At 40.3% G+C, this 72,089-nt stretch overlaps 1 protein-coding gene across 1 annotated transcript; it reads right to left on the bottom strand.

Moving 5' to 3' along the window:
- Positions 1-22,203: 22,203 nt before the first annotated feature.
- SIX1 (SIX homeobox 1) lies at positions 22,204-25,622 on the bottom strand. The gene is made up of 2 exons (XM_075193067.1): positions 24,815-25,622; positions 22,204-23,069 (listed from the first exon to the last, which is right to left on the bottom strand). Exons 1-2 carry the CDS (start codon positions 25,372-25,374, stop codon positions 22,775-22,777), a joined length of 855 nt encoding a protein of 284 aa, XP_075049168.1. The 5' UTR covers positions 25,375-25,622; the 3' UTR covers positions 22,204-22,774.
- Between the last annotated feature and the right edge of the window lie 46,467 nt (positions 25,623-72,089).

The following is a 72,089-nucleotide window of genomic DNA, read 5'->3' as shown; positions in this document are numbered from 1 at the left end:
TGCGGCCGCACAGGTGGCCGCATCACATGACACGTGATGCGCCGTGTCATCAATGACGCGGCCACATCACGTGTCATGTGATGCGTCCGCCTGTGCGGCATGCGCCCCCCGGGCTGGCATCTGCCAGCCCGCGCCTGAGCAGTGTCCCCAAATATTCACATTTTGTCTGGTGAAATTTACATTATTCCCAAAAAATTGCTGTGATGTGCTCAAAATGCTGCAAATGCATGAACACCTTGGATACATCCATCTTCCAGGTCATGTTTAACATTCATAATATAATTCATAATACAATCCACAAGATTGTGAGCTCTGTCATGAGCAGGACCATCCCTACTCTTGTATTCATGTCAGTGGACCTGTTTCATTAAGGATCTTAACTTGGGAAACTTCTTATTTCAGTCTCCTGGACAAAACCATTACAATGCAAGGGGTGCAAATTAGTATTCTGCTTTGCACATAAGTTAAATACTGTCAGTTTTTTTCATGTAGCACACAAATACTTGATAGCTTATTTGTACACTGAATTTTAAAGTTGATATTTGTGTGCTACATGAAAAAAGTCAGTATTTAACTTATGTGCAAACAAAATACTAATTTGCACCCCTTGCATTGTAACATGGTTTTGTCCAGGAGACTGAAATAAGAAGTTTCTCAAGTTAAGATCCTTAATGAATCAGGTCCAGTATCATCAACATTTATTTATCTAGCGCCAGCAAATTCCGTAGCGCTTTACAATTGGAATTTACTTTGCCTTGTATGTCCCTGTGTTATGCAGGCTCTGTTTTCCACACGATCCAGGGATGAGGAGCACCGTAGCGCCTGACAAATCAATGACAATAATAATTATACTCATTCATAATATATACATTACATATTAAAAGCACCAGTATAAGCTTCATTCAGAGGTTCTTCATTAATTTTACTCTTTGTTCTGTGGCAATGTTGAGGTTAGTCAGAGGAAATCCCCTTGTGTGGCTTGTTCGTGGGATATAGAACACCTCGCTCCTCAGCTGTCGTTTCCTTAGAGGGTCAGCACTGTAAATGATGCCTGTACCCTCTATTGTCCGCTCCCGAGTGTTGGCTGATGCTTATAACTATGCTCTTGGTCTGACAAAGATCCATACTATTTGTTCAGGACTATATGCCAGCAAGTTACAATGGACAATAGCCCAGCTCAGGGATCATGCCCCCAAGGCTTTCAACCCTACCAGAGCTTCTCAATCGTCTCATCAAGTAACCCAAAAGACCACGTTATCAGAATTTCTGTGTGTGTGAGGATATGTCAGATAATAACTAGTAAGGGAATTTGATTCACTTAATCAAGGAACTCCTCAGAACACAGCTTGCTGCAGTACTTAATGAAAGGTTTAAGAAACTCTGTTCTATACAGTCCGCTGGTTTCAGTATATAGTAAGACTTCCATCCTGCAACATGAGAAAAGTAAATTAGGCCTCATGGAAAAAATCATGTTGCTATGTATACTTTGACTTGCAAATCTTTGTTTTGACGGCAGCATTTGACTATAAATTGATGCTGCTCTATTTTTTTTCTTGCTTACATTGTATTAGCAAGTCCTCCTTGGGTCTGTGGCATAGACATATAAGTGGTTAATATGTGCTTTAAATGAATTTCATTCAATGTGTGTGACAATACCAAAGGCTATAGAGTTTGAAGGATGTTTAAAAGCATTGTCCAAAAATTGAAATCAATTAGCTTTTATCTGCTGTCTACTGCAAGTTGGACAATGACAGCAAATATCTGATTGGTTAATATGGTGTCCGTACAGACTAGCAAAAGTTACCATTGGCTAGTTGCAGCAGGCAGACGGCTGAGGAAGGAAAAGGTTTGGGGTTTGTTTTTATTTATTTTTTTCAATTCATTTTTATTTTCAATTAGTTTTATTTTTCCATTCATTACAGAGCCTCCTCCTACACTACAATATAGGTAGGGGGTGCTTAACTACATTGTTAGTATGTGGTCGGTTGCAGTTCAGCTGTTTCTCTGGAGGTTCCCTTGGCATTTAAAAACCCCTTTCCCATCTAACTTTAGATTTTCCATAATGCCACCTGCAGCTTTCTGCAGCTTCAGTACAAGAAGATCGGATTCCTTAATGGGATGTAAGACGTCTGACCTTGGGGGGACCCTGAACCAATAGGGGCTTTCCTGGGATCTCCCCTAAGACCAGAAATCTATGCAAATAATGCCAATCCCAGTAGGGGGCATATCTGTACACAGCTCAGCTTTGTGTCAATCTTATAGGTGCGTATGTGCAGTTGGTTTGTGTTTAGTATTATTATTGGTACCATTGAGCAGTATTAGGTATCTAAATGTAATTTACATTTAAAATATGTGGGGGGTGCAATGCATTTCTATCTGCACAAACGTGCCACTTGTCCACCTTGTACACCACGGGGCACACCCACAACACACCATCATTCCGATAGTTTGCACAAACTTTTATGATTTTGTGGATCCAACTAGAAGAATGGATGGAGGAGAGATAAAAACATCACTTCAATGTCCAACCTACTAGCACTTTAGTAGCATCTTAATCAGTAATTCATTTAAAAAGTGGCCTGACCACACACAGAGTATACAGATATTTTGTGCCTGATACAGAGTGAGACGTATGCCCGTTTGTGTAGCTTATCTTTGTGTTGTTTTGCATGGCGCAAGCTCAGAATGTGAACATACGCAACTGCGGCTCTTCAGACCATTGATTTTTTGGCACTTACTACTCCTTACGCCTGAAGAGGCATAACGGGGGAGGGAAGGGGTGTTCTAACGTATGTACAGTAAGGGGGTGTTCAGGCAATTGCGTGGGGTGTAGTCTTAGATATGACTTCAAAAGTGTTTTTATTTGCGAGTGGTCAGGGGCAGGTGTAAGCGGTGGGTGATGATAATGACGAACACCCAAACTAGCGAACTGCTTGTAATTAGAGGTTTGTGAATGATTTGCAGACTCTTATTGAGATTTTCACACGGCCATAGATTAGGATTTTGGCGAACAAGTTGTAGCAAACGTTTAAAAAAAACGGAGAACCCTGAGGAAACCCACGCAAACATGGGGAGAACATACAAACTCCATACAACTAAGCCCCTACAGAATGTTATTATCACTCACACTTGATAAAGAGAGAGCCCATATTAAATTAGTAGTCCTCAATTTCTGCTACATTACATTAATAGTTCTCACATTACATTATTATCTCCCAACATCCCTAGCATTACATTAATAGCCCCCACCAGCAGACATTTTACATTAATATCCCTCAATTAAATTAATATTAACAGCTCCCACATTATATTAATAGCCTCACTACTTAGCCTTCATAACCCCCAAAGTACACTAATAGCTCCACCAGCCCCATTACCTTACATTAGTATTTCCCCACATTACATTGATAGCCACACCAGCTCACACATTACATTAATATCCACACACACACACACACACACACACACACACACACACACACACACACACACACACACACATATATTAACACCCCATCCCTACATCTACCTGATCTGCAGAACATGAAAACTATGATGCAAGCTCCTCTGTCTGCCTCCAGCAGGGTTATCTGTATTGACGACTGGATGGGGACAGATGGTCTACCTGGAGGGGAGAGAGTGAGATGAGCAGGAGAGGGGGGAAGGGAGGAGCAGTGGTCAGGGAGTAGAAGGAGCAATGGGGAAGAAAAGTAAAGTGTGAAACAGGAGGTTGGAGAGGGAGGAGCAGAGGAAAGAGAAGAGGTGGAGCAGAGAGGGGGTACAGATGGGGGGGGTCAGCCCTACTATGACTGGCTGTACAAACTGTCTGTCAGTCTAATCATCCTGTCATAGGCTGACAGACAGGGAGCTGTGTGCACTGCATACCATGCACCCATTGTGGATACACCACTGCCACCAGGCCTTTTTTTTCTATCTCTAGCTTTTTACTCCAATAATTATATATCTTCTTCCCCAAGTGCTCTCACCCCTCTTACCTTCCCCCCTTCCACTCCTTCCACCCCACTCCCATGCACACAGCTGTTTATTTTTTTTTAGCCCAGGTCATATTTCTCCCTGCAACATTCTTTTTTTTTTTATTAACCCAGCACTCTATTCACTTTTCGCAGCTTGATTTTCTACTCCACCCCAAGCTCTCAGCTCCATGTCAACCCCCTCTGCCCCCATCCCAGGCTATCATTTTTTCCCTCCTGCTGGCAACCCCTAACCCCAACCCCTATCTCTGCCTCCTTTCCACTATTCCACAATAATGTATCCCCTGCTGACTGTTGTCCAGGCAGTTGGCCGCAGACTTTTCCTCCTTCTCAACACTTCTTTGGCACAACAGTGAACTACTATCAGGCCAGCCAACTGCACCAATCAGAGGAGACGCTGAGTGGTCTCTGATAGGATGGCATAGGCAGCTCATAGTGTCGGTCTGGGAATTACTATAGATAGTTTAGAAAATGGTTAAAGCATTTTTTATGCCATACATTTTTATTCTCTGCTTCATTGACTGTCTCATAAAAAACAAAAAAACTTTATTAATTTATTGGCAATTTTCAAATTTGTGGCCACTCAGTCATTCGACCTCCTCTTTGAGCAATTCAATCTGTGACCAACCTGGCCATGAAAGAGAAGGACCAAATTGCACAGACACATGCATTTGGTGATTGGGCCTGGATTACAAAGTAAAGAGGCGTTTTGCTACTTGTGTATAGCTGATGATACCATCCACAGTTACATCTAGTGGTATTAATCGTCTGCAGCAATACATCACCACTACCATACCAGCACCATTTCATAGGTTTCTAAATGTAAACTATTATTATCGGTTATATGTACAGTAACTTTTATATGAGATTTTAGGATTTTGTATCTACGAGGGAACACAGAGAGGTTGTCCCACCGGAATACACTGAGGGCAGCACGGTGGCTAAGTGGTTAGCACTTCTGCCTTACAGCACTGGGGTCATGAGTTCAATTCCCGACTATGGCCTTATCTGTGAGGAGTTTGTATGTTCTCCCAATGTTTGCGTGGGTTTCCTCCGGGTGCTCCGGTTTCCTCCCGCGCTCCAAAAACATACTGGTAGGTTAATTGGCTGCTAACAAATTGATCCTAGTCTTTGTCTGTCTGTGTGTTAGGGAATTTAGACTGTAAGCCCCAATGGGGCAGGGACTGATGTGAGTGAGTTCTCTGTACAGCGCTGCGGAATTAGTGGCGCTATATAAATAAATAGTAATAATACTTTTATAGAGACTACAAAACAAGTTGTCAGCAGTCCAGCAGAATGCACCGCTATTGCCATTTTCATCTAATTAGTAAAGAAAGATGTTATTTTTAGGCACAGGCACTTATGCACTTGTGAAAATGTTGACCTTTTTAAATCCATGCTTAGACAGACATTTCCAATAAGTGTTGAGGAGAAGCCTGCCAGCCCCAGCTTTTTCAGCCTGATCTCTATTTTCCCTCCATCATCTCTGGGCTGAATTTAATCTGAGTTGGTTCCTTTGAGCCTTTGTGCTTACTGGGGGAGATGTTGGCGCAAAGGGATCGCATTACAACTTTCATTTCCTGAAATGTTTGAGGGAACATCCAGGGTTTTATCCGCACATCAGGCAAAGTTGGCAGCTCGGGTTTCAGTTCTTGTCACTCAGCTGTCACCAAAACAAATGAGCCTCTCAGAGATGGAGATTGAGTGAGCTACCTGCTATTCATGACCCCTGCAGCAGGTGATCACTCATGGGAAAAGCAGGTAGAATGAATCATTTCGCTGCCTTTGTGTTTCCTCTCCTTTTTGGCTGACCTAGCCATGGTGTGAAACTTGCCGGTGAGAGAGAGAGAGAGAAAACTTTAATTAACCCTCTCCTGGCCAGATTTAGAAACAACAGAGAATAATATCTATCATTTCAAAGTTTCTAAGCAGACTTGGGTATATACTTAGTAAACTGTGGGTTTGGAAAAGTGGAGATGTTGTCTATAGCAACCAATCAGATTCTAGCTGTCATTTTGCAGAATGTTCTAAATAAATGCTAACTAGAATGTGATTGGTTGCTATGGCAACATCTCCACTTATTTAAATCCGCAGTTTTGTAAAGATACCCCCTTGGTATACAATAAATGTAATTGAGATAACCTATATAGAAAATTAGCTCTTTTTTTTTGGAAGGGCGAGTTATTTTCGGTACAGAATTGGCTGGCAATGTGCTCAGCCGGACTTCAAGGCGATATCCGGAGGCACCTCGCGGCTGATTGAATTCCCCCCAAAGTATATAAATTACATTAAGGAGTCTAGTTGAACATTTTGCACTAACTCTCCAAACATACCAGTTACACCTCCTTATATATCTCCTATTGTAAAACTAGAATTAAAAGTTTAAATAGTCAAAGTGCCTAAAGTAGTGAATTGCCTGTGCTAAACCTTTACACGGTTTCAAGATTACTATATCAAAGATCATTGGAAATGTTTATTAACCATCTAAACACTCTCCTTGTCACTCCCTGTCAATTCTTAAACCATATTTACACACCTTAAGTAACAGGATATATCCACAACTTCAAATTCTGGTCATAGAGTTTAGCTTTTCGTATATGTAATAAAGTAGATATGCTAATGATGTTTTATGTTAAATTCCACTCGTCAATAAAAATAGCGATGCAGCGATTTTCAGGCTCGGTTATAAATTGTGTGAGGTGGGAGTGCAGGGTTTAGTATAATGTGGGTAATAGAATTGTATGAGGTGGGAGTGTAGTGTAGGGTGTAGTGTAATGTGGGTAATAGAATTGTGTGAGGTGGGAGTGTAGTGTAGTGCAGGGTGTAGCATAATGTGGGTAATAGAATTGTATGAGGTGGGAGTGTAGTGTAATGTGGGTAATAGAATTGTGTGAGGTGGGAGTGTAGTGTAGGGTGTAGTGTAATGTGGGTAATAGAATTGTGTGAGGTGGGAGTGTAGTGTAGTGCAGGGTGTAGCATAATGTGGGTAATAGAATTGTATGAGGTGGGAGTGTAGTGTAGGGTGTAGTATAATGTGGGTAATAGAATTGTATGAGGTGGGAGTGTAGTGTAGGGTGGGTAATAGAATTGTATTAGGTGGAAGTGTAGTGTAGGGTGTAGCATAATGTGGGTAATAGAATTGTATGAGGTGGGAGTGTAGTGTAGGGTGTAGTGTAATGTGGGTAATAGAATTGTATGAGGTGGGAGTGTAGTGTAGGGTGGGTAATAGAATTGTATGAGGTGGAAGTGTAGTGTAGGGTGTAGCATAATGTGGGTAATAGAATTGTATGAGGTGGGAGTGTAGTGTAGGGTGTAGTGTAATGTGGGTAATAGAATTGGGTGAGTTGAGAGTGTAATGTAGCATAATGTGGGTGGCAGCATTCACACAACTGTATTCTCCCTTATAAACAGGCATGTATTCAGCCCCACAAACATGTTGGCATTATCCCTATACACAGACATACATTCTGCCCCATATACATATCACCATCATCGTTTCTTTATAGGGCGTCACAAATTCCGTAACATCGGATAATCATCTTACAGATATGACAAACATACATGCTTATTTTCTCCTACAGACAGACATGCCTCCTAACTCACATACATGTATGTATGTGTACTCAGACATATACTATATGGACGAAAGTATTTCATCACACCTGTTAATTATTGAATTGAGGTGTTTCAATCAGACGCATTGCCAGAGGTGTATAAAATCAAGCACCTAGCCATGCAGCCTCCATTTGCAAACATCTGTGATACAAAATGGGTCATTCTGAAGAGCTCAGTGACGTCAAGCGTGGTACTGTGATAGGATGCCACCTTTGCAATAAGTTGGTTCCTGAGATTTCATCCCTGCTGGATATTCCACAGTCATCTGTAAGTGATAATATTAGAAAGTGGAAGCGTTAAGGAACAACAGCAACTCAGCCACATAAAATCACAGAGCAGAGTCAACGACTGCTAAGGCGCATGGTGCGTAAAAGTCACCAACGCTCTGCTGATTCCATAGCTGAAGAGTTCTGAACTTCCACTGGCTTTAATGTAAGCACAAAAACTGTGCGGCAGGAGCTTAATTGAATGGGTTTCCATGGCCGAGCACCTGATTGCAACCTTCACATCACCAAGACAAATGCTATGCGTTGGATGGAGAGCTGTAAAGCACACCGATACTGGACTGTGGAGCAGTGGAAACGAAACGTGTTCTGTCGAGTGACGAATCACGCTTCTCTGTTATGCAGTCAGATGGGAGAGTCTTTGTTTGGTGGATGCCGGGAGAACGTTACCTGCCTGACTGCATTATGCCAACTGTGAAGTTTGATGGAGGAGAGAAAATGGTATGGGGCTGTTTTTCAGGGTTTGGGCTAAGCCCCTTATCTCCAGTGAAGGGCAAACTTAATGCTTCAGCATACCAAGTCATTTTGAACAATGCTATGCTTCCAATTTAGTGGCAACAGTTTGAGGAAGGCCCTTTTCTATTCTAACATGACTGTGCCCCAGTGCACAAAGCAAGGGCTACATAGACATGGTTTGAGGAGTTCATTGCGGTAGAACTTGACTGGCCCACACAGAGCCTTGACCTCAACCCCACTGAACACCTTTGGGATGAACTGGAACGAAGATTGTGAGCCAGACCTTCTCGTCCAACATCAGTGTATGACCTCATAAATGCTCTACAGAATGAATGGGCACAAATTCCCACAGAACACTCCAACATTTTGTGAAAAGCCTTCTAAGAGGAGTGGAAGCTGTTATCACTGCAAAAGAGAGACCAACTCCATATTAAAGTATATGTATTTGAATACAATATCATTACAGTCCCTGTTGGTGTAATGGTCAAGTGTCTGAATACTTTTGTCCATATATTGTATATCTTGCCCCACATAAACATATGTATACTCTGACATACATTCTGCCCAAGGAAACACACACTCATTATCTCTTACACACAAGCAGTCTGCTCCACACAGCAGGAATTGGGAAGCAGAGACGCATAGTAAAGAGTTTTACACAGGTTCTGCTGATGTTTGGGGTGAGATGGATTCAGAGGCATAATTAAGCATTTCTGGGTCTCATAGCAAAATTTTGGAAGAGCCTCCACACATATACACATTGGGCTTTGACGGGACCTGCTCCCCTGCAAAGTCCCTTGTCCCATTATATAGAAAATATGTGTCTTTTATTAGGAGCAATGACACTAATTCTATCTAAATGCAAACGACAAAACATTAGGGGTCTGATTCATCTTCGGACGAAGGTCGGAACTTGAACAGATTTACTCAAATCCAATCAGATCTTAGCATACCTTTCCATGTGAACCTGTGCACTCTAAACGTTACTTGTCGTATGTCCACAGACAGAATAGCGTGCAGGATGCGCACATTCATATGTGCACTATAAAGACCCTTCAGTGCTCATCATACCATAATCATTACTAAATATCTGTGTTTTAAAAAATACATATTTTGTTTTAATTTTTTAACATTAAATACATAAATCAGGATGTTTTTTTAATGTGCATTGTACATACTTTTTATATTCTCTCTTGTATACAAATGTTGTATGTGTCTGTGTTATCGAGTGTCACGCACACATGTAGGTTTTAGTATAAAGATGATGCTGGGACAATCATCACTATCAGCACCTACACCTGCCCCGTAGCTGGTGCAAATGACATAACTAAGATACACGTACATAAGAGAAACACAGGACTTGATTCGGCTGTATCTGCGTTGGAACGCCCTTACTGTGTATTACCTACGTTCATCCGCACCTTCCTCCCCCGTTCCACCCGTATAGTCGTAGGCAGTCGTAAGAGTCATTTGCGTTTGGACATGAGCTTCGTGCAGTTGCGTTCATTGACGTAAGGTCCGTTTCTGAGCATCCCCAGAGCTATTTCGCACAAGATACAGCACACAAAGAGACTTACCTCCGAACATGTATCCCTAGGTCCTAAAATGTTATTAATGGTATTTTAATTGCTGCTTCTCACAGATCACAGGAAATTTATATTAAATAATACTTGCGAGTATATAATATGTAAGGTGGGTTTCTTTTCTCTGATTCAAATTACACATTTCCAAAAAACATGGACACAAAACAGATTTCTCTTTAAAAACTATTTAAAAACAAGAAAACACCGTCCCGCTGTAATGTGTGGCGTTTTCTTACTGTTATAAGTAATTAGCATTGAATCCTGGGCCATTAGAAGTTATTATGACTTAAGCAACGCTCACAGGGGTATTTTTTCATTTCTATTATGGAACTTTAAGACTCTGTAAATGTCAGTCACTCAAATTTTTTTTTTTTTTCAGGGTGATTTATTATAATAACAAATCTGACAAATGGTTAAAAATAGGCGTTCAGTTACATTTCTTGCATTTTAATCTGATCTGGCCTGGTTAAATGATTTCAAACTTTTAGAACCTGAGGGTGAGGCGGACACTGAAATGTCATCCCTGTCAATCTTTATGAACAACTACCATTAACCTTTGTATTTGAGCTGTGTGCTTACTAAGGCAAATATTGTCATTATAACAATTATTAGCTCTATCAACAATGTATAAAGAAAATTGGCGTATTTAAAAGCAATTACCTTGATTTTGTTGCCCACAAAACCTGTTGCCTGAAATAGCTGCCTTTGTCTCATTATAGTAACATCCCTGAGAACCCCAATGACAATGTGTAGGGTAAGTAACATGAACTTTAGGGGTCTGATGCCGAGTTGGACTCAATGTTGGGCATAATTTGCGCTCAAAGAAGCCACCGGTAAGAAGAATATTCATGCCCATATGTTCAGTCTCGCGCATCGTGACTCATCATATGGGCCAGGGTTACGTCAGGCGTCAATAATACTACATTTGCGTACACACAACCAGGAAAGTACAAGAAAAGTGTGTTAAGCTTTGTTTTGATAGCAAAAACACCTTCATTATTAAGGTTAATATAATACAGCAAATTTTCCTTCTCACGTACTAATGAAAGTAGCAAAAAAAAAAAATTTAAATACACCCACAAAATTCTATAATATTTGCACAGTCAATGAAGAAACCACCTATCAGCTTGAGAGATGAATTTACAAGCAGCCAATCAGAAGTCGGAAGCTTGTGCTGCCGACTGTCATCATTAGCAGCGTGTATTTGAACTTACCTTCTAGCGGGTGCAAAAGATACGGCTCCTGAAAAGCATTATGGGTCTCAGAGCTGGACTGTCTCAGCCCCATTTTACTGTACTAGGCCAACGTTAGACCGCCCCTTCAATCGGGCGTACATCCAACGCAGCAGCTGGGCCCAAGATGCCTTTAAGTGGTGCAAAGCCCTGAGTTTGCCATTCCATTGCCCAGACCATACAAATTCAGACAAACTATAAGAAACTCTCAAATGCATGTTTGGTTCTATACTTCTTTTAAGCCAGGTTACTGTATTGTACTACTGTAAATACAAATGTTCTATATATATTAAATACATAAATCTGTTAACTGGAAACCTGTTGTCTATAAAGTTCCTGCAGTCAAGAAGAGAAAAAAAAAAATATCACAACTGTTCTGTAATATTATCACACATGCAAACATCCACCAAATGCATTTCTTGCTGCTGTCACTGTGAAGAGAGGTGCTAAACAATTTAATGAAGAGAAGAACAGCAGGAATTATGTGGGAAAAGAGAGATCACTTTTAAATTAAATTTAGTATATTTAAAGTATGGTGCTCCACATTAACAACACTTATTGAAAAATCCCTACATATCAAATATTCCACATAATAGATCCTCTATATGTATCTTGAAATCTGACAAAGCAAATACCATGTAATTCACCAGGCATTTGTATAGTGTACATATTTTTTATTGTGTGTTTTTTTTTAGTTGCAATGACAAGAAAGTTCTTAAAGCGTTAATCCCACCTATTTTTACTCTTTATATAGTAAGTTTAGTACCTTGTAAGCGTGCATTTAATAGTCACTTTTCTTATCTATCCTCCGACAGATTTATTGGGCTAGATTTACTAAGCTGCGGGTTTGAAGAAGTGGGGATGTTGCCTATAGCAACCAATCAGATTCTAGCTTTCATTTATTTAGTACCTTCTACAAAATGACAGCTAGAATCTGATTGGTTGCTATAGGCAACATACCCACTTTTTCAAACCCGCAGCTTAGTAAATCTAGCCCATTATCTCCTTTTCAAAATCTCTCTGCAGGGAAAACAAGTATGTCTGCAAGACACACAGACCCAGGCTCTTAGCATGTCATGTGAAGACAGAGGGGGCAAAAGGAGGTGGAGGATGTCTCAGTGAAAACACAGCTCAGGGGGGCATTCAAAAGCCTCTCTGCTCACTACATTAAGTGTCATGTGACTGTGGTTGCCATGGTTGTCACATATTACTGGGTTAAGTCTGCAGCATTATAAATCATTAATAATAGTCTGAAGAAACAAACTGAGGAAAATAGTTAGATACCAAGCTGCTCCTTATAGCCTGCCACAGTGATTTATGTTAAAAATAATCACATCTCTTTTTTTTTAAAGGGACTGCTGCTTTAAATATATTGGTTTGTAAAAATGTTTTCCTCTTATCATATATTTTGTATGGCTATGATTAAATTGAAATGGTTGCTCGTTAACATTTGCAATTAGTCCTTGTTTTAAATTAAAACTTTACCAGAAATTTAATATTGGATGGATTTCATTAAGGGATAAAAAACATGCATATATATATATCTTCTGTACAGCTATCCTTTGATCCTGCCGGATCCCCCTGAAGCTTCCAATGATCCATTGTTGCATCCTTCGCTCATACTAATATGGTCTGACTCAAACACCCAGAGGTGATGTTGATGTCAATCCCCTGTGAATTTTCCATTGACATGTATGAAAAATGTACAGGTGAAGGGCTTTGATAACATTACTGCCTGTATAGAACATGCAAGCTGTAGTATGATAGAAGTGAAACTGTTGGAGTCATAAGGGGTGACCCATCAGATTGGTCATATACAATTAAAGATCTTTATAGAACTTATAATTTACCTTTTGGTGGAGATTGGTATGCTAATCAGTCATCCCGATGCCTCTAATTGTCCAATACTGCTCTCCTCTGTGCTGGTGGAGGCGGCGGTGTTGTCAGTGCCCCTCCCCATTCACATGACAACACCGCTGCCTGCTTCAAACTAGCAGGTGGCAGCAGCATAGAGGGGATCAATGCTGGACCATTAGAGGCATGGAGTGAGCCGTCCAATCAGAACAACATGGAAGCATAGATTAGTAATAATATATGTCTGATTTAGAGTTTGATTTCTATCCACTTTGCAGCATTGCACATGTGCAGTAAAACGTGGCCGGATTTCCCATTTGATATAGCTTGTACTTGCGGCCCCCATATGCCTTGAGAGCCAGATCAGAGGTTAGCAAGCCCCCTTAATGGAGCTGCGTCCCCAGAGGCTGGTGTAAAGATACGTGCTGAAGATGATGACAGCAACTGTACATATCTTAAGTGTTAAAAAAATAAATAAATATATATATATATATATATATATATATATATATATATATATATATATATATATAAAGACATTTTTAAAACAATGTGTGTGTGTCCCTAAAATAAGTAATCAAGACCAGTGCTATATGCTATAGCCTGGGCTGGTTACTGCTAAAGAAGTGGGATGAGCATGCGGTCCCCTTACATTAGGACTCTGCATGGGGTTTCCCTATCATGATATGAGACCAGCCCCAGGTCAGTCGCCATGTGATGAATCCGACTCCCAATAAGTGCAGTCCCCCATACCCCTGGGTCAATCAGTCATCCTGGCACCCCTTGGGCAGTACTAACATTGAGGAACTACAAATCCCAGCAAGGCCTGTCAGCCTTTGACTGTTGGGGCATGCTGGTACTAGCAGTACTACAGGCAACAGCATATCCATATCTGTCAGTGACAGCCAGGGCCTACTGGAACTTGTAATTCTCTGATTATACCTAAGCAGAAAAAAAACACACAAACACTGATTTTTAAAACACTTTTATTTAAATTCCATCCATTTAATTTTCGTCTGGCCCTTTCAAACTGGAGCTTACAATCTATATTCCCAAACACACAGACATACACACAATGCCTAATATGCAGGTGCTATATAAAAAAAACTTAAATAAATTGTGTCTTCACCCCTCTCTAAGTATACTTATGTATGGGTGTATTCACTGTGTCTGAGTCCCTGAGATAAATACAATATAAATAAGAACTGATTTGGAGCTCATTGATTCCTATGCTAAAGTTCTTGGACATAGAGGAATCACAGTTGAATCATGGTTGGATAAATATAGTGCATATAATAGCCAGGCCCTGGCTGCACACTAAAGTTGTTGTGATTATACTCTATTTATTATAGTACTTAATTATCCCTATTTTAAGCTCAGTGTGTGCTCCATTCATTATATACCCCTGTGGGAATATACCTTAAATGACAATGTAACCAATTGATAGAATGAGCCACTGTAGAACGGACACCTACATGTCTCCAGGATTCGGTCTCCCAGAAGAGATCAGGAATAGAAAGCCATTAGGCCTATCAATAAAACAATCAAATAGTATAGTTGTGAGAAAGTCCCTCAAAGGAGCAATAGAACCACTATCGCCTGGAAAATGCATTAAAAAAAATGCGTTCTAAAATTTGAATGTCATGTTTAGAATCTGAGAACTGAGCCCTACCTATTTCTCATACATTAAAGTACGCTATGCAGAGCATTAACAAAACCTTTATGTAAACAATTTTAAAGAAATCATTACTTTTCATACAATTTTACATATTTTCTCTGGCACATATGTGTGAGCAAGACCTCAATGTGGACATTAAAATGAGCGCACATCTCATCTGAAATGTATGATGTCATATACGGTGGTAGTCATTTTCCTGATACTGGAAACGCCGACAGTTAGTACATTGATCAAAAACTACTGATCATTACATGGCCGACAATAAATAAATCTCCACTGTCATTAAAAATGACAGGTAACGTAGTCGACAGTGTTGTGGGACATTCCGAAGGCAAGAAATCACGACACGCCATTTATACGTCACTTAAAATGACAACTATCCTATTAGCGCTTTTAAAGCGGCAATGCCCGCCGCTTAACTGATTTAATGTGTCATTGCCGCTGTTGGCTATGCTACTTCTCATTTTTAAGGTTGGTCGGTATACTAACTGTCAGCGTTTCCAGCATAGCAATTCCGTACCCAACCCGTCACATACACAATATAAAGTGGCACAATACACAACAGGCCAGCATATGGTATATCACAGCATTAGATAATGGTACATAGTCTGGGATCCCTGTGTAAATTGATTTAATTGCAAATGTATATTCTGAACACTGGTGTTATGGTAAGGATGACTGAAAGGAATTAATCTGCTTTTGGAAAGAGAATATACTTGGGGGTAAGCGAGGGCATTGGCAAATAAAGAGCAGCATAGAAAGAGTACTGTAATATTGTGTTGCATTGAACATTATTTCTAGACAATGTAAGTAGGCTCCACTAGGCCATAATACTGATTTTATTTTATATAAGACCTAATATGTATATGTCTATACGATGTTGTTTTTGTTTTATATTTGTATTACATGTAAACAAATATTTTCAGCATTTGCCTTTCTTAACTAATCTATTAAAAGATGAACAATAAACAAATAACTGTTGTGTCTTACAATAAATGTAGTTACACATATTTTAACACAACAAACAAAGCGACAGAATACTATGAAAATGACAGAGCGTCCGGTGTGTTCACCTCACAATATCTGAGAGCATTATACAGCAGACTGGAGATATATGCCAGGGGCATAGACCGTATAAAAGAGAAAAAAAGGCACATTATACAGTACAGTAACCATTTTACCCTGCTTCGCTAGCGATATGTATTTATTGCAATGATTGGCTATAGCACCATGTACATAAACAAAGACTGCATTACATGGGAAGCACTATCAGTTCCAGACCATGGGCCTGATATAGAGTCGAATGCAAGATCAACTGAACAGCGCAAAAAGCACTTTTATCCAAGGAACCGTCTGTTTGCAGTCAGACTGAAACAGATCTCCCACTAGCACCTCTCTGTGCTTAGAGAGGTGAACGGGGAAGGTAGTGGGTAAGCCGTGCAATGTAAAGGTGCATGCTCTTTACTGGCTATGCTGAGTTCAAAGCAGCCGCAGATAGGTCTGTAGGAGATGTATCATTGGCGGGTGCTTTCTCCTGGTGCAACAGACCTTACAGTATTAAAAAAAAAAAAAAAAAAAAAATAATTACATTTAAAAAAAAAAAGGTGTGCACCACTTCCCAAACAGCTTAACCAAACCTAGTGCTTTTTGTGAGGAAGAGGCTCAATTTTATTTTTTTAACATTAATGTATTTATCTCCTTTACAGGGCCTTTGTGACTGATACACGTATGTGTATCATGCACACTGACCCGTAAGGCAGATAAAGAGATGGGTTCTAAAGATCTGTGCGACTTGGAATCCTGTGCAAATTACGGGATGCAATTTACACTTGCGATTTCAGTGTCGATTTCATCCAACTCTACAACAGACCCCATATTTATAAAACCAACAGTGGCCCAGGGGACAAATGCACTCCTGTCCCTCTTTCCAGCACTCCCATGGGTCTATGGGTCCATGGGTCCATGGGTAATGGCTTTAATTTTTTGATGCAGTTCAACTAAAATAAAAAAAATAAAAAATTACTAAACAAAATAAAAAGTAACAGTTATGCCACAATATTATGTAAACTAGCTCTGAGATGTAATGGTTTTCAGACCTTGTAGCCTCCAGAACACTCCACTGCAGCCAAACAGCAATTCCCCCTGCAGATAGGAAGGGGTTAAGCATGTGTAGGTGAGGGTATATCCGATGCCTGGGAAAGTGAGGTGTGCATGTGAGGACAGCAGTGTGGGAATGAAATGTATTGAGCTGCCTGCAGGGCTGAGAGGAAGGATGAAATGTAATGCTCTGCTATACTTATAGACAGGTCTGGGAAGCAGACACAGGTGTGACTGGCAGATACATTTTTTTTTTCCTCCGGACCTTTACAAAAAAAAAACAGAGTCCAAGCACAACTTCCCCCGGCTTCTACTCAGACACTGGTCACATATTGGTGCTGATATTGAGTTTACTTTACGCCTGTTGTCCCCAGGCAGTCATGACTTCAGAGTTGCAATCGCCTCTGTTCCCAACTGCAGAACCTTAATCACTTATGATGACATAGCCCTGGCTTAGGCGTCCAGGGGATCTCTGGCCATTGCGTCACAGTAGCTGGTAACTGGCGCTATACTGCGGCTGGAGATCCGCAGGTTGCCTACCACTGATACAGCTAACAAAAATGATATAGAGCCTAGTCGTTTAGTGCTAGCTTCCTCTTCCTCCACACATCATTTAAACTTCCCTGAGGAGCAGATTACCTTACCTATATAAATATAATATCATAATAATTGTGTAACCTAATCACGTGACATACTGACTCAATTACATATAATAGACATATAAAAGAGATTCAGCAATCTCAGCAAATAAGCAGCCAGCATCTATACGTGGTAATCTGCGCCTGTTGTATCTGTGTTTTATTTACACTCGTTGTGTTTACGGTATATAATAAAGAAGTTGTTTTGGGACTCTTTGGCTGGAAAAATAATATTCCCCTCAAGTGCTACAGTTTTCATAAACAGCGGAAAATATTGATTCTAATTTATGAAGCCAGAGGAGATACAAATTGCTTTTTTTTGCATTTGTTCCTCCTTCATGCTTAGTTACAATGTTATATAATCTTCAGTCTGAAGACACGTACTTGTGTGCTGAGTACCAGTAATGGTCTAGAAGTTACCATCTCCCACTACTACCACCATAAAGTCGTCTTTTCTCAGTAACACAATATGCCCCACTTTTTTTACGGGCATTATATGAAGTATTTCCTCCTGCCCATAAAAAAAAAATATGATGGTAATTACAGAGCACATTTCAAATGGACTGTGAAAGAATAATTACAGTTAATCCTTTTCATACAGAGCAATGCAGTCTGGCATAAAAATGGTTAACGAATGTCACTCTCTGGCCATTCTCATCGCATAGAATTGGGAGTCAATGTGAAAGTGGGTTGTTGATTGGGTTAATATGCATGTTAATGGCTGTGAATTCGTTTTAGGCATCTGTAGGTGCTGCTTGAATCTAGGGCAAGAAGCTGAAAGTTATGCTATCTTATCTCGTTTAAAGCAGGGACTGGCCATCCTGCCCTTGTAGTGAACCGGATAGGACACCGCGATTGTCCAGTCGGTCAGTGTGAGAATTTCTCGTTAATGCCAGGAACATTGGATCTAAAACATATGATTGTAAAGGTGATGGAAACCTGATTAATAATACAACAATTATAATAATTGCGTTTAAATAATTTCTAATTTATACACATCACTCTCTGTAAGCACCTTGATGCTAAATAGCTATATATATATATATATATATATATATATACAGTACAACACAAAGAAATACCATTTGCAATTAATTTATAGCGAAATGCAAATTGTTTTCGTTGTAGAATTATATATCCCCTAATGTTAGGCATATATAGTTGTTTAAATATACTTATTGCACCTAGTCTCTGGACGTTTTTATATTACTTTTCTACCATGGATGCATCATCTCTAGCCTGGGGAAATCAAATATAACATATCGCTTTATGTTTTCATGGCAAGCAGAAGCTCTAGCTATTACAGAATAGACGTGGTACCCATAAATCCCAATTATATCGCACAGATGTGTGTATGCAAGAATCACCAATTCCATTTACACTAATCTGAAATAATGCGCATTCGTAAGAAAGCTTGGAACGTTAGTAGATATTTAGAATTTGATAATAATATTATATGCACTTTGCGATAGTACAAATACATTTATAACATTGTGAACTGCACTTTGCTCAATTCTTCCGCTGTGGCTTTCGCTTAAATTCGTTTCAAATCAAATATGGAAAAAGTTGTATGGAACCGACAATTGCAATAAATGCCTTAATCAATGCGTTGAAAAGATGTTATTGTTAATATTCCTCAAATTATGAGTTTATTGTTCAATTAGTCTGATAATATTTGTGTCATCTACTTCAATTATTGCTTATAAAGAGAAGTAAAAATTTGCAAAGCTTAATGTAGGTTAATGTAGAACGTAAAAATGACATATATTAGCTGAATGTTCTAGTGTTAAAGTACACAAATATTATTACACCTAATTATGTCCATTATCCCGCTGTACAACTTAAGCATCTCTCACAATCATAGCAAGTTAATAATTGTTACAAATGTGCTCTGAGCCCAATTAGTACATAGTCATTTTCACATTTGCTAGGCATTAGAAAGATCTAAATCAGGAAGGATTGCTAACCCCCGACTTTGAATGACGGGGGTGAGGGGATAAACGTGTGTACACTGTATATAAAGTATAAATTAACAATGATGAATATAGCTATTATACACAAATGATGTTAATCTACGTTTAAACTACGGTAAATAGTATCTGCTCAGTGATTTCTAATGTCATTGCTAACAATAGGTGAGCCGTGATGTCATCCCTTCAGTGTTAATTAGGAAATTGTGTATATGATAAGGAATAATGCGCAACCTACTGTAAATCATCTACTGATATTAGAAGTCACTACTGATTTCTGTGACCTGTATATACTCCTGCTTCTATATGGTCACTGAACTTCTCACCTGTCTCCTAATATCCAGTAGGAAGTATACACCATGCCATAATATATGTAATTATTAGATAGGTAGATAGATAGATAGATAGATAGATAGATAGATAGATAGATAGATAGATAGATATGTGTATATGAAATGTTTATCACTCACTTTCATATAAGAATTAACAATAGTGCCACTTGGAAGTTGATGAAGATCTTGTTTAATTTATATTTATTTAGTGTTTTATGTACTTATGATAAATCTCATATCTATGTATCTCTCTGTCTATCGAGATATATAGATATATATAGATATATATATATATAGAGAGAGAGAGAGAGAGAGAGAGAGAGAGAGAGATATATAGATTATCATTTAGCTTTCTTACTGTCTCCATAATTCTCTATTTCTCTATATATATTTGTATGTCTATCAATTTATTGATCTATCTAGCAATCACCTATCTACCTAGCTACATCATATATATTATATATATTATATCATTATTATATTTTGTGCCTGTCTGCCAGTCTGTCCTTCTCAGTTATACTTTTCTTTATCTATCAATTTGTCTATGTCATATCTATCCACCTAGTCATATATGTATGTATATATGTATGTATGTATTTATCTATCTATCTATCTATCTACTCTTATATCCATCTGTTATCTATTTATTTGTCATATCTATCTTTCCACCTACTTTTCTGTCTGTCTGTAGTACAATCGTGCTGTTATGTGAAGATGTGTGTCTACAGAGCATCAGACCCATAGCAGCGTTATGCTTGCTGTGTTATGAAGCAGTGCATTCAGTGTATTATTTTGGACATCTTTCCAATCCACTGACACCAAGACAAAAGGAAAGAGCATAAGAAAATAATATAAGTAGTCTGCCATTCACACTGGGATCTAAGCCCCGCAGTTAGGAGTGTGTTTGTTTTTGCGCTGAATGTGGAGAATGTCCCCATTTCCCCAGCCAGGGTCCCTCCTGCAGAGGGTGGCTTTTTCTCCATGTCCCCAAGCCGCAAGAGTAAACACTGCTGCTACTTAAATAAACACCTATTTAATGGTCCAAAACACCAACAAAAGGATCATTAGCTTAAACCAATGGGGGCGAATGCCAAGTGATGCACAGAGATAAACTGACTGCTTCCCTATAGAAGTGCTTAATATTTGTCTTTTCAAGCACGCTGCCACCTAAAATATTCATGTGCGTTTAGCAAAGAGAACAGCGAGATTGAAATGATGGTTATGCAAATAAAATAATCGATAGCGACAGAAAGTAAAATAAGGGTTAACTGGAGTCAAAGATGTAAAAAAAAATAGAGGTAACAAAGTTTTTGTTTATTTTGATTAAAGGAGAAATAAATATAGTGACACAGTTTAGACCCTTATTCCCACAATATGCACACGTATTTTTCTAGGGCTTATGACTTGTATACTCTGCAGCATTACGTATTAGAATTTTTGGGCAGTAATCCAAATATTACAGAAATTATTTTTTTTATACATTAATAGGTTCGAAAGTCTATTCCATCATGTTTAATTTATTATAACCCCCCCCCCTCTCCCCCCCTCCTGCCTTTGACATGGATGGGATGTGGTGGGGGGAAATCACTATAGAATACCATACTGAAAGGACTAAATAGTAATACGTGTTACATAGAGGAAATATGACTAATAGAAAGAAATTTAAATTTAAGTGAAAGAGGGACACAAATTGCAAATGTCTGCATTGATGTGTAATATAGCGTAGATAATTTATAAAGTATCAGTAAAGTATGCAGCAGAGAGAATGAACGACTGAAAAGATGTATGATGACCATGCCATTTTATAAATATCACATATTATATGTGGACTAATACAGGTTTATGCACTTCCATAACGATAGAAAAATATGTCATTCAATTTTAAGTAATACCAAATCCACCCTATGACAGTTGCAATATCACTGGATAAAAAGCTTTAAGGTTTGGTATTATAAAAAAAAGATAAGCATCTGTGTTATACTTATAGAAAAAAAAAGCCCTCTCCGTTGCAATTTAACTCCAATAAATATCATATTAAAATAAAACGGTGGAACTACTGATGTACTCAACAGATTATAGTATTTTCAATGCAGGACAGACGTCCAGAGCATTATGGTTACTGCAGCTAATCGTTTTCCAATAGCAATCAAGAAGAAATGAACGTTAATATGTCATTTTTATGGAAAGTCAATTGAGATTGCATGCTCACAAATCGCCATTAAAAACTGGATTGCCGCAATCACCTCTCGTTCACTTAGCGCAAAATCTACTACCTATTGCGCAAACTATGGAGAGACTGTGCGCTATTTTGTGGGAGTTTCTTTAAGTTTAATCAAAACTAAATCAATTTCACAGAAGTCAGTGTATTGCTTACGTAAAAAATTGTCACATTTGCGCAAGCATTTGCGCAGCGCTATTAAAAGTGCCGCATTATTACTTCCCTACATTTTTGACAAAAGACATCAAGCACTATTTGTTTTTCTAATACTGTATTTTATTATAAACTACTTTGCAATCGTTTTATAACACTAAAAGTGAAAAAAAAAATTGTAAACTTAACCTCCTCCAAACTGGTGAACATATTTTTTTTCTGGGTGCCACTTTGAAAAGCAGCTTCAAATAAATTTTATTCCATTTATGTGTTCAACCAATTTTGCTTTCTTGCTTGTTGGAGAGGGGGAAAAAAATGCGGATCTTCATAAATAAAGCACAATAAAATCCTCTAGTGTCGTATATCCTAAGTTTTGTAACAGCTGCGTTGAATTGAAGGAGACATTTTGGGAGGAGGGTGTCTTAGTGCCTCTGTACTCTGCATTTGGCTAATTGCAGGAGAGCTATGGGGGGAATTATAAGAGCATTCGATGGAGGTGGGTGAGGGTGGGGGGATGTGTTTATGAACAGGAATAAAAAAAAGTCATTATTTTCTCTTTACATATTAAGTACCATGAGATGAGCTTTGAAACCACGAAGTGTCTTGCTATTTACAGTAAGTGTGCAGTCCCCTGGTGCTCCTGACAAGAGTCCCTGGCTGGTAAAGATCTGTTTAGGAACCTAGATCCACCAAGCTGGAGGTAAGGGGTCCAAGCAGCGAGTCCTGCAGTTGGTGCTGATGGGCCGCAAGACCGTGGCCGCCCTGGGAGGCACTTAAAGCGCTCAGAGAGTAAGAAGACCCCCCCGGGTGACTGAGGTTCCCCTGCAACAGCAGGACTGAGTTCTGGTCTGGGCTTTGTGGGGGGGAGAACTCTTCCTCTGAGCTGGACATGAGAGATTTTCCTCCATCCAAAGGAGAGAGCTGGTTCTGTTTGTTGCTCGATGTGTTGTTGTTTTCTGTATTTTCCCTGGAAAAAATAAATATACACAATTGTATAAGATATTTTATTCAGTTATAGCTGCTAGCATATTGGCTTTATCCATTCTCAATATGAGATGTATCATATGTACATAAAACACTAAAATACTATAAATTAAACAAGATCTTCATCGACTTCCAAGTGGCACTATTGTTAATACTTATATGAAAGTGAGTGATAAACATTTCATATCTATCTATCTATCTATCTATCTATCTATCTATCTATCTATCTATCATCTGGAATTTATTACAAAACATATTTATCAAATACAATTTAACAGAGTTTAGATAATAACCGATCAGAAATTATATGTAGGGTGGGGGTGGGGGGTGGGGGGGGGGGGGTGAATTAAGTGTATCCCTAAATATTGTTGTGTGGGTCTCAAACTCTTCTGTCAACTAACCCCCCCCCTCGCCCCCCTTATGTTTTTAACTGTTTACCAGGTACCAACCTAAAGTTATCTCCTTGATTTAATGTATCTTTGTCATTAAATAAAAATCCGAAATACACATCGAATCCATATGGGGGATTGAGAACGGTAGTTCTAGTCTACAGAGTTGTGTCCTCCTGGTAAACAACAATGTATTATTATTCATACTGATGGAAATAGTCCCATCACAGGGGATCCAATGTGTGATTTAGATTAATTTTGATTATGATATATATATATATATATATATATATATATATATATATATATATAATTAACATCTTTATATATATTGCAGATATTATTTCATATGTACATAGATATGTGTGTGAATGAGTAATAACATATATATATATATATATATATATATATATATATATATATATATATATATATATAATATCTTTATATATAATACAGATATTAATACATATATATATATATATATATATATATATATATATATATATATATATATATATATGTGTATGTGGGTATGAGATATAGATATCTGTATATATATATATATATATATATATATATATATATATATATATATATATATATATAGTATACATAATATGATAGATGTATACACACATATATGTATCTATCTGGGAGCGCTCCTATGTGTGTAATTTCCAGCCAGTACATAAACTCTGATATTGTTATGGAACATTATATGTGCTGAGGGGTCCAGATGAATGTGATATCATCTATACACAAATGTGAGCCGGCCTCAGTCCTGCCCTGGCAGCAGAGTATGTGGTGAGCTAAGAAAACACAGGACTCCACAGACACCACTTTATTTGTTTATTTATTTCAGAGTTTCCCTGCTACACGTAGAGAACCAGCAAACGGTGAGTCCATTAGTTACTGGGAGGGGTGGGTGGAGGGGGAAACAGAAAGGCAACTTGATTTATTGACTATTAAATACGACGTATTTCACAAATAAAATATGCGGTTTAACCTCTTGGCTGCCGGCAGGGCATGGTCAGGTTTGGATTAAATGGCAAACCACGTGTGTGATGGCAATGCATGTTACAACGAGAGATAGGTGCTCCTTTGTCTGGGATTCCTAGCAGAGAAGTGCGGGGGTTTGGTATTCCAGTGCACTGGTTGCATGTGAACGTATATTATTTCCCCACTCACAGAAATGATCGCCTGCAACTACTTTGGCAGTGCTCAGAAAATGACATATGGCTTTTACAGATGGGGCTTTCTGCAAGCTTAATGGCCATTGCCTCCAATGTTATACTAATATATTCATAGTAATATTTGGGCAGCTACAGCTTCTTACCTCTCTTTGGCTTCTGCAGCCCTGTCCCGTTGCCTCCTGTTTTTGAACCAGTTGCTGACTTGGGTTGTAGTGAGTCCAGTAGCCTCAGCCAGCTCCCTCTTCTCCCGGGGAGACGGATAGGGGTTGTGAGCATACCACTCTCTCAGCACCCCTCTCGACTTCTCCTTAAAGCAGTAACTTGTCTCCTCACCATCCCAGATCGTTCTGGGCAAGGGGAATTTTCTCCTCACCCTATATTTGCCCACAGCCCCAAGAGGTCTCCCCCTGAGTTTCTCTGCCTCCACATAGTGCGCTTTGAGCCACAGCTGCTGCAGTTTGGGGTGGTTGTGGGGAGAGAACTGGTGACTCTCCAGGATTTTGTAGAGCTCTCTGAAGTTCCCCCTGTGAAAGGCGACCACAGCCTTAGCTTTAAGGACACTCTCATTCTTGTGGAGGTGGTCGCAGGCTGGCAGGGACCAGAGAAACCTGCCCAGCCTCTCCAGGTTCCCTCCTTGCTGTAGCACCTCGCACACACAGGCTACTTGCTCCTGAGTGAAGCCAAAGGAAGGAAGCATAGACATGGCTCAGTGTGCTTGTGACACAGCCAGAGGACACGCAGGATAGAAATGCCAAACATACACTGTAAGTCACAAACGGTATATCCACGGCTCTTTACGCAGGAAAAAAATAAATCACCAAAAAAAGGAAAGGGCTTACGGGCTGGTTAGTTTGGGGGATGTTGGTTGTAGCTGCAAGAAGTTTGTTACTGTTCTGGTAGAAGCCTCCTTAAAGCTCTTGACTGCTGAGCACACTGATTGGCTGCACATATGGGGGCAGGCTGAGCACAGGAGAGCATGGAGCACAGACTGGAGGGTGGGGAGGGCAGAGGGTGATGCTGCTGCCCTCAGGGGGGGGAGACACGTCAGGGCTCTGCAACATGAGCCCCTTCTCAAGTATCACCTAAGGGGACCAAAGACTCATCTTTGCACAAATCAATTATAACAGCAGACCTCTGTGAGAAACAAAAAATCAAAAACTGTCATTGTCCATTTCAGGTGAGTTGGTATTTAATTACCTTAATGCTTATCATGAATAAAACATACGTTGATGAATAGATTCTGCAGAGATGAATAATTAAAGAATTTAACTTCACCAGGGGAGCATAGGACGAGAATACTTGCATATATGTATGCATGTATATATATATATATATATATATATATATATATATATATATATATATATATATATATGTGTGTGTGTGTACATAAATATGTACATAAATATATATATATATATATATATATATATATATATATATATACGAGTATTGTATGACAGTCGAACTAGAATGTACACATGCATATCGGTGCTGTGAATGAAAGACTTTCCAGCAAAATGACATTAAAGAAAAATTATAGGAAAGTTCTCTTTTCCTTTGGTGTATGAAGAGGGATATTAAGAAAAATTGAAAAATTGCACTAAGAATTCACAGTCTAATTATGCTAATCCTCATTTACACACCTTGTTTGAAAGCAATTATTAAAAAAAAAAAAAAAAGATCTCCAAAACAATTAGCCTTTTGTAAACAAAGATAATCTATTGTTGGTAGCAGGGGAGGTTATAAGATAAGAACAATGCTTGGAGATAAGGGCAGAGAGAGGTGGCATAAGTGTATATTTATCTGTCATTGTCTGCAAGTACAAGATTGCCTTTTAACTACTTTTCCCATAGCCATTAATGCAATGCGAATTAGGAGAGATAATTAACAGCTATCCTCTAATTAACGTTTCTTTTAAAGTGAAAGAACACAGTATTTGCAATACCCAGTTCAGACCACATGAAAAATGTATTTAGACAATCACATCATAGGTCGTGTCAATCGGTTGTACAATTCTGTAAGCAACGTTTCGGTAGTCTGAGCTTTATCAAGACAATATGGGATTGTAAGGGACGGCACAACAGTATGCATTTTACTGTATATTCGCGATCATTATATATATATATATATATATATATATATATATATACATACATGTAATATGTAGTTTATATACGTAATATGTATAGTGTTATTTTAAGTGTTGTGATGTGCTGTGCTGAAGATCTGGACGGCTGCAGTGTCCTGCTAGGAGGAATGTGTTCTCTCGGAGCAGACCTTTATTGACAAGGCAGCTGTGGGACCGGAACGAGTCTTAAAACCTGCTCCCGATTCAGCTCATACCCTAAAGTCTGGAACAAGTGCGCAGAAGGAGACCTCTGAGCCCTCAGCTCCTGGCTCCTAAAATAGGGATTCTTTCCTCCTAATCCTATAAAATATTGTGCAGGGGATTGAGTTACCTTAAGGGGGACTGGGTATACGCTGAGAGCTGTAAAATGTAGGTCAGCTTAAGCCCTGATGCATAAGAGAATATTTATACATAATGTCCTCTAGAGTTCCAGATTGGCGTTACTGGCCATTGCCCAGTGTATGCACATTGATGTATGTGTTGTTTAAAAAAAAAACATTTGCCCATTGAATGAACATTTTATTTAGGGGGTGGCAAGGGCTTGCATTTGGGGTGTGTCCTCAGAATTGTTTTTAATCATATACTTACATAATAGTATAGTCTGTTTGCTTCCTAATCTCAAATAACCATATATACTGTCACTTATAGAACTGAGATAATATTAATGCAATCTGACTGCTCTGTTACCTATATAGCCAGAGACCAGGTATATGAAGGATATAGATCTGTTTCAAATGTAAATAATTAGCATGTGATAGCCTTGAACTTCCTATATAGTCCAGTGGATCCCAAACTCTTTCAGCCCAAGGCACCCTTAGGGTCTCCATAATTTTTTCAAGGCACCCCTAAGCCAAAATAATTACCAAGAAGTCCCCTGCCTTGCTTACCATTAGCCCTGGCCAAGGCACCCCTATGAGATCGCCGAGGCACCCCAGGGAGCCTAGGCGCACAGTTTGGGAACCAGTGCTATATACTATTAAATAATATTGGTCAATGCATTACCCTATGAGGTCTGTCTATGCCAGAAAAATTAAACCACTAGTTTGTTAGTTTATTTCATATTCACATTATACAATCATAGGGGGGTATTCAATTGATGGCGGGATCGCCGAAAACCCAGCGCTCAAAAAATATTACCATCAATACAGTAATCCTGCGAGTAAATACTGTTAATATGGTAATTTACTCGCTGGATTTCAGCTCGCAGCTCAGGGAGCTCAGGGAGTCAAGTGAATATGCCCCATAGAGTGAAAAAATAAAAAAGTAAAAAAAAAATTATATATATAATATATATATATATATATATATATATATTAACCTAGATTATATCATATATACATTATAATATATTATTATGCAGGATCATGAATGCCCTTGACTAGAAGGAAGATGGGGAATTCAATTATTGTCAGTGTGTGGACGCAGCATCACATGATCTGAATCCGCGACGATGTCTGGCCTGAAATCTCATTTTTGCTCAGATTTTCCTTTAATAACCGGAAGTGAGTGCAGGAGCACATTGCGCAAGGCTCTGGTGGCATTTTGCGGTTAATTGAATTCCCCCAACTCAAAACTTTTACCATGTATACATTATACTAGTTAATTATATATATACATATATATATATATATATATATATATATATATATATATATACATTATATATACATGGTAGTAGTCTATATCATATATACTTTATACAACTTTATTAGGTAAGATCATACATGCAAGAAACATGGAATTTATAATCTACCAGTAGGCTTTCTTAATGCTGGAAATATTGTATAGATATTGATGGACCTACGTATTATCATTATCGTAGATTTGTAAGGCGCCACAGTGCTCCACAGCTCGGAATCGTGGGAAAAAGAGGACATACATCAATCAGGGACATACAAGGTACACAAAATAAATGTAGACATGGAGACATAGTATAGGCAGGGCCCTGCTCCTGGAAGAGCTAAAATCCTTATTGCAGCTGAAACAAGAGGAGCGAGTGTGGCTCAGAGAGGAGATTGGGACGGTTGTCAGGGTGCCTTAGTGGGTCCCAACACTTAATCATAGCCAGGACCTTTGCTCAACTCTCTCCGTAGAAGGGGAGATCCAACACAGCAGCTTTCTCAGGCTATCTACACACTGGTGTTTGAAATTATTATTTTTTTTAAAGCATGTTAAAACACGCATAAAAATGTTATTAACCACATTGCGTTCTTGTAATCGCTTAATACCTGTTTAATGATGAATGTAATTGAATGTAAAGTTTTTAACTGTGTTGAAGCGTCTGACGCACTGAAAAGAAAGAATCACAATAATGCACCCAAGTTAAATGCAGATAAAAGCAAACATACATGGTTCCATGTAGGGTACACAGTTTTATTTGCACACCTGTTTACATGTATTAAAAACTCATGTTAAATTTTAAATTTTACTAGCCATTAGCTCAAATTACAATGCATTTAAAGGATCTTAAATGGGTCTAAAAATAGATCCCATTGTTTTTAATGACCCCATACCCACTTGCGTTTTTACTAGTTTGCGTTTTTTTTTTCGAACCCATCTTGGTCCATTCATCATTATCATCATCATTTATTTATATAGCGCCAGCAAATTCCGTAGCGCTTTACAATTGGGAACAAATATTAATAAAACAATACTGGGTAATACATACAGACAGAGAGGTAAGAGAACCCTGCTTGGAAGCTTACAATCTATGGGATGCGTTTACATATTGGGGAAACCTACAGTAACCTCCAATGACCTCAGAACACTATTAAAAACAAAAGCTTGTAACAAATATCTGTCAAATGTCTGCATTTGCTAAAGCAAAAAAAAAGCCAGTGGTGTAGGCCTTAATGACATGCATTTCAGTACTAGTACGTGGTATATAAACAGGTTTGACAACAGAAATCTTTGTTTCTGATGTCACCATATCCACTTGCGTTCTCACTAGCACTGACTTTCAGTTTTGGAGAAGCCTACAGTGAGTTCCAAACGCTAGTAAAACCAATGAGTGAAAACCCATATCAAATGAATTTGTGCGTGATTGACGGTTTCACTTCTGTTACAAAAAAAATGCAAATGTAACCTCAATAGGTATTTAATAAAGTGTTTGAACAAAGCGGAAAATCCATTTAAATGCCCATCGTCTTGGTGAGCCAGAGAGCAACAGACAGCTTAGGTCCAAGTTAAACAGGCTGTGGTTCACTAGCTGTTGTAGAACATAAAATATTATCATAATAATGATAATAATAATAATAATAATAATAATATTAATAATAATAATAATATTAATAATAATATTATTATTATTAATAATAATAATTATAATAATAATAATACTATTATTATTAATAATAATTATAATAATAACAATAATAATAATTACCTGTCAGCCTCATTGTGATCAAGTACAAAATTCCTTTTCAACTGTATTTCCCATAGCCATCAATCCAATACGAATTAAGACAGATTATTAATATACAGTATTTGTATTATTAAAAAAAAATATATAGATTTTTTTAAACACATTTACTGGTGGATGTACAGCTAGGCATGCTGGGATTTGTAGTTCCCCACCAGCTTGTGTTCCTCTGACCTAGAGCTGCTGTATTAGTGAGCACCTGATACAAGGTTATGCAGGTGTGCACAGACGCCGTAAACAAGGTCACTGAATAATGAGTCAGACGTTTATATAAGTGTCCCACTTTGCATAGTGGTATCATTTATCTATCTCCATATGCTAATTTCTATCATTTGCATTGATATGAATTTGGGAAACCAACCCCCCACCTCTTAAAGCATATACACAGAAGAGCGTGGACTAAAAAACTAAAAATAACTACCCACCCCCCCCCCCACCCCTAACTAGCACTGTACAGAGGACAACAAGACCGGGCTAATTAGATGTTCAGCGCATGGGGCAGATTATTTATCTCTCTGGCCATTCCCGTACATTGGACTGGGTAACACAAAACCAGTCCATTAGTAAATGAGCTTTGTGTTTGAAAGGTTTTTTTTTTTTCCTCCCTCTTCCCAACCACTTGCTGTTCTGAAAACTAGATCACATTTCCTTATCTTTAGTGGGAATCTGCAATGTGACACCGGATCCTTCTTCCAGCAGAGCAGCAGTGCCCACCAGTGCCTGCAAGATAGCCGGCCCTACCAAAACAATAAGCACTTGTATTTTCTTTCTAAATAACCCTCTAAATCCCTCAACATATATCTGTAGGCTGTTTGTGGTCCGCCGTCCTGGAATAAAAATAATACTACAAATCTATAAACTAGAGCGGACACTTTAATGAGCTGGGATAATTACTGGATAGGCACCTGTACAAACATCACTGGGGAAGTGATTGAGTGAAGGCTGTAGCCAGGAGTCTCCTCAATTTGTCCTGGATGACTTTGAGATGGAGATGCCATTGTTCTGCATGTGTTCCATAGCCCCTAGGCGACTGGGATGCACAAGACGGAATCAGTGTAACGGCCTGGCCTTTATATAATTCATTTTATTTAACATAATTTTATGTTCTATTAATTAAATACTGAATATGACCATTTGCATTATATTTCCAAAATATGTAACTGGCCTATATTACACATAGACACAAATATAGCAAAGCCCATGGACAATAGACACCTACTAGAGACTTTAGGCCAAATTCCCAAGAGTTGGCTAAGAACGGTATTGATGTTGTCACTTTTTACTGGACTCCATATTTACAAATGTCTAAAGCCATTTTTAAGACAATCAAAATGTTAAATTTTTTCTTAAAACTAGGGATAAATTGCGCCACCCCCAGATTTACTCATCACCATCGGCAACATTTATTATATAGCGCCAGCAAATTCTGTAGCGCTGTACAATTGTGAACAAACACAATAATTGAATATTGCTGGGTGAGAGGTAAGAAGGCCCTGCTTGCAAGCTTACAGATTTGAAACAACAGTTTGAGAATAAGGTGCTACCATTTCCAAATTCACAAAAGTCCAAATTAATATTCAGCGTTTGTGTATTTGAATATAAATCCATCACTGCTAACCCAATATTTAAGGACACACTGAACATTTTTGGGGAGTTGGCCCCTAACGTCATACATTTTACACCATGGTTATTGAAAATAGAAAGAGATTTTAAATTTCAGCATTTTTCTACATATAATTATGAAGGTAATTACCTTTTTCATCTAAGCACAGTTCACAGTAAACCAGGTACAGCGTTGTGTCTACTCCCAGGTGCCCCTAGGCAGCTGCCTCAAGCAGCAAGATTTGAGGGCACCAAAATTAATTAAACACTGTTTTCCAAAATGTAACCTAATGGTTTCTAATATACATATTGATACAAGAACAATTAAAGTCATATTGTTTTTAATAGTCCACAATACTCATAAGCAAATTAATATAATAGTTTTTGTAAGACGCAAGAAGGGCGACATTTGATTTGCCCCCTCAGGTAGCAGAATGGCTAGGCGCACTCCTGATTAGTTATTAGATCTTGTAGACATTTGACGAACCAACGGATTCATCTATGAATAAATATCTGTAGGCATGATGCATTCAGTAGACACGCTCCACGGTCGTTTTAACTGTTTAATTACTGGTCAAAGAAAAGTCCCCTCCAGCGGTAGAGGAAGGAAGAATTTGCCCTTGCAGGGTGAAGTCTGCAAAGCTAATTTTCCTCGGAGAGAACCGCTGCTGATGGTAATACTAAGTGACACTAAATAAACAGTTAAGTTGGTTTGGAAAGATGGAGTTAATTATCCAGTGAACTTCACTGAATGCCCCACTATGAGGTGGATATATTATGACTCACAATGCAGGGGCAATCTCAGAGGGAAGGAGGGGGCCGACTGCTTTTTCCCCTGTCTGTATTGTGGGGATAGGGGTTGACCCCCACAATCTCTTGGGTCCCTCACAATATCAGTGACTCGGATATTATATCCGTTCGGCCACTTTTTTTTTTAAAGTTCCTTTTGTTGACTCTCCAGGAGAAAAATTCAGCTTTGACTTGCCCTCCAGTAGACCCCTTGAATCTTTCTCTGTGGTTACACCCTGTCTCAGAGCAGCGAGCCTAAGGAAGAAAACTCAAATTCTGCACTTTTCTGCAAAAGTTGTAAAATGTACAATTACAGGCCTACAAACCCACAGCTATTCCGTCTACGGCCCAGGCACTGTAGCACTAAACGCTTCAATTATCTTTGTCACTTGCAGTTAATAAAACATTGTTTAGATTAATGTGCTGCTGGCTAAATATATCATATATTGCTATTATTTGTATTTAATCATAAGTTATTGTACAGTGAGTCTCTTAGGAGAGAGCGATTTTAATCCCCTGTTTTAGAATTTTGTTTCTTGGTTACATTATCCCCCTGATATGTGATTTGCTTAGATAAATATGCACACAAATATAAATTCTCGTAGTAACATAAAACTATCAGCTCTTGTGAGATCTTGCCATTAAAGGTCCCATGCTGCACCTCTGCCCGGGTCATTACGGTACTGCTGGTCTCTAATCAATCCTAATGCAATGGCAATTGGAGTCTTGATGAAGGCAGATCAGGTTTCCTGTAATGGGCCTACCATATTTTCCTAGAGCGCCTTATTTAACCTGAGATGCCAGGGGGACGAGTCCTTTTCAGCTTCTGATTACTTCAAGATGTCGCTCTTATTTGCAATAAAACACTGACAAAATAATACCAAGAAGACAAGATGAAATAATACAAAGAAAAGGCTTATGATAATAAAACACATTATTTTTTTCTTTTTACAGAAATGAAAACTTACCAAAAAAAAAAAAATGACATCTAAATTATTTTCTAACATTTATTCTGGGAAATATCTGCATGTTGTCGGTGAGAGGTGACGTTACATAACATCACAGGATGTGTGTATAAAAAGTGCTATTGAAATGGTGATAATTTTATAGCAATAATAAGTGGTAGAGAGAAACGTGATTTCAAATAACCATAAACGACGCAGTAAAAATATGTTTTCGTGGGAATATAATACATAAGTAAATTGCTATATGATGTTTAATGTATTTGACATAGAACATATTATATACTTAGTCATTTTAACGTTTTGTTGTTTGTTTTTTATGTTTTTTATTCACGGATTGTGTGTGTTTGTCTGTTGTCGTTTTTTATTTTTTTTTATCTCTCAGAATTTTGTTTGTGAATTTCAGGTCAGTCTACAGCCCGGGTTCCTTTTGGTTTCTCAGGATAAAGTGATTTGTAACACGATACAAGGGTAATTTAAACGTCCCAGCCACGGTCCTTTTAAAATAAGATAATGCATGCGAATTACATTAGAAAGTGCTGCAGACAAATTGGATCTCCCAGGTCCTGGAGAATGGACAATGCTGTGGGTTGCAACCTTTGCTCACACAGCGCGCGAGTGATGTGTCTGGAGTGGTGACTCACTGCTTTAGTTAATCTGTGACTTTTTAGCTAGGTAGGGCGTGCTGGAACTTGTAGTTCCACAACAGCTGGGGATCCACAGGCTCTCTATCTCTCTTGTTGACAGCTCACTACTTAATCACGTCATTAGGCTGTCGTCTACAAACTGTCTACACAGATTGGAAGTAATTGCAACTCACTTCTATAGATTTTGGTTATATCTTATGCCACAATACTTCACACTTTTATTTTCATTTGTTTTACATCCAGAACGCTGCAATTTCTTCTACGAATATCCATAACACATTTCAGCGCTAGACTCCTTTCGGTCTCCAATTCTCACCAGCTTTGCAGTTTAAAGTGAATGCGCAAATGTGACAATTAAGAAAAAATATATACATTATTTAAAAAAAAAAAGATAAAAGAAAATATATTTATTCCTCTTTGTTGAAGCCAACATTTACCTATGAACATAGTACACTTTTTTTAGTACATCCCTGTCGGTAATGCATTAAAACACAGGCAGTTATTGAATGTGTTTACAATGCACTTTGAATAGGTTTAATGTGGTATACACAATCAACACTGTGCGTGACATTGCTGTACTGACACATCTATTATATTAGTGGAAATATTTTTTAAATCAGGTTTTGTGCATTTAACATGCAAACTGCATGGTGAGTATGGACCTAGATTATGGTTATCTTCTACATATCAAATATCTACAAACAGTTACCAAGCCCCCGCTGTCTGCAACTGCCCAGTAAACACCAAGGAGGTGTTGCCTATAGCAACCAATCAGATTCTAGCTGTCATTTTGTAGAATGTACTAAATAAATGACAACTAGAATCTGATTGGTTGCTATAGGCAACATCTCCACTTTTTCAAACCAGCAGTTTAGTAAATATACCTCCAAATCTAGAAGCAATTTGTAATTTTAATGAATTAAGTATATTCTTATTTTTAGTTAAGTGGAACAGACTGAACCATCACATCAACAATCTGAGATTCAGTATGGGGGTACCTATACCGAAGGGTTAGAGAAACCCACAGATTATTTTCTAACAGTGGTAGGATGACTGAATGGCCTAATAAATAAATAAATCTCCTGGCATCTATTGATATTGTAGCCATTATTACTTATCATTTAAGTGATTTGTAATATCTAAGTAATGTGCTTACTGCTGTCAGTGATTTCTTGAATTTAGTTTTTCTTTTTGTCTCTTTGCTAAATCATTATACAACATACCCAGAGGTCTAGCAGTAATTCACAATACACAGGCCTCTGTATAAGGTTGTTTCTCTCTGATGTAATATGGTTTTATATATATATATATATATATATATATAAGCACGGAACATGTTGGCGCTATATAAACAAATAAATGATGATGATGATGATAATGTTGATATATTTTAAAAACAGAGCACTGTTTGTTTTATGTTGCATGAAACTAAATAGTATTGAGACTCAATTTTGATTATATCTATCGTTGGTATATATGATGCATCTACATTTGTAGTATATTGATTAAAGGAGTTCCCCATCCAAATTATTTTTCTCAAGGGCTGGTAGGGGCAGTCATGTAGATAGAAATTATGGTTACCTTTTAAATGCTGGTCTTTAGCAGCTATTCATCTGCCTGGTACAGCCCACCTATCATCATCATCAGCAGCTATTTATATAGCGCCACTAATTCCGCAGCGCTGTAAAGAGCTATGATGGGTGACAGGCTGTGTGGGTACTAAGTAGGAGTGGCATTAATTATCTGAGCATTGCCCACGTCCCCCTCACCTAATGCAAGCTGGGCTTTAAATTGCATTTTAAAATGTAGATGTCATAGGGAGCCCTATGGCAGCTGTTCGCGCCCTTTCACAACTGAACGAAGATTAAAGTACGTTGCGCTGAGAAGAATTCAGATGTGAATGGGCAGAAGCGGTTGTCGTAGGGATCAATGATTTCTATAACAGCACAAATAATACATGCGCTTTCAAGGCACCTTCGTAACTTGCATGTGTCACTGTTGCTGTCCAAAAAAGACATTTAGACACATTAAAGAGAAGGAGCATAACAAAATAAGACACATTAACAAATATAATGCGATTTTTGCAGCTTTATTTTATTCCATAACCCACACTAAAAAAAACCAATTGTCTATTCTTCTATTTAGCTAATCTAAAGGTCGATCTAGCTAATATTGGCACCACTGGCTGCAGTATTGCATCCAGCATTGGCAATTGGCCGATATCGCAGTGTGTGTGTGTGTGTGTGGCCCAAATATAACTATGAAGCCTAACCTCTTCCAAGTTATTTGGATCATTAGTAGACACGTTGGTAAATACAATCAGAAGATCAGATGACAACTATCGACTCGTGCGTACGGTCATCTTCCGACTGCAGGAACGACTCCAAGTTATGCCACAAATGTCCACTTTGGCCACCTATGTGTGTGGTCAGCTTCGACACTGACCTCAAGCTCATGCCAAGTGGTAGGATCAGCCTGTGTGTGTGTGTGGTCAGCTTAAAAGTAGCACATTGCTAATTTTAAGCATGTGTTAGCCTAGCACACAACTCCACATATATGTAGCAGTGTATTTTCTTTAATGTTGGATCAATGTAACATTTTGGAATAGTGGTCTGGCTTCCTTGGCCCCGTGTCCCAATGTTGGCAGAACAATGCAAAATAATGCACCTGTATAAATTAATAACACTTTTAAAATGATGAGACCAAAATTATTTCTTAAAGTTCCAATTCACTAACGGTCTCTCAGTATCAGAGACATCCCCTTCTCTCCAAATTTAGACTGGTTCCCTAGTGGGTGTCAACAGAGAGCCAATAGAGTAGACATTCTGTACTCTTCTATATGCTCTGAACTCTTCTGTACTACTCTGTATATATTAACCCTTTGTTCTACAATTAGCTTTTCATTTTTAATTTGTTAAAATCTTCCCGTTTGTAGTTCCAAACCAGAATCTTTAGATTCAACGTCCCCAAGTTGTAATTAATATTTCCCTGGTTCTTTCAGCAGATCTCAGGTTCACATAGCCGCTCTCAGCACTTTTAACATTGCCAGACTACCCACAAAACTGTTGTTAGACGTTAAGGAAAAACCTTACAAATCATTGACAGCACTGAGGTGTTATTACCTGCTGATTTTAACAGAGGGCGCTCTTCTACAGAAAAAGAAGGTCACACTGCTGTTCTTTTGTTTATTCATGTCTGGCCATATGTCTTATTATTACCTAGTGTTTCTACAGTTTGACATTTTTTTTTAAAAAAGGCCACTTGCTAATATGCCAGCTTGCCAAGCTACACCGTCTACTATGCCTCTCTGTAGAACACGGGAAGATAATCTATGGCTGAGACTTGTAGTTCCACAAATGCTAAAAGTAATATATACACAACTGCTGGAGAGCGGCCTGCAGTACAACATTATATTTCCCAAGCAACCTTTTCTAAAACAGACAATAATTAAGGCTATGAAGCTATATGTATATGTATTTAATTATAGTACATTTAAGATCACATTAAATAAGGTCACCTGACTATCCTGAGCCTGGATAGGATGGTGGAAGCCGCCCAAATTTCTAGATTTCATATTTGCTTGACCTAAAACGGAACTAAACTAAGTTTATTTAGTTTTTTCATTTCATTTTTGAAGGACCACTAAACCGCCAAGTCGAAATATTCAGATATAAATGATGAATATAAAATGAACTGTTCAGAGTTAATCTCATGTGCACTACAGCTCTGTTTAAAAGTAAAGTTTTACCGCTCCAATCCATTGGCCAGTTGTAACTCCTCCCACATTTTTAGTGCAGTCTCCTGATAGAGTGTCATACAGGTGAAATTGTGGGTGGGTGTGTGTGTGGGGGGGTTGAGCACCTGCTCCTGTGTATTAATCATGCAACCCACACTTCTGGAAAGCAACTCTGTGTGGCAGCCACTGTCTGCTTGATAGGTTAGCACATACTTGGCACCTTTTCCTCGTTGGCTTCAGGTCGATCCTGGGGGAGGTGGACGTGCGGGGGCTTGACGATTCGCATCATTTAGGCCCCGCCCCCTAAACGGTTGCCACAATTTTGGCCAATTCCACCAGGGGCTAAGATGACACGATAATTGTGTCATTAAGCCCCGCCCCCACCACTTATCTGTTGCGGGGGTGAGAACCAGGAGGTTGCCCTGCTCTCCCGGGAGGTCTCCCAGAAATGCGGGAGTCTCCCGGACATTCCGGGAGGGTAGGCAACTATGCATTAAAGAAAAGCAGCTAATGAATCTCTAGAGACTGAAGTGTTTTTTACATTTCTGTCTCCATTACTGAAATCATGTTGTCTTACCTGTCAGTCTTTGATTAAATCTTGGTCTCCATGAAAATGGCCACCTCCATAGGCATCAATACATGGACATAGGACACAATTTCTGAACTGTGTCATCATGTCACAGATGGCGAAGCCAACCACGTCTTGTACTGGCTCAGCATCAGGGAGAATGCCAGACTCTTTAGGGAGTGAGGGAGATCACCCCTATTTCAGGGAGTCTCCCTGACATTCAGGGAGAGTTGGCAAGTATGGGTTAGCACATTGTTATCATTTATTAAATTTGGAGCTCCCAACTTTCAAATGGATAAAAACGTAGCATAGGCGCGGAGGAAAGTGGGCATGGCCATGTGAAAGTGGGCAGACATTCACGACACTTCTTCCCCACTGATGTTCTATGCATTGTGGTTGGCCATACCCCTCACATGGACAAATATGTCGACAGTCAGGATGGTGGGAAGGACCCCCTTATATCGGACCTAAGGTATGGATATGGGAGGTATGGATTAGAACAAAATTTGGCACAAAAACCTGAACACTGAACCTGACACTAGCAACAGCAGTAAACGGTATGGCGACACTAGAAACAATGGTCTGTAATGCCATACCCGTTTACATGCCTTGAATGCCAGTAGGTACAAGGCCTACGAATGTGAGATGGACTTCTACAGTAATAAGTCAGTGGTCACCAGACTACAGCAAAAAAATTCTGATTCACATTTTATTCACCACCACTACTATGACATTAAATGAAAGACAAGACAATACAGTTTACCCTTGTCTTTATCCGATCATTTTGGGGTTAAGATAGTTTAGTAACAATTCAACTAAGTATTTATAATACAAATCTTCTTGCATTGTTATTAATGGTAGGTCCCTTTTAGTATGAGCCGAATCCATTTATATACCATGTACTTAAAATACAAGTTGATAAAAAAGCAAAATGCATCTTGTCACATTCACGGATATATATTTAAAACTAAGCAAGCAATTATCCCACTTAATTATTAGTGGATTATAGAGGATATCATTACACATATACTATATGAACAAAAGTATTCAGATGCTTGACCATTACACCAACGTGGACTGTAATGACATTGTATTTAAATACATATACTTTAATATGGCGCTGGTCCCCCTTTTGCAGTGATAACAGCTTCCACTCTTCTTGGAAGGCTTTCCACAAGATGTTGGAGTGTTTCTGTGGGAATTTTTACCCTTTCATTCTGTAGAGCATTTATGAGGTCAGACACTGATGTTGGACGAGAAGTCCTGGCTCACAATCTCCGTTCCAGTTCATCCCAAGGGTGTTCGATGGGGTTGAGGTCAGGGCTCTGTGCAGGTCAGTCAAGTTCTTCCACACCGAACTCATCAAACCATGTCTCTGTAGTCCTTCCTTTGCGCACTGGGGCACAGTCATGTTGAAATAGAAAAGGACCTTCCCCAAACTGTTGTCACAAAGTTGGAAGCATAGCATTGTCCACAATGACTCGACATGCTGAAGTATTAAGATTGCCCTTCATTGGAGATAAGGGGCCTAGCCCAAACCCTGAAAACAGCCCCATACCATTATCCCTCCTCCACCAAACTTCACAGTTGGCATAATGCAGTCACTTAGGTAACGTTCTCCCGGCATCCACCAAACCCAGACTCGCCCATCTGACTGCCAAACAGAGAAGCGTGAGTCATCACTCCACAGAACACGTTTCCACTGTTCCACAGTCCAGTGTCGTTGTGCTTTCCATCCATCGCTTGGCATTGGTCTTGGTGATGTGAGGCTTGCATGCAGCTGCTCACCCATGGAAACTCATTCCATTAAGCTCCCATTCACCATTTTTGTGCTTACATTAGTGCCAGTGGAAGGCCAGAACTCTTCAGCTATGGAATCAGCAGAGCGTTGGCGACTTTTATGCACCATGCACCTTAGCAGTCGTTGACCCCGCTCTGTGATTTTACGTGGTCTTCTGCTTCGTGTCTGAATTGCTGTTGTTCCTAAATGCTTCCACTTTCTAATAATATCACTAAAAGTGACTGTGGAATATCCAGCAGGGATGAAATTTCAGGAACCGTCTTATTGCAAAGGTGGCATCCTATCACAGTACCGTGCTTGAAGTCACTGAGCTCTACAGAACGACCCAATTTGTATCACAAATGTTTGCAAATGGAGACTGCATAGCTAGGTGCTTGATTTTATACTCCTCTGGCAACAGGTCTGATTGAAACACCTCAATTCAGTAATTATCAGGTGTGGCCAAATACTTTTGTCCATATAGTGTATGAAGCAACTGCATGTTCAGGGATTATAATATAATAGGAAAAAGATACCTGCCCTGAAGAGCTAACAATCTAATTAGGGATGTGCACCGGCGACTTTTGAGGTCTCGTGTTTTGTGTTTTGGATCCGGATTTTCGTTATTTTTGAGGTTCGGATTTGTCTCGCAAAACACTTGACGAAAGGTCTCGGTTCGGATTTAAGGTATTGGATTCGGATTTTTTTTGAAAAAAACATAAAAAGTTTAAAAATCAAGTTTTTGGGCTTATTTTCACTCCTAGGCTATTATTAACCTCAATAACATTCAATAACAAGCATTTCCACTAATTTACAGTGTATTGTGAACACCTCACAATATAGTTATTAGTCCAAAACGTTGCAACAAGGTATCTTTCTGGACTGCGTAGAGGAGTGGGTCACCACAATATATATTAAAAACCCTGAACTTTTATGAATCGCACCAATAAATGTACCTGGACTGCGTAGAGGAGTGGGTCACCACAATATCTTAAAAACCCTGAACTTTTATGATTCGCACCAATAAATGTACCTGGACTGCGTAGAGGAGTGGGTCACCACAATATCTTAAAAACCCTGAACTTTTATGATTCGCACCAATAATTGTACCTGGACTGCGTAGAGGAGTGGGTCACCACAATATCTTAAAAACCCTGAACTTTTATGATTCGCACCAATAAATGTATCTGGACTGCGTAGAGGAGTGGGCACTGGGCACCACAATAAAATATATAAAAAACCTTCAACAGATCTGCATTACACTACACATACGGCTGCTCCTCCATCCTCTCCATCATATACATGTTGGAGTTTTAGCGTGTGACAACCTCTTGTTTTTGATAATGTCAGTGCATTTGGAATATTTTTCAATTTGCCCCACACCACTGAATGTACTTTATCTATGATACGCAATACGCATCTATCTATCTTGACTGCGTAGTGTGGTGGCCCCGGTACACAATTTGGTACCGAGGCCACAATATAATTAAAAAACCCTCCACGTGTCGGAATTCCACCAAACAAGTATCTGGACTGCATAGTGGGGTGGCCCCGGTACCCAATTTGATACCGGGGCCACAATACCTCCTCCAAACATGCTACAGACAATTCGTCATTGAGAGACCCCAGACAGACAGGGTCGAAGTGCTATTGTTTGACTTTGTAAACCCAAAAAAATGTCCCTGTTGCACATAGTCGTGCAATGAAGACTGACTTTTTCATTTAAAGGCACGATCTTTAAAGTGTAGTGTTTGTAAGTCTAAGTCATATTATACTTTTGGTAAAATTGGTTTTTTTTGTTCCTCTTTATGGTAATTAATTAGTAATAGAATTAAAGTAGGAAATAGAATTAAATAGAATTAAAGTAGGAAATAGAGTGGTATAGAGTTGTAGTGTGGTATAGATAGAGTGGTCCACACAATATAATAATAAAACCCTCAACTGGTCTGAATTCCACCAAACAAGTATCTTGACTGCGTAGTGTGGTGGCCCCGGTACACAATTTGGTACCGGGGCCACAATACCTCCTCCAAACATGCTACAGACAATTCGTCATTGAGAGACCCCAGACAGACAGGGTCGAAGTGCTATTGTTTGACTTTGTAAACCCAAAAAAATGTCCCTGTTGCACATAGTCGTGCAATGAAGACTGACTTTTTCATTTAAAGGCACGATCTTTAAAGTGTAGTGTTTGTAAGTCTAAGTCATATTATACTTTTGGTAAAATTGGTTTTTTTTGTTCCTCTTTATGGTAATTAATTAGTAATAGAATTAAAGTAGGAAATAGAATTAAATAGAATTAAAGTAGGAAATAGAGTGGTATAGAGTTGTAGTGTGGTATAGATAGAGTGGTCCACACAATATAATAATAAAACCCTCAACTGGTCTGAATTCCACCAAACAAGTATCTTGACTGCGTAGTGTGGTGGCCCCGGTACACAATTTGGTACCGAGGCCACAATATAATTAAAAAACCCTCCACGTGTCGGAATTCCACCAAACAAGTATCTGGACTGCATAGTGGGGTGGCCCCGGTACCCAATTTGATACCGGGGCCACAATACCTCCTCCAAACATGCTACAGACAATTCGTCATTGAGAGACCCCAGACAGACAGGGTCGAAGTGTTATTGTTTGACTTTGTAAACCCAAAAAAATGTCCCTGTTGCACTTGCACATAGTCGTGCAATGAAGACTGACTTTTTCATTTAAAGGCACGATCTTTAAAGTGTCAGAAAGAGAGAGAAGACACAGGAGAGGAGAGTTGTAGCTGGGGACCTGGGGTGGAAGCTCCCAGGCTCCCCCAGCATTGCCTGGAAGTCTGAGCGTGGTGACTGAGCCAGGGCAAGGAATGTGTGCCCTGGATGAGGGGGAGAACTCCATGCCACTATAGTGAACCCAAGAGAGAGGGGGACACTGCACATGGAAGAGGCCCTGGAGTGAGGGCTGCTACAAGAGGCATGGTAGCTGTAGTGTCAGATCCTGAGGCTGAGAGTACACAGAGTGACGTGTCAGAGCACAGGAGACATTATCCCCGCAGAGGAGGGATGAGCTGCAGTTGAGAGGTATGTTGTTGAAATAGGACATGCACACTTTAACAAACCAATCATTTCAGCGACAGGGCCTACCAAACAACTTTGACTGAAATGATTGGTTTGTTTGGGCCCCCACACCAAAAAAGCTATTCATCTCTCCCTGTACAGACTAAACAGGCTCTACTGAGGCAAGATGTCGTCCTCATCCTCAACCTCTGATTCCTCTCCCCCTACAGTGTCTACTTCCTCCTCATCACACATTATCAATTCGTCCCCGCTGGACTCCACAACCACAGGTCCCTCTGTAGTATCTGGAGGGCAGTGCTGTACTTCATTGAGGAATTGATTATTCATTTTTATAAACATCATTTTTTCAACGTTGTGAGGAAGCAACCTCCTTCGCCGCTCACTGACCAGGTTCCCCGCTGCACTAAAAACTCTTTCCGAGTACACACTGGAGGGGGGACAACTCAGGTAAAATAGAGCCAGTTTGTACAGGGGCTTCCAAACTGCCTTTTTTTCCTGCCAGTAACAATATGGACTGTCTGACATGTCTACTTGGATGGTGTCAGCAAAGTAATCATCCACAATTTTTTCTATTGTCACAGCATCCAATGCAGCGAGAGTAGCCATGTCTGCAATGGTTGGCAGGTCCTTCAGTCCGGACCAGATGTTATCAGCATCCCCGCCAGTGCCTCTTTTGGGAAAACTGAGCTTTTTCCTCGCAGCCATAGATGTGGAAGAAAATGAGGGTGGAGCTGTTGGCATGTCACGGTCCTCTTCAGAGGACAATCTCCTGACCAGCAGGTCTTTGCACCGCTGTAGACTTGTGTCCGCCGGAAACAGAGACACAACATACGCTTTAAACCGAGGATCGAGCACGGTGGCCAGAATGTATTCCTCTGACTTTAAAAGAGTGACCACCCTCGGATCCTGGCAAAGCGTACGAAGGGCTACATCCACAAGAGCTACATGCTTGCTGTAATCGCAATGGCTTACCAGCTCCTCCCTCACTTTCTCCAGCTGCTTCTGCAACAGCCTGATCAGGGGAATGACCTGACTCAAGCTGGCAGTGTCGGAACTGACTTCTCGTGTGGCAAGTTCAAATGGCTGCAGAACCTTGCTCAACACGGAAATCAGTCTCCACTGCGCTTGACTCAGGCGCATCCCCACTCCTTTGCCTATGTCGTAGGTGGCTGTGTAGGCCTGAATGGCCTTTTGCTGCTCCTCCATCCTCTGCAGCATATAGAGGGTGGAGTTCCAGCGCGTCACAACCTCTTGTTTGAGGTGATGGCAGGGCAGGTTCAAGCTTTTTTGATGTGCCTCTAGTCTGCGGTAGGCACTGGCTGAATGCCGAAAGTGTCCAGCAATTTTGCGGGCCACCGCAAGCATCTCCTGCACACCCCTGTCACTCTTGAGGTAATGCTGCACCACCAAATTAATGGTGTGGGCAAAACATGGGACGTGCTGGAAATTGCCCATATTTAATGCCCGCACAATGTTACTGGCATTGTCTGACACCACAAATCCCCATGAGAGTCTAAGTGGGGTAAGCCACTGGGAGATAATTTCCCTCATTTTCTCTAATATGTTGTCAGCGTTGTGCCTCTTATTAAAGCCTGTAATGCACAATGTTGCCTGCCTTTGCATGAGCAGCCATTTTGTAGATGCTGCTACTGATGCAGCTGTTGCTGTTGCTGCGGAAGGGGATGCATCTACCCAGTGGGCTGTCACAGTCATATAGTCCTTCGTTTGCCCAGAACCACTTGTCCACATGTCCATGGTTAAGTGGACAGTGGGTACAACCGCATTTTTAAGAGCACTGAGGACACTTGATCGTACTTCTCTGTACATTTTTGGTATCGCCTGCCTAGTGAAGTGGAATCTCGAGGGGATTTGGTACCGGGGACACAATACCTCCATCAACCCTCTAAATCCCACTCCACTGATGGCGGACACCGGGCGCACGTCTAACACCAACATTGCAGTTACAGCCGCAGTTATACGCTTTGCAATAGGGTGACTACTATCGTATTTGGTGGTCATGGCAAACGACTGTTGGACGGTCAATTGTTTGGTGAAAGACTTAGCGGTCTTACGACTTCCCCTCTGGGAAGATGACCGACTAACAGCAGCAACAGCAGCAGTGGCAGTAGTAGGCGTACCGCTGCAGGATTCCTCGGATGAATCCCGTATTGAGGAGGACTCAGTCTGGCTGCTGACTTGGGCTGCAGGACTGAATCTGATGGAGATTGTGGAGGAAGTTGACGAGGAGGGTGTTGCTGGTGTGTATCCAACTGGACCACGGGATTTAGGTGTCCCTGTACCGATGAGGGTCCTAGCCCCAGTTCCTGAACTAACCACTGAACTATGAAGGTTATTCAGGTGACGTATAAGGGAGGATGTTCCTAGGTGGGCAAGATCCTTACCCCTGCTTATTTGAGCTTTACATAAGCTACATATTGCCATACATTGGTTGTCTGGATTTGGATAAAAATAACTCCAGACCGAAGAGGTGCATTTTTTGGTCTTCTGACCAGGCATGACGATGGGCTTTTTCATCCCATGGACATCAGCTGTTTCCCCCCCTGGTGCCTCATTTACAATAACCACATCACCATCCTCATCATCAAGTTCCTCCACAGCGCCAGCTACATCATCAATAGCCTCCTCCCGAGCCACCTCTTCCCGTACAGTGATGGGAAGGTCAGGCTTGACAACCACCAACACCCTTGGACTCGCCTTGGGGATTTGTGATAATTTCTCTTTAGAAGGCAGAGTTGTTTGCTGTTTTGTTGCTGACAGCATAACTCTCTTCAATTTTTTGTAGGGGGGGGGAGGAGGAGGAGGGCTAAGATCCGTGGGTGAAGCTGAACCACTAGTCATGAACACGGGCCAGGGCCTAAGCCGTTCCTTGCCACTCCGTGTCGTAAATGGCATATTGGCAACTTTACGTTTCTCCTCAGATGATTTTAAGTTTCTCTTTTTGCTACTTTTTCTTAACTTGGGCTTTTTGGATTTTACATGCCCGGTACTACGAGATTGGGCATCGGGCTTGGAAGACGACGTTGATGGCATTTCATCGTCTATGTCATGACTAGTGGCAGCAGCTTCAGCATTAGGAGGAAGTGGGTCTTGATCTTTCCCTACTTTATCCTCCAAATTTTTGGTCTCCATTATATGTAGCACAAGATACTGCAGAATGTGTGAACTTGGTAATATTGCAGTACCAATGGACTTATACTGCTGGATTGGTTTTGCAAATTTGGTTATAATTATTATTTTTTATTTTTTTTTTAAATTTTTTATTTTTTTTTACTTTTTTCTTATTTTTAAAAAACTTGGGAATAGTGGGGAAATAACTATGCCCTTAGAAGCACAGAGCACAGGACACAGCACCACTGGACTGAACAGGACACGGCACAGGACCCAGCAGCACTACGGAACTCAGCAGGACAGAGCACAGGACACAGCACCACTGGACTGATACTGCAGAATGTGTGAACTTGGTAATATTGCAGTACCAATGGACTTATAATGCTGGATTGGTTTTGCAAATTTGGTTATAATTATTATATATTATTTTTTTTTTAAAATTTTTTATTTTTTTTTACTTTTTTTTTATTTTTTAAAAACTTGGGAATAATGGGGAAATAACTATGCCCTTAGAAGCACAGAGCACAGGACACAGCACCACTGGACTGAACAGGACACGGCACAGGACCCAGCAGCACTACGGAACTCAGCAGGACAGAGCACAGGACACAGCACCACTGGACTGATACTGCAGAATGTGTAAACTTTGTAATATTGCAGTACCACTGGACTTTTACTGCTGAATGTGTGAACTTGGTAATATTGCAGTACCAATGGGCTTATACTGCAGGATTGGTTGTGAAAATTTTGTGGTAATTAAAAAATATTAAAGTAGTTTTTGGTATTTTTTTAAAAAACTTTTTTTTATTTTTTTAAACACAGGGGAATATTGGGGAAATAACTATGCCCTTAGAAGCACAGAGCACAGGACACAGCACCACTGGACTGAACAGGACACAGCACAGGACCCAGCAGCACCACTGACCTCAGAAGGACAGAGCACAGCACACAGCACCACTGGACTGATACTGCAGAACACAGCACAGCACAGCACAGCACAGCACAGCACTAAACAGCACAGCACAGCACAGCACTAAACAGCACAGAACTAAACAGCACAGAACTAAACAGCACAGAACTAAACAGCACAGAGGACCACCTAACACACCCTCCCTCTACCCTGATCAATGCCCGAGTGAAGATGGCGGCGACTAGCGGGGAATTTATAGGATCCGAGTATCGCGAGATCCGACAACGGGATTATGAGTCAGAGCCTCAGTTTCACTTTTGAATTTGGCGCCAATACCCGGATCTGTCTCGGATCCGACTCGGATCCGCAACGTTCGGGTGGGCTCGGATTTCAGAAATCCGAGTGCACTCATCCCTAAATCTAATGCTGTGTGAAAACCTTTTCTGAATATTTGAATTTATGCAAACCTGAAAGAAAAATGATTTACTCCTATAGAAAAATAGTGACTCATTCACAAACGTGTGTTTAAAAAGTCCCACAATGAAGAACTACTTAAGATATTTGTGACAGTAAGAGCTGCCTAATTTTCTTTTCACTTTTCACCTAAGCCTGATGATGGCACTGTTGCTATTGTGGTCTATGAAGACGTTTGTTTTAGTGCTTATGAGCCAAAATAGTTTCCAAAATGGCAGCACACTCAACAGAATTTATTCTATGCACATAGGACATCAAATATGCCCATTTATGGAAACTGTCCTACAGGTGACTGTGGAGATAAGTGTGGTTGCCCATAGCAACCAATCAGATTTTTCTTTCTTTCATTTTCTCAATGGTAATAGAAGAATAGCAGAATCTGGTTGCTATTGGCAACATCGCACTTTCTTCAAGAACTGTTTTTATAAATGTCCCTCAATATGTTTTCCATCGTGTGGTCTATTTATTTCTCTCCTTAGATAATCCATGTTGAGAGTAAATCTAGCTGGCAGAGCCAAAACTATAAGATCTCTAAATAAACAGCCATCAAAGAACACATTTGTCTTTCCAATTAAATACATTTAGGGGACATTAATTTAATATTTAATAATTCATATTCATGCAGAAAAAATACATATATTGTGTGTTGCTTGCTGTATTGTGAATGTTGCTTTGGTGACATATATAATAGCATGAATATATTTGATTGTAGTTTTGGGCATGGTAAGCAAGGGTGGCATTATACGGGTCATTATAAAGATGGGAGCATTTTATTTATCATTGGATTACGTTTAAAAATTAGGTTTCCCCTTCACCTCAAATTTGATGCTCCTATTGCCTACACAAAGACAAGGCAGCCGTTTTGTGAGCTGAAACACAACATCCCTTATGCATCAGTGATGTCACCAGTACTTAGGTATATGTGTATATGTGTATTTACATGTATATATATATATATATATATATATATATATATATATATAAATATATATATATACATATATATGTATATATATATATACACACACACACACATATATATGTGTGTGTATATATATATATATATATATATATATATATATGGGTATATATATATTTTTATATATATATATATATATATATATATATATATATATATATATATACACTCAGTTTCCATACAATCCGTTCATTGAGAACGCTCTTGGTGTACCCAGCTGTCACGTCCTTCTTCTCCAAATGCTGCCGGCTATTTCATCCATATCCTATAACGGCCGTATTATCTCAGAGACTATCACAAATTCCCAGAGTGTGCACAGCCCCAGTAAGGCCACACATTCATCCACCATAATGCGTATGGGAGACTTACCTATAGGAAATCTGATCCAGTGGGGTTAGAACAACATGGCATACAAACACTTTCCTTTGAAACTTCACTCAGTATTCCTGTTTAAAAGACCCCTATCCTAATTCTAGGGTTCAACATATTTACATTCCTCAGGTTTTAACAATTTACCAGGGCGAGCAGGAGATTTCAGATGTAAAGTTACACCATGAACATTTCCTATTATGCAAAATGTATTGACTTACAACACACAAACTCTGCTACCAACCGAATTTGCAAAAAATAAACTGGAAAATGCTAAGTAAAATTTAATATAGATTCTATTTATGTAAGCACACCTCTTTTATCACACACACACATTATATATATATATATATATATATATATATATATATATATATATATATATATATATATATATATATTTATTTATATTTTTTATTTGAAAAAAGTGTGTGTGTGTGTGTTTATTTGTTTAGTTCTTTTAAATTAAACGGCACATTGACAAATAATAATGACACTATATTTTTTGCATGTAACAAGTGAACAAATATAAGTACAAAGTGCAAGATATGATGACACCAGAGATTAGAAGAACTTGGGGCACAGGAAATAAAACCAAAAAAACAATTATCCGCTGCCCAAGCGGGCTAGTTTTGCAGAATAGTGAGAAGAATAGAGCCTTTTACCTCTCATTAGTGAAGTCATCAATGCTCTAGCTATCATGAGCCGAGGTCATGTTACATATGGCACACAGTCTGTTCAGCACTTTTAACATCAGCTTTGAAATTTTAGAGAAGTCAAAGGTCATCTTTAATAAGCTCAAGTTTGAAGGGTTTCAATGATCTTTTTGCAAACTCCAGTATTGCCTATGTGGGTGTCCAGTTCTGCTATCCAAATCTATTCATTGCCCCCCCCCCACCCCCCCTTCTTCAAGTCTCTCAGTTCTATTAGAGCTGCATTCATATCAATCTTTATTTTTATTTTGTTGTAATGTCTGTTCAGGTTCTCTGCTGTTTTGTTTTGGGTTTTCCTTGAGGCCAGCGTAAGTCAGCCTTCATTCATTCATTCACAGCTAAGTAATTCTGTCATTTTGGCTGTATTTTGTATTTTGTAGCTGTTTACTACTTTCGATTAGAGATACTCACTGACCCCCATGAACTGGTTTTGGTTTTGGTCTTGGATCTGGATTAGCTTCGTGTTTTGGTTTTGGTTTTGGCAAAACCGCCCTCGTGTGTTTTGGTTTTGTATTTTTTTAGAAAAAATCCTAAAATATGCAATCACATAATTCTGCTCTTTTTTGTTCCTACATTATTATTGTCCTCAATAACACTAATTTCAAGTCATTTGCAGTCAATTTTGACCACCTCACAGATCACAATATTATTTTCATACACTTTCGGACAAACACTGCAGCGATCTGACTGGATGGTAAGTGACAGAGCAACGACAGAAATACACAGCAGTTCCTAGCACATCTAGGACACATTGGCACACAGCAGTGGCAGAAAAGAAAAATGGGGGTCCGCCCTCCCTCCCTCCCACCCCCGTGATGTTGGATCTTAAAAAGGAATTCAAAACTCGCGAGATCCGAGATCCGACGACGTCACAATGACGTTTTGCCTCATTTTCAATTCCGAGGGTGCGCGACAGTACTGAGCCGGCTCGGCACTCGGATCCCCTGAGTTCAGGTGTGTCCGGTTCTCGAGGAACCGAGTCTGAGCATCTCTACTTTCGATTGTTCACATAACAGAAACTAGTTTCCAGCTGGTAAGATAAAACCAATATACATTTACCAAGTAAAATGGGTAAAATGTCACTTAAATAAAAAAACAATAAAAAAAACAAACCAACAATAGCAAATATAACCATCAAAAACTAATACTCCATGAGAGGATATCTACTTGCACGACAGTTTTTTATCGTTAATAACCTGTTCATAGCATTTTAATGCATTTAACTAAAATAAAACAACACTGATTATTTTTAGGCGGGCTAGATAAACAAATAAGCCTTAGCTATATGTTCCAACATGTTCAACAGCAGATAAGGTTATATAACTAAAACAACAAGGAAATAAATTAAGAAAAATATAAACTATGATAAACATAAGTACACAAATAATTTAATCATGTTTTCAGTGATTCTCCTTGCAGCAAAAAAAAAAAATGTTTTCTTTGAACTGGTATCTAAACAGGTCCTTATAAATGTTTTGCTAAAGGCAATATACACTTATTTGCTTTTCACTGACCTGTCACTCCTCACGCACTTAGGGAACAGGCCCTGCCTTGCAGCATGACGTAACTTTACTAAGTCTTGTGCCCACTGGATTTTTGAAGAAAACAAATTCAAAACCCCAATGACACTAAGGGCTAGATTTGCTAAGCTGCGGGTTTGAGAAAGTGGGAATGTTGCCCTTAGCAACCAATCAGATTCTAGCTGTCATTTTGTAGAATGTATTAAATAAATGAAAGCTAGAATCTGATTGGTTGCTATAGGCAACATCCCCACTTTTTCAAACCCGCAGCTTAGTAAATCTAGCCCTAAGTGCCAAACATTAATGAATTTGACATACAGGGCCCAATTTTGAGTTAGGAGCAAAGAAAAGAAAAGGAGCAAGTTTGCACCTGGACAAACCATGTTACGATGCAAGGGGTGCAAATTTACTTATTTTTTTGCACACAAAGAAAATACTGGCTGTTTTTTTCATGTAGCGCACAAATACTTGAGAGCTTTATTTTTACACTGAAATTAAAGTGATCTATGATATGCCATATCCCAACTATAAGTCTGTCCCTACATTTTAAATTTACCTCCCCCTCCAATGCAACATGGTTTTGCCAAGGTGCAAATTTGCTCCTTTTCTTTGCTCCTAACTCAAAATCAGGCCAACGGTGGTTAACAAACGCTTGTACTTGGTTTAGGAAGGCCAATGCAGGTGAATTATATGCTTAATAACACAGGATAGGCTTGTAATTAGGATATGTGCTGTTTTGTTTTGTTATCAAGAATTCGAGAGCTTGATTTCCAATTTGGAACTTCCCACTCCAGAGGCAAGTAATGTGTATATAAAAAGCCACCTGTTAGAATGTGTCACTGGCCTAAGAGAGAATTGGCGTGCCTCTCATTTACTATAGAGACCAGAACCGGAAATAGAATTTGCGTTTCACAGACACATCCCACAAAGCCATGCGCGTTTCACACATAGAAGTACATCTTCAGTGGAGTCCTCGTTCAGTAGACTATTGAAATAGCTGGAAAGCACATGGTGCTTGAAACAATATGCTCATTACCAGCATTATATAAATAAGTAAAAATATTTATTCAAAATATTCAAAATATTATAATATATGTATAATTAAGCAATTAATATAAAAGTGTATACATAGATGTATTTCTTTGGTTTGCAGTGGAGTAAAATACAAACAGCAGTCATAGCTTGGGTTTCCTCCGGGTGTTCCGGTTTCCTCCCACACTCCAAAAACATACTGGTAGGTTAATTGGCTGCTATTAAATTGCCCTTAGTCTCTCTCTGTCTGTGGGTGTGTGTGTGTGTGTGTGTGTGTGTGTGTTAGGGAATTTAGACTGTAAGCTCCAATGGGGCAGGGACTGATGTTAATGAGTTCTCTGTACAGCGCTGCAGAATTAGTGGCGCTATATAAATAAATGATGATGATGATAGCTTACCCCACACAGAAATACTTAAATGGGCTGGACAAAATTATCGGCACATTTTAGAAGTAGTTGAAAATAATTATATTTCAAGTAGGTTGTTATCCTTTACTTTGAAACAGAACTAAACTGTGGTGAGCAGCAGGTGCCTGCAATTTAAAAATCACCCGTTAAACAAGCCTGAATAGAGAACTCCTGATTTGTGTCACTGTGTGTACTGCAATGAGCATGCAGAAAAGGAAGAAGGCCAGAGACTTGTCTGAGGTGGTCAGACAGAAGATTGTACCCAAGTATAGACAATCTCAAGGCTATAAATCAATCTACAGAGAGCTATCAGCCTATCACAGAGCTGTGTGGTGACGTACATCTATTTGTGGCATGATGTACAAGGAGAGGGGTTGGACTGATGCCAGTGGCAGAGTTGATGCTTAATGTATATTATCTTAATATGGCCACAGTCAGGTGTGCTAAGCACTCAGACAGGGGCCCGGTGGTTGCAATGATTGAGGGGGCGGATGGAGCATTATTGTTAGAAAAGTTATTGTGTGGACGAATAGCTTCCTATTGGTCCACCGAGATCAGCTTTTGTCAAGACTGCTTGTGCAGCCTATGAGGCGGGACCCCAGTGGCATCTCCAACGGGTCCCAAGGTAGCTCCCAGAGGCCCTGGCCACCGTAATAACATATTATTCTTAACTATTGTGATGTCATATTATTATTATTATTCTTGTGATGTCATATGTTGACAAAGATAACGATATCTTTCCAAGCTCTTTATACAAGTATTCACAACACTTGTTTTATATTTTTATGTACCATAGCTCACACAGCTGCCAGTGGTTGGATAATTTAGGTGTAATTTTATATTGTTTGTAATGTCATGTACAACTTTATAACTATAATGGACTACACATTATAGTGATAGCAGAAAACATCGGGGGGTCTCTCTGCGCCACTTCCCTAAATATGAAATATACAACAGCTGTTTCCCTCCTGTTGAAATACAATCGGGGGTCTAACTGACTACTAAACAAAAGGCCTGATTCAGAGTTGGCCTCAGGCTAGTCCACAACCGTTCATTCGGTGTCAAATGTCATATTGCATCTCATAAAATAAGAGTAACATTTTGCATTAGGTCAAAATTGGTTCATTCTGGAGAAGTAGCTCATGACACATTTTCATGCTGTGATCAAGATTAGCGAGTTTACAATGGACTTTTTAGCTGGCTTCTGGATACACTTATTTTACGGTAAATATTCATTAAGTGAATGAAATGAAGACGACAGACACAACGACCTAAAGAGAATTGTGAGCGATTTGTGGTAGGTTCATTTTTTGTGCTTCATTTACTTAATGAAAACATTTGCATGTATTTAGATGCAATATCGTTGTATGTGTCCTGTATAATTGTACATTACACAAGGATGGGAGGTGGACCAATAACTGCCCAGGGAAGAAGTATTCTGGGAATAAACGTAGACACTGGATAGTAAAGCTGGATATTTCAAATGTTAAATTTTATTTAATATATGGGATAATCTGTGTGTTGTTATTTACACTGGTCACGGAAATCCGAGGTGACATCTAATATCCATTATAATTTCCTCTAGGACATAAGTTTACTCATTATTTACTCATTATTTATTTTAACATTGAAGTGATGACATCATAACTCATTGATTATAATCAATGTCATATGATTATTTACCAGATGTTATACGTACATTATGTTATATTTGAAAAATATGTAAGCTATAGTGGAAATTCTTAACTAAACGATTTGTTGAGAAAAAGCACATTTTCCTATATATATTTTAGGCTTCCTGTCTGTCCCTTTATTGAAGAACATGACGGTAAGGTCAGTTTAGGCTGAAATGGGGCGGGGCACCAGGTAACACGCGGCCTCAGGTGGAGCCTTGGCCAGGAACTGGCTATAGTAACTTATTAAATGTTTGCCTTGATTTTATAAGCTGCCAAATACAAATGACATTCTCTGATTGGTTGCTATGGGTTTCGGATTACTTTTTTACAGTTTCATGTGCAAATGACCCCACGGTGCACAAATTACAAGACTAGAATACATTTTGCAATTCTTTACGCACCTGAATATGTATAACTTCAGGATCGCTACATTTTTATTTTTTAAATGCGTCTAGGCTTCTTGGAACAATTATCATGAGGTCTGAAAGTTTAACTCTAAAAAAAAAAAAAAAAATCTCCTACTTGGTAAAACACCTCAGGAATGTAGAGGTCAATTAGAAAATATTTCCCTTCTGGATTACTGATCAGCCCTGGATTTAGAGAGAAACCCGCGGACACTAATACGGCTGTTGTACAAAATTTTGATTTTGCTCGGGAATCGCCGGCTGTCACTATGTGTGTCCTGCTAAAATCTAAAGTCTTCCTAGAACAGAGATGTTCATCACAACATTCTGTAATGCAGAAAAAGCATGAGAAATTGTGAATCAAATGGAAGGGGGTTATGTGTATAGTAAAAACAGGGGGGTAACTGGGAGAAGGTAAGAAGTCACCGCTTAAAGATATAGAAAGCACATAAGAGTGTAAAAGAGATATCAATCCTGTAAAGAAGGGCTGGCCCCACAGTACTCAGGCCAAGAACTCCAAATACAAGTAAATCTATTGGGGGTTTGATAAAGGATACTAGAAATAAATTTTGTTTGGTAAACCTGTCAGATCTGTTTAATAGATGGGATTAAGGGTGATTCTGGTTTCTTCCAAAAGAGAGCAATTTGGCATTTCGTGGCTCTGAGAATAAGTGATCAGTTTCTGTGTGTGTGGACACCTGGGATACGGCGGGATTGCAAAAAATAGGACAAGGAATCAGAAATGGTAACAATGCACCATGGTTTTTATCCCCAAATTTTGTTTACTGGCCCTTTACCTTTGCTTTTAAGAATTTTTTTTCTCCAATAGAGAATAAACGGAAAGCTTGCTTTAATGCATTGTGAACAGTGACTCTATAATAGATGCATTGTCACTCTGTACAAGTGATGCCTGCACTGTCGTGGCCAATCAGGAATGGGCAGAGTTTTGGGTTAGACTTGCATTCTTAATCCCTTTACCTCCCTCACACTGTTGCACACAAGACACAGCCCTACTTCTCAAGCTCGGTAAGTAATTGTCTGAACAAACCTACTTCATGGGGTAGATTAACTAAAGCTTCTAAAAACAAAAAGTGGAAGGTGCCCATATCAACCAATAAGAATCTAGCTATCATTTATCTAGTCCATTCTAGAAAATGATAGCTAGAATCTGATTGGTTGCTATAGGCAACACCTCCACATTTCCCTTTAAGAAGCTTTAGTAAATCCCCCCATATCTGTAAGATATAGAAATGATTTGCATGTCAGTTACGACAGCCTGCAGGAGGCAGCACGGTGACTCAATGGTTAGCACTTCTGCCTTACAGCACTGGGGTCTTGAGTTCAATTCCCTACCATGGCCTTATCTGTGTGGAGTTTGTATGTTCTCCCCGTGTTTGCGTGGGTTTCCTCTGGGTGCTCCGGTTTCCTCCCACACTCCAAAAACATACTGGTAGGTTAATTGGCTGCTAACAAATTGACCCTAGTGTGTGTCTCTGTGTATGTTAGGGAATTTAGACTGTAAGCCCCAATGGGGCAGGGACTGATGTGAGTGAGTTCTCTGTACAGCGGTGGGGAATTAGTGGCGCTATATAAATAAATAAATGATGATGATGATGATGATGTCTGTTCTTAATGTGACAAACTGGACTATCTGGGAACTGATATTATATATTAATTTTAATTTTTAATAGGGGTGCTCCTTTTTGTATATCGCCATGGGCCAGGGTGATCAAATCCCCCCTAGGCAAATATTCCTTACAATCTGCCGCTACACTGGAGTTTATGTACTTTTAGTTTGTGATAAATTTCATGTATATCTTTTCCTCATTCCTATACGTACCACCATATAAACCCATTATAAACAAATTTAGTTGATGACTCATACACGCATAAAGGTCAATAATAAATATGACTTAACATATACTCCCCAACCCTCCTTAATGTATTGTCACTTACCAGAAGACTTAACGTCAGCACATAAATGGATTTATTTCTATAATTAACAAGGTAACCCGTGTAAGACACAAGTAAATATTTATGATCACTGTCAGTGTTCTGCATTAAGATCCTCTGAATACATTAAAAGGCAACAGAATCCGACAAGGCTGCCATCTGATATTGCTTTTCCAGCAGAGATGCTGCCATTAGGGGTCACAGATAACTGTCACTGTGTAAATTTATTAAAATGATTTAGTGCTAAAGGTAATATAGCTGTTTTTTAAGTCACACAGTGCATACATTTCTACATATATACAGCTTGACTGGCCTACACCCGGGCCATATACAGTGGCTATAAGGAGTATAGACCCCTTGATCATTTTTCAAATTTTATTTTATTACATCATGAAATCATACTGGAATATTCAAACATTCTTACAGCTGATCGACAAAATACTCTGCAATGTCAATTTTTTTTTTAAAAAAAATAAAATAAATCTAAAGCGTCTTCATTAATTACACGTTATATAAAATGATTAAAAAATAATAATTTATTACATAAGTATCCACTTAGTTTGCTAAGACCTGAATAAACTCTAGTGTCGTTATCGGTTTTCTACAGAAATTTGATTGAGTCTACATGTATATAATTCATTTCATACCGTATATATCATAGGCGCAAAACCAAATATGTTCTAATATTCTGAACGTATGTCCATAAATGTCAGTTCACATACGCAATCAGGATCCTTCATGAATCAATCAAAATATCAGTCAATAAGTTGCCCTTGTTCAAAAAAAATAAAGTTTCTTTCTCTCATAATCGAAGTTAACTCCTACAGTTCATATTCTCTATCTACACCACTTCTCTTGGAAAACTAATAAGCTCCTTTGGATTTCAGTGTCATCTCTATGCGGATGATACACAAATTTATCTATCCTCTCCTGATCTTTCACCATCTGTGTTGTCTCGCGTTACTGACTGTCTTTCTGCCATTTCATCTTGGATGTCTTCTCGCCAACTCAAACTCAATCTTTCAAAAACTGAATTAATAATATTCCCACCCAAAAACAGAAGCTTCCTGCCTGACATTTCTATTTCTGTCGATAACATGACCATAAATCCCACCCCGCAAGCTCGTTGCCTAGGTGTAATCCTTGATTCACAACTGTCGTTTATTCCCCACATCAACTCTATATCTAAATCATGTTACATACATCTAAAGAACATTTCCAGAATACGCACATATCTGACATAAGACACCGCAAAAACATTAATTCATGCACTCATCATCTCCCGCATCGACTATTGCAATTCCCTCCTTACTGGTCTTCCCAAAGTCAGACTTGAACCCCTACAATCTATTTTGCACGCAGCGGCTAGACTGATTTTCCTTACAAACCGTTATTCCTCTGCTGAGCCACTCTGTCAGTCTCTACATTGGCTGCCTGTATTTCAACGAATCCAATATAAAATTCTTCTACTAACATACAAGGCCATCAACAAAATTGCACCGACAGACATTTCCTCACTTGTCTCGAAATATCTCCCTACTCGACACCTCCATTCTGCACAAGATCTACGTCTCTCCTCCACTGTCATCACATCCTCCCATTCTCGGTTACAGGATTTTTTCCGGGCTGCACCTACTTTGTGGAATTCCCTCCCATGCACAGTAAGACTTTCCTCTAGTCTTCAAACCTTCAAGCGTTTACTGAAAACCCACCTCTTCAGACAAGGTTATGATATTCCTCAACCATCATCTTAATTTCCCTAGATTACCCTATTACCATCCTCTACACTGCTAACGTAAGACAACAACCTTCTGACCAACATTGCAACACACATAGCCCACTCAGTACTTTTACCTTTGCAGTCTGGCTGGTCCATTGTGCAATATGATGTAGCACATGCCCTTGTGTTTCTAACTTCCATTGTCCTATAGATTGTAAGCTTTCGAGCAGGGTTCTCTTACCTCTCTGTCTGTATGTATTACCCAGTATTGTCTTATTAATGTTTGTTCCCAATTGTAAAGCGCTACGGAATTTGCTGGCGCTATATAAATAAATGTTGATGATGATGATGATATTCTTATCATAGAGTCTCTCCAACTCGATGGCATGAAAGAAAAAAGGAAAAAAACGCAATACGGTATAGTCATTTTAAAGCATAAGTACTGAATAAGGAGCCCAACACATAGCCAGATTAAGGGGGGGGCACAGGGGGCACGTGCCCCGGGCCCCCCTCTCTCCGAGGGCCCCCCGCCGCCGCGCTCCTAACCTCTGATTTTTTTTTTTTATTCTCCTGTCTTTTTTTTTTCAATGGCGGCCCCCCCGGTGGCGGCACTTGGGTGGAGGGGGTGGCTTGCGGGCTGGCGTGTACGGGGCTCCCTTCGTTGGTGGGGGGAGCAGGGTAGTGAAATAAAGAAAAAAAAAAAAAAAAAAAGATACTCACCTCACCGCGGCGCTGGCATCCCTCCTCCTCCCTCTCTGCACTGTTAACACTGAATGACAGGCATGACGTCATCAAGGCACGCCTGTCATTCAGTGAGGAGCAGCGCGGAGAGAACCAGGAAAGAAACAAGAAGACAGAAGAGAAGAAAGAAGCTAAAAGAAAGGTAAGTAAAAAAAAAAGGGGGAGAAGAGAGGCACAGTAAGGAAAAAAGGGGGAGAAGAGAGGCACAGTATGGAGGAAAAAGGGGGAGAAGAGAGGCACAGTAAGGAAAAAAGGGGGAGAAGAGAGGCACAGTAAGGAAAAAAGGGGGAGAAGAGTGGCACAGTAAGGAAAAAAGGGGGAGAAGAGAGGCACAGTATGGAGGAAAAAGGGGGAGAAGAGAGGCACAGTAAGGAAAAAGGGGGAGAATAGAGGCACAGTAAGGAAAAAAGGGGGAGAAGAGAGGCACAGTAAGGAAAAAGGGGGAGAAGAGAGGCACAGTAAGGAAAAAAGGGGGAGACAAGAGGCACAGTAAGGAAAAAAGGGGGAGAAGAGAGTCACAGTAAGGAAAAAAAGGGAGAGAAGAGAGGCACAGTATGGAGGAAAAAGGGGGAGAAGAGAGGCACAGTAAGGAAAAAAGAGGGAGAAGAGAGGCACAGTAAGGAAAAAAGGGGGAGAAGAGAGGCACAGTAAGGAAAAAGGGGGAGAAGAGAGGCACAGTAAGGAAAAAGGGGGATAAACACAGCATGAGGAAAAAGGGGGGGGAGAGGCACAATAGTGGGGACAATTAATTAATTTAAGATGGGGTGGTTTGGGCGCTACTGAATGTAAGGGTGAGTTTGGGAAGAATGAGGTCCCTTTAGTAAATGTGCCTATGAATTATTTAATGGTAGTGACGGTTGCGGGAAATAGGTATATTTCTGAAATGTAAATACTATTAATTTATTGCTGGGGCTGTTTGTAGGGAGGGAAATAGGCTTATTTATTAAATGTGAATACTATTATTTTAATGTTGGAGGAAGGCCTAATTATTAATCATGGGTGGTACTGATTTAACGCTGGGGGTGGCTGTAATTTTCTAAATGTACCCATTTTTTTTCCAAATAGGGCCCCTAACATTCCAGGATTCAGACAAGCAGCAACTAAAGAAACCTGCAGCACAGGTGGTGAAAGTGAGAAGAACAGGTAGGAGAGAGCAGCAAAGTCTGTGAAATATTGTTATTCTAGTTGGACAATCCCAATTTTTGGTGACCGTTCAATGGTTTACACAACAATGCAGGTTTTTTGTCTGTAGGAGGGTGGCCTGGCCATGCCCAATGATGCATTATCAATGGTATTTTAATTTGCGATATCATTGCTAGTTTTAGCGTGTGGTATCATTGCTAGTTTTAGTGTACGTTATCAATGGTATTTTTAATGTGTGATATCATTGCTAGTTTTTAGTGTGGTGTCAATACCCATTTTAATGTGGTGTTTTGATGATTGTTTTAATGTACAGTATTTTAGTTTGTGGAAGCAAGGATTTTTCTTATGTAGACAACCTAAGCGAGCCCTCTGGGAGAGCTGTAAGTGTCATACTGTGGGCTGTAGGTGATGTAATGCAGGATGTGTCACTATGCCCTTAATTTTAGATCTTAGGGGCCCCCCTGTCTTAAGTGCCCCGGGCCCCCCGAAGCCTTAATCCAGCTCTGGCCCAACACCATATATTAAAGTTACAATGGGTTTCAAAATAAATATGCCTAACTGTGGGAAATACCATAGTAAGGACATATTCAACCAAGAGCTTTATTATGAAGATTAAAGAACATTCAAAGCAAAGTCAAGAAAATAAAGGGTATAAGAAGATTTCAAAGACTTTAACAAACCCATACAGAAATAGAGAGAATATCGCTCAACTGAGTGTTGGCACGGTGGCCAACGCCACTGCTGCTACATGACACTGGAGCCCTGAGCTCCAACCCAACCTGGGCTCTACCCCATGTCTGTCTGGGTTTCCTCCAGGTGCACCACTCTCACTCTCAAACAATTGTGGCCCTAGTTCTTTCCTCTGCCTTTTTGAGCCTTTGCCATCAGGCTTCCACCCTCTACAGCTCACCCCTGACTAAAATGATCAATGAAATGCTAACGGTCAAAGTCACTTCTCACTACTCATCATCCTTGAACTCTCTGCCACTTTCGATACAGTCAACCTCCCTCTTCTCCTCGACAGCTGTCACTCCCTTGGCCATCCATTCCATTATGTAACAGTGTGAGTAACAAAGTAAAGCTGTGCATAGTTCTGTGCTGAGAAACAAGTGTGGAACAACCTCTTAGCTGTGTCTCCCCACCTGGAGAAAATAAATGAATGTAAACCTGAGTGAGATACTGTTTATCTGTAAGTGAGGAAACTAGCTTATTGTGATTGATATTTTGTGGTGGTTGGACGCTAGCTCCCCAACATAGTAGAGAGGGAATATCTTAACATTTAGTTAAATATGTAGGATTTACTTATGTTGTTATTTTATTTTCAAAATTGTTAAACGCACAATAAAACAAGCTGTGGGCTAGTTGCACTTCACCTGCTAGATTGTGTTCCGAATAGTGAACGCTGAAGTGATCTACAGTCTACCCCAAGAGGTGACTTTTACATTACCTACGCTCATCACAGCAATAAAAGCCCGATGGTCCCCATCTAACCCAATGGAGCTCAAGTAATATTGAAAAGAAAATTGGGCAAGCATTGTAGTATTCTGATGTGCAAAGGTGATATAGATTTACCCAAATAGATTTACAGCACTTAAATGTTCTTCTACTAAACAAGGGGATGAATATTTAAGTGCTTTTGTTTTGTTCGTTTTTGGTTTGGTGTTGTTTTTCACATTACAAGGTATTTTGTTTGGCAAAAATTCTCGAATAAATTAATTTTGATTTCATGGTGTAAAATAAAATATAAATAAAATGCTAAAGGGGTGAATCCTGTTTATTGATGCGGGGGTATATTTACTAAACTGCAGGTTTGAAAAAGTGGAGATGTTGTCTATAGCAACCAATCAGATTCTAGCTGTCATTATGTAGAACATCTCCACTTTTTCAAACCCGCAGTTTAGCAGATCTAGCCCGGGGTGTTTGTGCCTGTTTCAGTGGTATATATACAGATGTCGGCTAGCTAGTAGAACAGGTGCAGTTTCCCTCCTTGGATGCTTCTATTTTTAAAGATGAGGGCTGGAAGTAAGAGATGGAATGGCTTACTCCAGCCTGGCAGTATAAGTCTAAGTAGCATCTGATTTATTAGGACTTAACAGTGTAAAGGTTAATTGAATGCGTATACCTAGAGGTGGTACTTGTGAGTACTCGCACTGTGGTAAGCTGACATTGACCATACTGCTCATTGTGCTCCGGCCATGAGTTCTATTCTCACCAGACTGCTATGGAGCTTATTTAGACTTGGATGCATTCGCGCTTACAACGTACATAGGAAAAGACGCATGTAAAAGTGTAATCATGTGCATATGCTCACTGGGACACTATTCAGAATTCATCCAACTCAAGCCAGCAGCATTTGCACCAGCTGTATGTCACGTGTAGCTAGTATGTATACTTACACCCCATAATAGCACAGGGATGGCATAGTGAAAGTGTTGAGATACCAAAGAGATGTGGTTTGACAGTGTTAGTAATAAATGCTAAAGCCACATTATCTTATTTGTACACAAATATCCTATACACAAGAGAGTATAGTGTCTTTCCCTGTAAATTATAATTAAATACAAACACAAATACAAATTAAACACAAAAAATGCACGTCTTACGCAGAGGAAACAGATGTATGTCCAACTCTGAATGAGCAACTGTATGCCTGGGATTTGTATGCTCTCCCCGTGTTCACGTAGGTGTCCTCCAGGTGCTGTATTTTACTCCCACAGTCACAGGTTAATAAAGAAAAAATTCTGAAAAGGACCTGGGGATATATTTACTAAACTGCAGGTTTGAAAAAGTGGAGATATTGCCTATAGGAACCAATCAGATTCTAGATATCATTTATTTAGTACATTCTACAAAATGACAGATAGAATCTGATTGGTTGTTATAGGCACTTTTTCAAACCCGCACTTTAGTAAGTATACCCCATGGACTCATACATACATGCCCAGTTATCTTGGACCTAAAAGCACAATCACGTTTATGCATGTTGCACTTGAAAACGTTGTTTGGAAACTTTAAACAAATATCACGTCAGTATGTATTAGTCATAAACACACAACTGCTTTGTGGCACACCCTTCTGTGGAGCCTTAAGGAGCTCACCTAATATTCTGTTAGACTATACCTCAGACTATAGTTTACGTTGGCCAATGACATACCATGGTAACCAGACTAGTGTAACTTCCCTTGCCTGGCTAACAGGAGGTGGGAAGGGGAGAGGTATTGAGTGTTACCAGGGGCACTAAGTGGACTTCTATTCTGCCATCAACTGGCTGCTTTTATTCTGAAAATTGTGGATAGACAAACTAGACAAATAATAGAATGGATAGAATGTAAAAGACTTTTAAAACATTTTTTTGTTATATGTCTGGGGTCTACTCATGATTAAGTAGAGCTCCATTTACCCTGCTTGTGGACAGTTATACCATAAAGCATTATTTGTGACAGTGTTCGGCTGTGCACGTTTGCAGGTACTGTGGTACCCCAACATCATGGATTTTCCTGCGCACCTCGAAAACTCTGCAATGTTGTTTTCCCACAGAGTGGCTTTGTGACCATTCCGGAGGCACTCCACGGCACATCACTAGGGATTGAATCGGCCTCATATGCTTTTAGTTTTTAACCTTTTTTATTTTGCTTGTTTTCAAGGGACATTTTTTTGTGCCGCATAGCAAAATTTTATAACGACCCTCAAGTACACAAAGGAAACAATTTCTCAACTCCTCTGGCTTACTGAAGCTCCCTCTACTGATCGTGCTGTGACTGCTGTTATAATTGCCAATAGAAAGCTGCCTTCCCTGGCCTGATCACCAGAGGAAGCTTAATCGAGCCAGAGGAAGTAAGGATTTGTCTGCAGGCTCACTGCTACTGCATGCTTTATTCAGAAACAGAGGGACCACTATTGAGTTGCTCAAATGCATTTTTCTTGGAGAATTTCCTTCCTCTAAATAACATCACAAAGGATCTTCATGTCAGCACATTCTTCATCCTTGCACTATCTCCAATAGCTGACATAAACATTTTAAAGGGGAAGACCAAGAAAATATTTAATTTTGTCAACCCCCATTCCCTTATTCTGAGGTAGAAGAACTGCAGCTCCCAAAACCTTGGACCCCACCAATCAGAAGCAGGCAGAAGAGCTTAGAGAGTTTGACAGTATGCCGGCTGAAGTGAATGATTGTCTAAGCAGTTGAGTGAACAAGCGAAAAGCGAAACCATGCATGTTCCATCTAAAATAAACCCCCAATCGAGGGCCAGGCTGGGCTGGGGGGCAGGTGGGCATTTGCCCCCCGGGCCGGTCCCATAGTAGGCTACATTGGGCTGGGTCACTGGGCCACCTGCCCAGTGACCCAGCAGCTGATAGGCTGCTGAGTCAAGTCTTGCACCCTTGGGCTAAAATTTGCCAGCTCTCCCCTGCCCCAATACAACTAAGCCCAACCAGTGTCACGGGCACTAGGAGTCTTTACCCAGGGATCACCAGATGGTAGGCTTACCAGAGCAATGTAGATGGTAATAGGGTACTCTGGTAGCTGGGTGATCACGGAACATGAAATGATGGCCGATGAGATGCTCAGGAAAGTCTATGACTAGCAACACTGGTAATAATGAGGTAATGATACACAAGGAACTGTATGGACAAGGACACGTGAAGGTAGTCAGTGGTCTGCGATAGCAAGTTGTACCACTGCTATAGTGAGGAGGAATGTCCAACAGAAACAAGGAGGTGATGAGAGTCAGCGGTCTGCGGGTAGCAAGTTGTACCGCTGTCTGAGTGAAGGAATGGAATCCAAGTGGAGGTATCCAGGTAGTCAGTGGTCTGCGGTAGCAAGTTGTACCACTGCTATGTGAGAGGATAATGGAACAGGTGATACCGGAAACAGGGATCAGTGGTCTGACATCAGCAAGTCGTACCACTGCATATATATGTGAGGAGGTGCACGGGGGAAGACTGCAACACAGGATATACACAGGCACCTTATACACGATCCACAGTAATATGCACAATATAGGTATATATATATGTAAATGACTGATCAGGTCTGCAATCTAGAAAGTCTCTTGAAGTAGTCCAGCACAATGATAACACAGTCAATGATGGCAATAGACTCAGCGGATAGCAGACTCCAGAGAGAACCAAACACAGTCCAGCAAGATATGCAATACACAGCACAGTCAATGAGAAGTATGCATACCGTGGTTCAGCAGTAGCAGTAAGATGGGATTGCAGCGGTACCTGAGCGGCTGGAGACCGACTGGATAGGAAGTCCCTGGATAGGAGAAGCAGCGGTCTAGCAGGTGCAGCGCACAGGTGAGTAGACCGACAGGGACACGAATCCACAGGAGTCAGCAACACGTGGAACTGGACTCATAGGAAACCCAGGAGAATGGAGATGATCCAGCAGAGGGTAGTAGAAGAGATACAAATCCAATGCTGACAGGAGGGTAGAGGCCAGTGGGACACGTGAAGGCGTGGAGAGTGGATCAGCAGGAGATGGACGATAGCGCTGACCACAGCGGCAGGACTCAGCGGCACACGGAGGTAACCAGTAGCAACCACAGGAACCAACAGCGATGGGAAACAGGAGTGCAGCGCAGGGCAGGAGCTGTAGATCACGAAGTGTAGCAGATGGTAATGAAAAGCGGCAGTCTCGAGGAAGTCACAGCAAAGATGAGATGAGAGTGTAGTGCACGGAGGCAGCGGATAGTAATCAGCTGGCAGTCACGATGTTGAACACAGGCGAGTTGCAAGCAGGAGACTGTAGTGCACAGAGGCAGCGGATAGTAGTCAGCTGGCAGTCACGATGTTGAACACAGGCGAGTTGCAAGCAGGAGACTGTAGTGCACAGAGGCAGCGGATAGTAGTCAGCTGGCAGTCACGATGTTGAACACAGGCGAGTTGCAAGCAGGAGACTGTAGTGCACAGAGGCAGCGGATAGAAATCAGCAAACAGACTTGATGAGAAGCAGGTGAGTGAGGTAAAAGCTGGAGTGCACGGAGGCAGCGGATAGCAATGAGCAAACAGTCACATTGATATAAAATAACGTTGAAGTGGTGTAGAAGACTGTAGTGCACGGAGGCAGCGGATAGGAATCAGCAAACAGTCATGATGATAAAGTTGATGGTAGAAGTGGTATGGAACCACAGTAGTAGAAGTGGTTTGGAAACCACAGGAATCAGCAGCACTGAATACACAAGTAATACAGGAACACCTTCAGAGACTCATGAGGAATGAGACTCCAAGATCAGGCAACGTGGTAGTGACCACAGGTGCTTAATATAGGGAGGTTGCCTGATCTGCCAATTAAGTTAAAGGGGTATACACTGAAGTATAGAAAAGGGCTGCGCATGCGCAGACCCTCAGGATGGTGGACGGCCACGGTTCCTAAATGTCCGGGAAGAGGCACTCACGGTCCGGTGAGTGACAGTACCCCCCCTTTTAAAGGTGGGCACAGAACGCCTGGAACCGGGCTTGTCCGGATTTTTGGAGTAAAACTTCTTCAAAAGGGCAGGAGCATTAAGATCTTCAGCTTTGATCCAAGAGCGCTCCTCAGGACCAAAGCCCTTCCAATGAACGAGGAAGTGGAGGACTCCTCGCGAAATTTTTGCATCTAGTACCTCGGTAATCTCAAAATCCTCCTCCTGATGGACTTGAACTGGCTGCGGAGCTGAGGGAGGAGTTGAAAAACGGTTGATAATAAGAGGTTTGAGCAAAGATACATGGAAGGCATTAGAAATCCGAAGACTCTTAGGAAGAAGAAGTTTCACACATACTGGATTGATAACTTGAATGATCCTATATGGACCAATAAAACGAGGGGCGAATTTCATGGATGGAACCTTCAAACGAATATTTTTTGTGGATAACCAGACACGATCTCCAATTTTTAGTGGTGGAATAGCCCGCCTCTTCTTATCAGCGAAAGATTTATATTTGACAGATGTCTTCTTCAAACAGGTTCTAACCTGAGACCAGATATTTTTAAAGGTCTGACAAACAGTCTCCACCGCAGGAACTTGGGTGGGCGGGAGGGCAGGAAATTCCGGAAAAGACGGATAATGACCGTAGACCACAAAGAATGGAGTTTTGGATGATGACTCATGGTACATGTTGTTATGGGCGAACTCAGCCCAAGGGAGTAACTCTACCCAGTTGTCTTGATTGGCTGATGAAAATATCCTTATAAAAGTCTCAAGATCTTGATTGACACGTTCGGTTTGTCCATTGGATTGTGGATGGTAAGAAGATGAGAGTGCTAATCGTATGCCCAAGGTTTTACAAAGGGCTCGCCAGAATCTGGACACGAATTGTACTCCTCTATCAGACACAATCTCAGATGGACATCCATGGATACGGAAGATCTCTTTAATGAAATGTTCAGCCAGGATAGACGAGGAAGGCAAACCAGACAGAGGGATGAAATGAGCCATCTTCGAAAATCTGTCCACTACGACCCAAATAGTGTTATGGTTCTTACTAGGTGGTAAGTCAGTAACGAAATCCATACTAATATGGGTCCATGGTTTGGACGGAATGGGTAGTGGTCGCAGCAACCCTGCTGGGGTTCTGCGGGAGGATTTGAATTGCGAACATAATTCACAGGAAGCAATGAACTCTTTGACGTCTCTCCTCATTGAAGGCCACCAGTAACTTCGAGAGAGGATCTCAAAAGTCTTGTGTTCACCGGCGTGTCCAGAAAAACGAGAGGCATGGAACCACGAAAGGATTTTCCTCCTTAGAGTAGGAGGCACGAGGGTCTTCCCAAATGTTAGCGTTTTGGTGGATGAAGCAGCCAGTGAGATACATTTGGGGTCTAGAATGGTATGGTTGGAAACCTCTTCTATATCAGAGGACGTAGCAAAGGCTCTAGATAAGGCATCAGCTTTTTTGTTCTTGGCAGCTGGTTTGAAGGTAATTATTAATTCAAAACGGGAAAAGAAAAGAGACCATCTTGCTTGACGAGGGTTCAAGCATTGGGCAGACTGGAGATATGACAAGTTCTTATGATCCGTGAAGATCGTCACCGGATGGCGAGCTCCCTCCAACAAGTATCTCCATTCCTCTAATGCGGCTTTGATAGCCAGTAATTCCTTGTCTCCGATGGTATAATTCTTCTCTGCGGGTAGGAGACCCCGAGAATAGAAGGCACAAGGGTGGAATTTTTGCTGTTCCGAGCGTTGGGAGAGAATAGCTCCTAAGCCCACATTAGAGGCATCTACTTCTAGGAAAAAAGGGAGTGTCACATCAGGCTGACGAAGGATTGGAGCCGAAGAGAAGGACTCTTTTAATGTTTGAAAGGCTTGAATAGCCTCAGTAGACCATTGCTTAGGATTAGCCCCTTTACGAGTCAGGGCCACAATAGGAGATGCAATGGAAGAAAAGTCTTGAATGAAGCGTCTATAGTAATTGGCAAAACCTAAAAAACGCTGGATGGCACGAAGAGTAGTTGGCTGGGGCCAATGTAGTACAGCATTTACTTTGTCAGGATCCATCTTCAGACCAACTCCGGAAACAATATACCCCAAGAATGGAATCTGGGGTAATTCGAATGAACATTTTTCTAATTTACAGAACAATGAATTTTTCCGTAGCCTGGAGAGGACTTCTGCCACATGTTGGTGGTGAGAAGGCAGGTCCTGTGAAAAAATCAATATGTCGTCCAGGTAGACGACGACACATACATATAATAAGTCCCGAAAAATCTCATTGATGAAGCCCTGAAAAACAGCGGGGGCATTACATAGCCCGAAAGGCATTACCAGATATTCGTAATGCCCGTCTCTGGTGTTAAACGCCGTCTTCCATTCGTCACCGGAACGGATTCTGATTAAATTGTAAGCACCACGAAGATCCAACTTAGTAAAAATACGGGCTCCCTTAATGCGGTCAAATAGCTCAGTGATCAACGGAATGGGATACCGGTTCTTGATAGTAATGGCATTGAGTCCACGAAAATCTATACAAGGGCGTAATGATCCATCCTTCTTTTTGACAAAGAAGAACCCAGCTCCAGCGGGCGAGGTGGAAGGTCGAATGAACCCACGCTGGAGGTTCTCCCGTATATATTCAGATGTAGCTTGAGTTTCAGGTAACGAGAGTGGATAGACCCGGCCTCTGGGAGGAGTCTTGCCAGGAAGAAGATCAATCGGACAATCCCAAGAACGATGAGGAGGAAGACGTTCAGACTGAGCTTTATCAAAAACATCGGTAAATGAAGCATATTGAGGAGGGAGTCCCGGTGAAATAGCTGAAATGGAAGCTTGCTGTACCTTGAGAGGAATGACTTGGGAAAGGCAATGATGGTGACATTCAGGCCCCCAAGACGTGACTTGAGGGGTGCGCCAGTCAATCTGGGGAGAGTGACACTGAAGCCATGGAAAGCCTAGGACAATCGGACTTGTCGTAACAGGAAGAATTAAAAATGATATCTCTTCATGATGCAGAGCACCAATCTGAAGGGTTACTGGAGACGTACTCTGGGTGATGAGACCGTTGATGAGACGTGATCCATCGATAGCCGTCACAGTAATGGGAGTTTTTAAGGTAATCATTGGTAGAGACCATTGATTAACTAACGATTTGGAAATAAAATTTCCTGCTGCTCCGGAATCAATCAATGCCTGTGACTCAAAGGTCTTGGTAGCAAAGGAAATAGTCACATCAAAAGCGCAGACTTTAGATTTCATAGACGATGGAGAGGACTCCAGGGACCCTAACTTCACCTCTCCAGAACTAGTTAGGGCCTGGCATTTCCCGATCTCTTAGGGCAGGAGCTGAGGACATGAGTGGAATCAGCACAATAGATACAGAGTCTATTCTTGACTCTTCGTTTCCTCTCCTCAGAAGATAACTTGGAACGTCCAATCTCCATGGGAATCACAGCGGGTGACACTGGACGAAATTGAGGGTTAGAGCGAAAAGGTGCTTTAGCAGAAGTCGTTTTCTCAGCCTCTCTTTCACGAAATCTCATATCAACACGATGGCATAGAGAGATCAAATCTTCAAGTGACGAAGGAAGCTCTTGGGTAGTCAGTGCATCTTTAATTTTATCGGAAAGCCCCTGCCAGAAGGCGGCAACTAGGGCTTCAGTGTTCCACTGAAGTTCAGAGGCTAAGATCCTAAATTGAATGACGTACTGGCCTACAGTATGAGATCCTTGTCGCAGACGGAGGATGCTGGAAGCAGCGGAGGTCACACGACCTGGTTCATCGAACACACTTCGGAATGTAGAAATGAATTTGGCACTATCTTGTAATATTGGATCGTTCCTCTCCCACAGAGGGGAGGCCCAAGCCAGGGCTTGTCCTGAAAACAAAGAGATAAGATAGGCCACTCTGGAACGATGGGTAGAAAAATTTTGAGGTTGGAGCTCAAAATGGACTGAACATTGGTTAAGGAAACCCCTACAAGTGTTGGGGTCTCCATCGTACTTTGACGGAGTAGGCAGGTGAAGCGTGGAAGCTATAGACACCTGGGATGGCAATGGGGAAACGGAGGAAAGCACAGGAGCTTCAGTAGTAGCTGTCACAGTCTGTCCAGATGTTCCTTGGGAGGTTAATGACTGATAACACTGAAGTAACAGCTGTTGGCGGGCATCCTGTTGCTCCACACGGCTAACCAGATGTTGCAGCATCTCTTTGGCGGTAGGTTCCACATCTGGGTCTGTCATGGCCTGATCTTACTGTCACGGGCACTAGGAGTCTTTACCCAGGGATCACCAGATGGTAGGCTTACCAGAGCAATGTAGATGGTAATAGGGTACTCTGGTAGCTGGGTGATCACGGAACATGAAATGATGGCCGATGAGATGCTCAGGAAAGTCTATGACTAGCAACACTGGTAATAATGAGGTAATGATACACAAGGAACTGTATGGACAAGGACACGTGAAGGTAGTCAGTGGTCTGCGATAGCAAGTTGTACCACTGCTATAGTGAGGAGGAATGTCCAACAGAAACAAGGAGGTGATGAGAGTCAGCGGTCTGCGGGTAGCAAGTTGTACCGCTGTCTGAGTGAAGGAATGGAATCCAAGTGGAGGTATCCAGGTAGTCAGTGGTCTGCGGTAGCAAGTTGTACCACTGCTATGTGAGAGGATAATGGAACAGGTGATACCGGAAACAGGGATCAGTGGTCTGACATCAGCAAGTCGTACCACTGCATATATATGTGAGGAGGTGCACGGGGGAAGACTGCAACACAGGATATACACAGGCACCTTATACACGATCCACAGTAATATGCACAATATAGGTATATATATATGTAAATGACTGATCAGGTCTGCAATCTAGAAAGTCTCTTGAAGTAGTCCAGCACAATGATAACACAGTCAATGATGGCAATAGACTCAGCGGATAGCAGACTCCAGAGAGAACCAAACACAGTCCAGCAAGATATGCAATACACAGCACAGTCAATGAGAAGTATGCATACCGTGGTTCAGCAGTAGCAGTAAGATGGGATTGCAGCGGTACCTGAGCGGCTGGAGACCGACTGGATAGGAAGTCCCTGGATAGGAGAAGCAGCGGTCTAGCAGGTGCAGCGCACAGGTGAGTA

Source organism: Mixophyes fleayi, chromosome 12 (assembly GCF_038048845.1).
Source record: "Mixophyes fleayi isolate aMixFle1 chromosome 12, aMixFle1.hap1, whole genome shotgun sequence".
Lineage (NCBI taxonomy): Eukaryota > Metazoa > Chordata > Amphibia > Anura > Limnodynastidae > Mixophyes > Mixophyes fleayi.
This window is presented reverse-complemented; position numbering and strand designations above follow the sequence as displayed.

What these genes read in the sequence shown, in the direction of transcription:
- SIX1 (XM_075193067.1), bottom strand. Translation starts at nt 25,374, where the DNA reads ATGTCTATGCTTCCTTCCTTTGGCTTCACTCAGGAGCAAGTAGCCTGT. An exon ending in GCTGCAGAAGCCAAAGAGAG is followed by an intron (nt 23,070 to 24,814) that starts GTAAGAAGCTGT and finishes TATTTTTTCCAG; the next exon opens with GGAAAATACAGAAAACAACA.